Raw genomic sequence first — 70353 nt, forward strand, 5'->3', positions numbered from 1 at the left:
GGGCTGCAGGCTCAACAGCAGCTATACAAAAACAAGATCCCACAATCATAGGTGGGAAAAAGGGCTGCCTAAGTATGATCCCCAATCAGAGACAACGAGAAACAGCTGCCTCTGATTGGGAACCATACTAGGCCAACAAAGAAATATAAACATAGATATGCCCACCCAAATCACACCCTGACCTAACAAAATAGAGAATAAAAAAGGCTCTCTAAGGTCAGAGTGTGACACTGGTAAGCTTTATTATGTTTTCCTCTAAAAAGATTTCTGCATTTCAAGCTCAGGGCACTTATTTGTTGTTGTCTTATTGTTGTTGTCTCATTTATTAACACTGTAAATCTAAATGTCATTATTTGACTGATTTGTTGTGTTTCTGGAAGTTATTTTGTCATTAATGATTCCAGGTACATAGGTTCCACAAGGTAGGAGTGTACCCCCTGCTACTCCTCAGCAAGAGGAAAAAGATAACATTTTGTCGTCAACTACGCTGTGTCGTCACAGTGGTGTGATGAATCAGACCTCAATGGCAGCAATCCAAAGGTTGTATGAGGCAATTGTGAAAGGTATTTGGACAGAAATATGTATGTTTGTCTACCTTAAGACCCTATCCCTCAACCTCCCACATCCGTCAGACTGTAAAAAAAATTTTTATTGCACTTCCGCAAATTCGCCAAAGTCAGCCTCTCCCTCTCCTGTCCTGTCGGCCGAAACTCTCATCCATGCTTTCATCTTCTCCCGAATAAACTATTGCAACTCACTACTCCCCGGCATTAACAAAAACTCCCTCGATAAGCTCCAAATGGTCCAAAACTCAGCAGCCCATTGTCTGCTCAAACGGTCAGAAACAGACTCCATGAGGGTGGTATGAGGGCCCGACGTCCACAGGTGGGGGTTGTGCTTACAGCCCAACACCGTGCAGGACGTTTGGCATTTGCCAGAGAACACCAAGATTGGCAAATTCGCCACTGGCACCCTGTGCTCTTCACAGATGAAAGCAGGTTCACACTGAGCACGTGACAGACGTGACAGAGTCTGGAGATGCCGTGGAGAACGTTCTGCTGCCTGCAACATCCTCCAGCATGACCGGTTTGGCGGTGGGTCAGTCATGGTGTGGGGTGGCATTTCTTTGGGGGGCCGCACAGCCCTCCATGTGCTCGCCAGAGGTAGCCTGACTGCCATTAGGTACCGAGATGAGATCCTCAGACCCCTTGTGAGACCACATGCTGGTGCGGTTGGCCCTGGGTTCCTCCTAATGCAAGACAATGCTAGACCTCATGTGGCTGGAGTGTGTCAGCAGTTCCTGCAAGAGGAAGGCATTGATGCTATGGACTGGCCCGCCCATTCCCCAGACCTGAATCCAATTGAGCACATCTGGGACATCATGTCTCACTCCATCCACCAACGCCACGTTGCACCACAGACTGTCCAGGAGTTGGTGGATGCTTTAGTCCAGGTCTGGGAGGAGATCCCTCAGTGGACCATCCGCCACCTCATCAAGAGCATGCCCAGGCGTTGTAGGGAGGTCATACAGGCACGTGGAGGTCACACACACTACTGAGCCTCATTTTGACTTGTTTTAAGGACATTACATCAAAGTTGGATCAGCCTGTAGTGTGGTTTTCCACTTTAATTTTGAGTGTGACTCCAAATCCAGACCTCCATGGGTTGATAAATTGGATTTCCATTGATTATTTTTGTGTGATTTTGTTGTCAGCACATTCAACTATGTAAAGAAAAAAGTATTTAATAAGATTATTTATTTCACATCTAGGATGTGTTGTTTAAGTGTTCCCTTTATTTTTTTGAGCAGTATACATGCTCACCTCTGCCAATTGGAAACTGTTGCCCGCTTGTCTGTCCCATTTCCTTAATATGTTCTATTGCGCAGTGGCAATCAAGACCCATAACCCCACACTACAACCCTCCAACCCTCCTCCTGTTGCTGCCCAATAGCTGTCTGATACAGTTTCCCCCCAGGAGACCAGCTACACCCCCATCCTCACCCAGGTTGAACCCCCGATATCCCCCACCACCCAGGAGACCAGCTATACCCCCATCCTCAACCAGGTTGAACCCCCGATATCCCCCACCACCCAGGAGACCAGCTACACCCCCATCCTCAACCAGGTTGAACCCCCGATATCCCCCACCACCCAGGAGACCAGCTACACCCCCATCCTCAACCAGGTTGAACCTCCGATATCCCCCACCACCCAGGAGACCAGCTACACCCCCATCCTCAACCAGGTTGAACCCCCGATATCCCCCACCACCCAGGAGACCAGCTACACCCCCATCCTCAACCAGGTTGAACCCCCGATATCCCCCACCGCCCAGGAGACCAGCTACACCCCCATCCTCAACCAGGTTGAACTCCGATATCCCCCACCACCCAGGAGACCAGCTACACCCCCATCCTCAACCAGGTTGAACTCCGATATCCCCCACCACCCAGGAGACCAGCTACACCCCCATCTTCAACCAGGTTGAACTCCGATATCCCCCACCACCCAGGAGACCAGCTACACCCCCATCCTCAACCAGGTTGAACTCCGATATCCCCCACCACCCAGGAGACCAGCTGCACCCCCATCCTCACCCAGGTTGAACCCCCGATATCCCCCACCGCCCAGGAGACCAGCTCTACTATCCTTAATCAGGTTAAACCCCCAATAACCCCCACCGCCCAGGAGACCAGCTACACCCAAACCGAACCAAAGAAGACAGGGAGAAAGTCCTGTCACCCTCAAAAAACCCTCCAAGCATGACACAGTCAACCCCATCCAACCCTGACCAAGGAAGAGGAAATATGACTACATGCAAAAGGTAAATTAGCATCTAACTTATATTGTTTTAATGATGTCAATAAAAATGTTATGATGTCAATAACTTCATTTATGGTTTTAATAAATTAATAAAACAATTCCAGTGATTGATGGTCCCCTACTTTTCAGGAGGCAGGCATACTGTACTCTTATAAAAATGGTTCCAAAAGGGTTCTTCAGCTGTCCGCAAAGGAGAACCCTTTTTGGTTCTAGGTAGAACCCTTTTTTGTTACAGGTAGAACTCTATTGGGTTCCATGTAGAACCCTTTGTCTTAAGGGTTCTACATGGAACCAAAAGGGTTCTACCCTAAACAAAAAAGGGTTATCCTATGGGGACAGCCAAAGAACCATTTCTAAGAGTGTAGTCTAAGGCTAGGCATAGATTTAAACTGAATAATTCAAATGACTGTCCTGCTAACTTTATTCATGTTCTGGTGGGTGGTGATTAAATAAATACATGCATTTATTGTTTCAGAGTGTCCAGTGCATGTGGGACAAACGATTTTCCCTATTCTCAAAATTCTTGCCAATAGAACTTCAAAGGAGGTAAATCTGCAGAACATTGAAATTCCTGTGACGTATTTATAGGCTAATCCTAGTGCAACACCAATTGTAGTTAACTTGCAGTGCATAGACCTTGTAGTTAAAGTGGCAATATGTAACTTTTTGGGTGGCCGACCAAATTCACATAGAAATGTTAGCTACAGATCATCATTCTACTTGAAAGTAAGTCTAAGAAGCAGTAGATCTGTTCTACAGTGTGTGTTATTTCTATGCTTCCTGTTCTTAAGTTTTGTTATTGAGTCTTTTACTTTGGTTTTGTACAACAGCTTCAAACAGCTGATATTAGCTACCATGACATTGCGGAGCGATTTCTGCATAGTGCAGCTTTAAAATAAAACAGACATTTCTATTTGTTGCATAATAAAGGGTCAGGAGCAGAAAGTGAGGTGGAAGCCATGCCCTGGATGGTTATGTTTACTTCAACTAATCTCCTAGAATGAATTGAGGATATATACTGTACACTCAACACCATATGTATTTTGACAGTGAAGCTAAAATGTAAAACTAACAACAAATCTTCATATTTGTTGTTAGTGACGCTCTCCAGTCTCCGCTGCCGTGGTTCTGAACTCGCCACGGCATGCCTTGCATTTCTCCCGCACGAGCTAACAGTAGCTGTCCGTGGTCCTGAAATAAAACGCTGGCGCACTATTAGAAAAGGCGCACAGGTTAACATACACAGTTCTTCATTTTACCTGTGCCTTTTCCAATATAGTAAAGCTACAACATTCTGTTTGGAACAAATGAATGCAAATCTGAGATTTAAAGGTCACTTGTTTCCTTCTGTCTTTCTACTGGAACAATGTTAGTTCAATGGATAAAGGTACTGGATCATTTGTTTCCAAATGCCACCCTATTCCCTTGAAAGTGCACTACTTTTGACCAGAGGCCTAGGCACATAGTACAACCTTGATATATTACTTATGAGCAGTGGATTGGGCTGATCAACTTTAGTACTTAGTGAATGTCTGATGAGAAAATAATCATCAGAAGTTAAGAGAATGTTGCATTTTGGCCGACTGACCTTGAACTTCGCAATTCATATCCAAGTTTATTATAGGCCCATAGGCTAGGCGCAGCTAGGCTATACATTATAATACATAGGACTACGTGTATATCAACATAGCTTACATATATATGGATTATATATACAGTATATATAATGCTATTACATATATTACTTTACCTGCATTTTTTCTGTTGGATATAGGCCTACCCCTGAGTCATATTGACATTGATGCATGTTTAGCGCATAGAGGCAGACCGTCTATCTGCTTGGTCTGTAGGCAGGTATTCCGTAGAAAATATTTAATGAAGGTGAAAGCCAAATCATTCCACAACTGCTTTTTTTGAATAGGCAGTGAGAATACATTTTCATCATTGTTGTTTATCAGGAATATGTGCCGAGGACCATGGCAATAGAGGTGCGGTTATAAGGCCATGTGGGTCATGGGTATAGGGGTTGAAAGGCCACATATAGACTGTTGAATGTCTATTTTTGAACTTCTAGAAGCGTCAATATCGATGTAACAACGTTTATATAAGCATTTCTATACATACACTTGTTTTCTGCCATGAACCTTTATACACCCCTAGGAGACCTTTGTAAGAGGTCAACTCTGGTCATAGAATCCTCAAAAATATGTTTTTGTTGTTGTTTTCTAGCTCAGTCTTATGGCTTGGCACAAATAGTCCTTTGCATGAATCAGACATAATTATGCAATCCCATACCCCTGGTGGCCATGGGATGCTCAGTAGCACCACCAACTGTGGACTTTTTCCCAAATGTTGATGACTTTTTAATCAAGAATAGATTAACATATCCGAACGTTATTTGACATGAAGGTTTAGCAAGGGGATCTTATTAAATCAAAAGAATCACACATGTCAAGCTTAAATAGTTATGACGAAAAACACATTTCAAAAAGTGCACTAGTTCTGACATTGAATTGGCATGTGCTGATGCAGTACAGCGTTATGTATGTCCTAATGAATGTACATATCATTCTACACATCAATTAGAATGATATTGGCGAAGATATTGATAAAGAACAAACCGGTTAGGAAAGCTACAAAATGGCGCCACATTTGTAGATCACAACTTTTCCGTTTTCTGTAACATAAGAATTTATTTGTTACATCATTTATTTAATATAACCCGACAATGTATACGACATTCAAATGAAAGTAACATTTCCCAATAATAATTTATGAATAGTTTAAAAATGTAATCAGAAAATTCAGAAACATCGTCTATTATGTCACGGGCATTGCGACGCACATGACAAAAACAACCCCTGACCGAACGACCAAACCGAAGACGTGGCCAAACGCTGTAACAACAATTTCTTATATATATATATTGTGCATGTTCACAATTCTCCCACTATGTCAGACCTACCTGCATAAGTGCATTTTTTAAAATCTAATTTTAATAATACTAACAAATGCGAACATGCTCCGCTGTTGCTAATAGTCACATTAAAAGTATGTCACTGGCCTATTCAGGATGGGACAACCCCCATTTTCCGTAGGAACATTTCCAAGTTTGCAAATAAAATCACATTTTATTGGTCACATACACATGGTTAGCAGATGTTAATGCGAGTGTAGCGAAATGCTTGTGCTTCTAGTTCCGACCATGCAGTAATATCTAACAAGTAATCTAACAATTTCACAACAACTACCTTATACACACACGTGTAAAGGAATTAATAAGAATATGTACATAAAAATATATGGATGAGTGATGGCCAAACGGCATAGGCAAGTTGCATTAGATGGTATATAGTATATACATATGAGATGAGTAATTTAGGGTATGTAAATGTTACGTTCCCCAGTTTCTGTGTTGTAGTTTGTGTATTTGTGAGTGTGTGTTTCAGGAAATGGCTTCCTGAAATTCTCTCCAAGCAGCTGATTGGTCAGCCCCAATTGATGATTGGAGAACTGACCCCGCCCCCCCAGATGATTGCTGAGAGAGGAGGCTGATGGCTATAGCATGTTGGTTGTTGCTAACAGAGTTCGTATGTACTGTGTTAGATGATTGCTGCGAGAGAGAGAAGGCTGATGGTTATATTGTAGGTTAGTTGTTGCTGAGAGTGAGACAGCAGTTTTGTTATGCACTATGTTAGTGTTGCTGGGAGCAGCCTTGGTATGTTCTGTGTTAGTTTGTTGTTCAGTCAAATAGAGCTTATTTGATATCCTGTTTTTTTGTGTGTGTGAAATTGTTTATAATATTCTGTTTCATTTGTTCCCCCAAATTACCGCGTGACGGAATAAATTCCTTGTAAACGGTAATTCTCTGCCTTTTGTCATCCTTACTCGCACCTACAGTCCCTTACCTCTTTCACACCACGTTGAGTTGTAGTAGGGTGTTGCGTTCCCTCTTCCTAGGTATGTGTAATTAATGTTCAATTAAATCCCCATATTGTACAGTTGGCTACTCTCCTATGAGCTATCTCCTGTAACAATATACAGTCTCTGGGAATGATACTCCCATCATTACATCTAACCCATAACACACTATACTCTATCATTACATTAACACACTATACTCCTAATGCATTTTCTGCAGTTATAAACATACTAACACATTCTCAAATCAGTTAGTCAATATACATCATTCCCTCCTCTGGAACAATGAACACCCTCATGTTCCACAAAACCTAAAAACATTCACTTAAAGAGAAAGTACATGTTTAATAACTTAGCACCACTCATTGATGCGATGTAACATAAACTCTGACGGGATAAAATAAACTTTCATGGTTGTCCCACGCTATCATCCAGTGAGTCCTCCAAACAAACCACCGCCCCTCAGGATGACACTTAGAGAAGTTTCTGGAGACTCTCTCAGCCACATAAATGTTAGCAGCGCATCCACCCTGTATCCCAATCACAACGAAAACATTTTATAAATTATCCAACCCTAATTTAGAATGACTGACCTCAATGCTTTGAGACTAAGACTCAAATTCAAGTTTATTAACTCCGCACACATCACCCCTGTTAGAACACATTTATAAACAACTTTTTATTGCCGGTCATAACTCTTATCATTACAGCCCCCTATTGTCCCTGTTTTCCTGTCATGAGCGGCCTGGTAAAGAAAGATCAGTATCTCAATGTATTTCTAGTTTAAATAGTTAGCAGGGCGTGTTGTGCGACACCATTTCTGTCGCCTGTACCGCCGTAAGGCACGGTGGCATTCCCTTTGCCACCGAGTCTAGCGATTTACTCCAGTACATTACTGGTCTCTCTCTACCCCCACAACTCTGCTCAACCATCGCGTCACAACGTCCCTCCTGTTCATGAACAAATATTTTAAAAGGTAATTTTAGGTTTGGCAATCCCAATGCTGGCACTTGACAAAATTGCTTCTTCAACTCGACAAACGCTTCCTCACACTCTTGGTTCCACTCTATCCTCTTATGAGGACCCTTCCCCCTTTCGTCGGCTCTGTAAGTGTCTCAGCAATTTCAGAGAACGACGAAATAAAATGTCTAACAAAATTGAAAACTCGTAAACGTTTTCCTGAGCGTGCGAGGAGTGTTTGGCGTGCCAAAGAACGCATTGTTTCTACCCGATCCCGGGTAATGTGTATCTTGCCCTTAGAAATCAAAACCCCAAAATACGTTACATTTTACTTTCCTAGTTGTGCTTTGTCATACATGCTTTATGACCCTGTTCCGCCAAATTGTCTACCAATGTGGTGCGGTCTCGCATAAGAGTTTCTTCGTCTTTTGACGCTAATAACGAATCATCCACGTATTGTACCAACACAGAACCTACCATTACACCCTTTTAATGATTAATGCAAAATGATACCACGTGGGACCATTTGTAAATCCCATCCGTACTCTACTAAAAGTTATGTTAAACGTGACCTAATACGTCTTCCATCACATAGAAACTAATCTCTATGAACCACTTATCGAACAGAAACTATACACCGCTAGGTGAAAGTTCCATTCTTGCTAATCTCAAAACGATTAGTTGTTGCTCTTTTGAAAAAGATGCAAACTCTTGTATAGCTGCATTTCCTGCTAATGCACAAGGTTCCAGCTTCACCTTACACTCATTCTTCCCATGCCCGATAGTCCCACGTCTAAAACAGGGAGCTGTCTCCTTACGCTTTGATGTTTTTTCGCTACGTTTCTTAGTTTTATCCTGGTCATTGAAACTATAGTTAGTACTTTTCTCTATGTCCCTATTAACCCCTCGCACGTCTGCGAGGTGAGCGGAGTCATATTCCACTCTCAAAACATCGTCTTGAATTAAATCTACTACCCCCGCAATTATCGTTTTGATCACAGGGTTCAACCCCGTCCTCAAAGCAGAAGCGCAAATTCTATCAAAACACTCCCGTTCCCAGTCCTTCTGTATTAGTGTACTGGTGTTACACTTTCTGGGTTTATCGTTATGCATTTTCTGTTGATAGAATGCTGACATCAAAACGCTGGTATATTGAGCTTTTGATTCGGGTTTTATGTCCTTGTGCCAAGTCATAATTGCCTCCCTGAATTCTTGATTTGAATTCTCCATCAGCAAGAAAATGTCCAGTTTTATCTAATTTGCTCAATTTTTCCCTATAGTCCAGCCGAATTGGTAGTATGTCTGTGCGCTTCTTTTAGCGCCTCCATGGCTTTATTTAATTCGCTCTCTCTATATTACAGGGAGAAACGGGTCCGTTTGTCGCCATATCAATAGTTATTATTCCTAAACACTCCTGACGGTGTTCAGGGTATTTTAGATTTCTTCACTCCCGTCTATAATACCCAGCTTCTATTAACAATTTTCTAAAATAGCACTACACCTTCCCCGGATAATAATTAATTGGTCACGGCACTTAATACCTTGTATTAGAACCAATACCATAGCGTCTGCGAATTTATTACAGGAGAATATGGATGACTTAATGGCTTTGTGCCGTATCTCCTCCAATATCCCTAATATTGATAACACATCACCAAAATTATTCACACCCGTCTTCCTATTTCCACATAATCTACCATGGTTCACCACCCCAACAGGACACACAGCTAACCTTCCATTCACACTTTTATGGCCAATAGAACTAAGCTCTCACCCGTTATAGCTATGCAGGGAACCAACCCCGCTGGAATTTACCTCCTAGGACTCACCCTTTGCAGGTTCCAGCCTGCGCGGGCTTACCTTCCGGGACTCACCCTATATTAATAGTAATCACAGGTATTAATCCACTGGATTTTACTATTGACTTTATAGTCCTAGCAGGAACCAACATACTAGGGAGTTACCCCCTAGGACTTACCCTACAGGTACCAGCCTGTATGAGTTTACCTTCTGGGCCTTACCATTTACTATAAACAAATTAGTGACCTTAATTCATCAATCATGTACAAGGGAGGAACGAAAACCCGCAAACACTCTGCTCACCTGTGGAATGAGTTTGACACCTGCTATAAAGTGTTTGTTTACATTTACTTTTTGTACAAACATTGGAGTAGAATAAAAAAAAGCTTATATTTTGGGATCTGATGGGGTACTGTAGTTGAACTATATTCTTCAAGAATCCAAAAGTGGATGTAGCAACTGCAGACTGGCCATTTAAAGGGGTGCATCTGACCTGGTCATGTAACCGGGCAAAAGCAGTAACAGATGAGCGCCCTTCTCAAGTATGTGCCACTTGATCACATTGTCAACAAGGAAGAAACATAAAAGTTTATTTTCCATAAAATGTTCAAACTATTTTTCCTTAGGAAGGCAGATGAAGCACATATGCAAAACGAATGGAATCACTTTTCACCCAGTGCAAACTGCGCCCACCCAAACGAACACCTTCAGTCTGTGAGAGATTCCTCGTCATCAGAGCTGTAGTGGATGCTGTCGTAGATGTCCTCTTCCAGGAGGTCGTCTCTAGGAGGGAGGTGTCTTGGCCCATAGCTTTGCTGTATATCAGTTTGACAGAGTCCTGGTGTCTTCGGAGGCTGCTGACTCTCCTCTGAAGCATGGAGAAGAGACCTCTGCTCCCAGCTTCCGACTGATTCAATTGCCAGCCTAACACCAACAATCGTAATGTGTAGGGTAAATACAATAGCAATTACAGGGTGCCAACATCAATTGTACATATTAAAACCTGTTGGGGCTAGGGGGCAGTATTTGCACGGCCGGATAAAAAACGTACCCGATTTAATCTGGTTACTACTCCTGCCCAGTAACTAGAATATGCATATAATTATTGGCTTTGGATAGAAAACACCCTAAAGTTTCTAAAACTGTTTGAATGGTGTCTGTGAGTATAACAGAACTCATTTGGCAGGCCAAAACCTGAGAAGATTCCTTACAGGAAGTGGCCTGTCTGACCATTTCTTGCCCTCCTTGATCATCTAACAAATACAGGGGATCTCTGGCATGACGTGACACTTCCTACGGCTCCCATGGGCTCTCAGAAGGCGGGAAAAAGCTGAACGATGTAATTCCATCCCCAGGCTGAAACACATTAGCGCGTTTGGCAAGTGCTCTATCAGAGGGCCATTAGACTGGGGCTCATGCATGAGGGGATAGCATGCTTTTACTTTCACTCTTTGTAATAAAAAACGATTTCCCGGTCGGAATATTATCGCTTTTTTACTAGAAAAATGGCATAAAAATTGATTTTAAACAGCGGTTGACATGCTTCGAAGTACAGTAATGGAATATTTAGAATTTCTTTGTCACGATGCGCCGTGCTCGTAACCCTCATTTACCCTTTCGAATAGTGTCTTGAACGCACGAACAAAACGCCACTATTTGGATATAACAATGGATTATTTAGGACCAAACCAACATTTGTTATTGAAGTAGAAGTCCTGGGAGTGCATTCTGACGAAGACAGCAAAGGTAATAAAATTTTTCTTATAGTAAATCTGACTTTGGTGAATGCTAAACTTGCTGGGTGTCTAAATAGCTAGCCCTGTGATGCCGGGCTATCTACTGAGAATATTGCAAAATGTGCTTTCACCGAAAAGCTATTTCAAAAAAAATAAATAAAAAAAAATAATAAAAAAAAAAATAAAAAAAAAAAAAAATCGGACATAGCGAGTGCATAGAGGAGTTCTGCATCTATAATTCTTTAAATAATTGTTATGTTTTTTGTGAACGTTTATCGTGAGTAATTTAGTAAATTCACCGGCAGTGTTCGGTGGGAATGCTAGTCACATGCTAATGTAAAAAGCTGTTGTTTTTTGATATAAATATGAACTTGATTGAACAAAACATGCATGTATTGTATAACATAATGTCCTAGGGTTGTCATCTGATGAAGATCAAAGGTTAATGCTGCATTTAGCTGTGGTTTGGGTTTATGTGACATATGCTAGCTTGAAAAATGGGTGTCTGATTATTTCTGGCTGGGTACTCTGCTGACATAATCTAATGTTTTGCTTTCGTTGTAAAGCCTTTTTGAAATCGGACAGTGTGGTTAGATTAACGAGAGTCTTGTCTTTAAAATAGTCATATGTTTGAAAAATTGAAGTTTTTGCATTTGAGGTATTTGAATATCGCGCCACGGGATTACACTGGCTGTTGAGTAGGTGCCCATAGAGCCCATAGAGGTTAAGGAAAGTTCCCCTACTTTGCCTGCTTAGGTCAAGTGCCACATGTGAAGCAAAGTCTTGCACATTCTCCGATTCCCTCTTTAGGCTTTCCCAGTGCTGCTTGACTTCCTTTAGGACAATTAACTCCTCCTCCTTCAGCCATCTCAGGAGCATCACCTGGTCAAAGGCCATTTTCTTTGAGTAAGTCAGCTGTAAATTCATAAGAATGCAATGTGGATTTCTAACTTTAATGGCAGTGCTGTCCATGTTTGCGCAACTGAACATGAAACAGATAGCAAAACAGAAACATAGTTATTGTGACACACAAACATACTACTTACTTTGTCCATGCAGCTCCCAAGGCCATGCATGAAGGTCTGCGGAAAGGATCTCATCTGCAGATGGTATTGCTGAACCTAGTACAAGGGTGTTGTACTCCTCTATGGCAGCTGTCAATTTGGTCTTTTCTTCCAATATCTTTCTGCGCAGAGGGTGTCTTTTCTTGCATCCATCTGTCATCAAAACAAAAAGGAGAATGTAATTATTTGTTCAATTGCATGGCTTTGAAATGAAAGAGAAATTAAGTGTGTGCAATTCAAATTCATGAACTGTAACAAACCTGTCTGAAGGAAGAGGTTCTGTTTCCTTTGTTTGATGCTAAGTAAGAGGACTTCAATTGTTCTCTGTAGTACCTGGGGACCATCCATGTTCTAAGCTGTTTCCTCTGAAATACAATAAATCTATAAATTAACAATATATCGCCAACAGTGACTAGTTGCACTCACTTCCAGGAGGAACATAGGGCCTGTGAAGGTTTCTGTAACAAATTATTTGTGATGTGGGGGAGAGTGAATCCCAACATGGAGAACCAGGGAATGTTTTGTCTGCCTCCTACCCTTCCACCTGTCCGGCTTGATTGTACCTGCCGGTGGAATACGCCCTCTAAGGGTTAGCTCTCAGGGTCATTGGAGTATGCAGGCCTCTCCACCACGTCAAGGTGACAGTCCAGGAGAGTTGCATTCGTTTATTTTTATTCATTCACCTCTATTAGCCCATTGCTGAACTTCCGTTGTCCAGAGTCTCATCGCCTACACCCAAATCACTCTTAAACATTTGAGTCTAGGTCTCCTCCTGTTGATTTTTGCTGTTGTCTGGGAATTATGACAAAAACAAAACAGAATAATTAATTGTTTTAAAATAAATTAAATGCATAGATAATACTTCTAAAATGAATGTATTGATCCACACAATACACCTTCAAATATCTTGGGAACAATGCTCTGTGCAGGTTGTTCTTCCTTCTGTCCCACGGCCTGGATGGTTAGCATGTCGGTTCTTGCTAGAAAAGCCAAATAGAACTCCTTATTCCAGATAAGTACTAACATAGCTGAATAGAACAACCTTAAACACATTGTTTACCTCCTTTGGACATTTTCTTGGAACAGATTCCAGCCCTCGACAAGAAACTGTTCCATTGTTCCACTTCCTTCCCCAGAGTTGTGCCAGCTCCTTCCTGATTCCGTCCTCCCCACTTAATCTTAATTTACATCCCCCAAAATGTTGACTTAATATTGCAATTATGTCAACAACAAACATCTAAATGGGAAGCCTTGTAAAGGACTGAAGCTGGAAATTCTCTTTCAACAGTTTAACAAAGAAAAACTTACCTCGCATTTCAAACGATGTGCCTTTGCATGCATGACGGAAAGAAGTGGCTTCATGTCTAGAAGAGTGGCGAGCTCTGGACAATGAAGGCAAACTTTGGTTAGGTATGGACAAAATTTGCAGATCACATCCGTACACATGAATTGTTTGTTCCTGCTGCCAGACAATTCCTTCTGCAAGAACAGTGGGTATGCAAATATCTCCACGCATCATGTTGAGGCTCCTCAGAAGTATTCCGTGGCGGCAGACGGCAACTTCGAGTCCCTCTTCATCAAGTTTGTCGTTTGTTTTCCTTGACTCTTTAGCTGCTGTGCACTGGGATGCTCCACATAGCCCTTTTCCATAACCCTATTCCATAACCCTAGACAAGTAGAAGAGTATAGGTCGAAAAATGAAAAAAATAATTGGGGGGGGGTGTTAACGTGACAGTGGTTAGGTTTTTAAAACCTAGCTGAGGGCGCTGAGCTACCCCCTGTGTTCGCTACAAAGGAGATCAGAAGTTGGAGACTGTCAAAAAGATGCACTTGTAAAGTGTGTTGCATTTCTGAACAGAGGGAGTGGTGTAACGACCCTGGACTTGAAGAGAGAGGATTACCATCTCTCCAAAGTGGGTTTTTTATTGGAATAGTGTATAACTAGTCTGCCTTTGAGTCAGATGGCCCAAGACCAGTCCTATTTCACAGATTAGAAGATCCACAGTACATGTTTAGTCTTTGTGTGGACATTGTTCAAAGTCAGACATCCTCATCCTTGCAGATAAATACACCATCAAAGAATCCTTTGTCATCAGCCCTTGAAAGGATACATGAAATGCATTATATATGACATATGAAATGTAAATCAACCTCAGTAACTGATCCTGGGGGACACTTGACAATGTTGATAATTCATTTCATTACAAACTCAAAACATTTAAGCTAAAAATGAGCTCAACTGCATTTGAAAACTTTCACACTGAACAAAAAAAAAAGGCAAACCTTGTTTGGATTGTTTAAACGATATAGAATAGTGTTATTTGATCAATTATGAATAGTTTTACCTACCCTTTTTTGAATCGATACAGTTTCTTGTTCCCATCCACTGACACTGCAAGCATGCTGGGTGAACAGGCTGGGCAGTCAAAGTACTGTATATCACAGACCTGATCATTTTCAGAGCGGCAGTACGTCCACTCAAAGAAGCTTTTTTAAAAAGTGTCCCCACAGAACATTCCGTTCTTGTAAGGAAAAATACATATGGGAAAGACATGAAATAACGTACAACAACACTATAAACAAAACATATTATAATTCACTATGGCTGACTGGATTTGAGTTAAAGCAGGGCCAGTGCATAGCATTGCCAGCAAAGCAGGTGAAAGCAAATGCAAAAGTAGGATGAGTACTTATGCTGTAAAAAACAGGAAATATTGGATGCAAGAGGGGCACAGATAAGGGGCATGGCAGGACAGTGGTGCAGGAGGCTAACATACTGCAGCAAGAGACCTGAAGTTAACAGTTGTAGTACTGGAAATAAAGTTATATTACAAAGTGTTGAAACAAAATGTAACATAGTTAACTTGTAGTCATACATTGGTAAAGCTGAGTATAATTTATTGTTACCCTGCCAAAGAAGTCAGTTTGCTGCTCCAAAACCCACACAAACACCAGACAGACATTCCTGGGGCTAACACTTTCAGCTCCTCAAGAGCTGAACAGATCTACCAGTTATATGGTGTCACAGTTGACAGTGGCAGGCCAGTACCCATTCTTTATCAGATCTGCCAAGTTTGCTGTCCAGGTGATAAGACAGGTTGTGCAGGTCAGCACAGGCACTGTGACATTGTAGCGACCTTGAGGGAAAAAGAAGAAAAAAAAAAGTACAGTCTTAATGTTGTTTTACATTGCATTGCTACATCACTGTTTGGTTCTTGTAGATATTGCACATACCATTTATTCCCACAAGGATGATATGTTTCCCAGGGCCAACATGGATGGTGCTAGTCAGGCAACCACATATCACCTCTGGTACGTCCAATGGTAAGAAACAATCTAAGGATAATATTTTACACAACAATAAACATGAATACATTTTAACTTTGATACAATACATTCAGCCGCAAAAAAAATATAAAACACCCTGTTCATGAAGTGCATATTTGCCATGACTGTGGAGAGATATGGCTGTAGTTGGAGGAAGGGGCAGGTAGAATCCCTCAATCATGGACTCTCTGTTGTGCAAGGGGAACGTTGCATGTGTAGAGACATCGCAGTCCTCGAGGGTAAAGCTGTTTCGGCAGACAGTCTCTACATCGCAGAATAGCCCTGTTCAAATTGTATGACTAACATATTTTCTGAGAAGCATGCTCTGCAGCCAGCAGAGAATCTACGATCTCAGGCCTGGACTCCCTTCACCTATCCTGTGAGAGTTCCTTCCTCACACTCCAACTGTGTGATGCACCAGGCAGAGCCGGATTTGCACACTCCGTGTCTTCTAAGTCAGCTAGGAGGATGTTCGTTTCTCGATGAAGTATTGCTTTTTTGAAAACACAATAAAAATGGGAAAAGGATTAAATTAAGAATATTATATAATTAATCTATTAAAAACGCACATAGGGCTGTAAGTAAATATATCTCTGCACAATCTATGGTGTGACAAGCCAAAAACCTCAGCTTTGATTCTACAGTAAATTCAATTACAGGGCAAACCAAAATATTGATAATTAAGTCTAAAATGTAATATCACACAATAGAACTTGATCCCATCATCTAATAGAAATTCTGAATGTTCTTAAAAATAGCAAAAACACACTGGGTGTTCAAAACATTCTCTTTCCCTGACAGAATGACCAGGTGAAAGCTACATCTGTATTTTGACAGTGATGCAACATTTTAAAATGTGCCTCTATTCTGCACAATTTCGAGATGAAATGTTTGATATGAGGTTACTGAAAGATGAGAGGAATCTGTGTGGGTAGCTGGACAGGTAGGATGACTGACAGTGAGGGTGAACAGGTGGTCAGGTGACAGAGGAATGGATGAGACTGAGGCAGGAATTCCTTTAACCATGAAGTGGTATATTTACTGAGTAGTCTGTGCTGCATAACAAAGGAAACAGAATAACGTGTATCCAATCAAATCCATCATCACAAAGATCTAATAACAATCATTCATTATCATCATTTAGGGAATTCAACAATCCAGTTCATTAATAAGTCAATAGGAACCATCGGTGAGCAATTTAGGCTCGTAACTATTTATCATGAAAGAATACAAACAGTGATCGGTTATTCAAGCTATAATCGCTATTAGTTGGATATCAGAGCCGATCAGTTCAACAAACAATGACTTTCTTATTTCACCCCTTCAAGTGTCATGTGTACACGTAATTTCATTACATATTAACCATACCAATTGCATAATTGGCCTATTATGATCCGTAGGGCCGGAATCATTGACCATTCACATTACACAAAACGTTTGAAGCGTGTGCTCCAAGCCGCGCTCCGTGATAACAACTTCAAACAACAACTGATGGCCCTCTCTCCCGATCCCAACATATATAGTTCAGATGAAAGTTCAGATGAAAGTTCAGATGAAAGTTCAGATGAAAGTTCAGATGAAAGTTCAGATGAAAGGTAACAGAGTCGGTGGACTTACGTGGATTCATGGACGCACAGAGTGAAGGAAGAGAAAGCAGCGCGATCAGGCGATGGTGATTTACTCCTTTTATGGAGTGGAGATCTGTCGGATATTTCCACCTGACCTAATTAAAGCGCCCCTGGCCCAGCTGAGTAAATGGCAGTGAATTAAAGGATTATTCCACCAACTCCATGGGCTTTTTCTACAGTTACAGTACAGAATACAGTACAGAATGTCACCTTTTAATTCATGGTATTTTCAGAATTGTCTGATTTACCGTTTAGGAATGAAAGCACTTTATATATGTCTAGTTCCCCCCCCCTCCCCATTTGAAGATTTTAAGTATTTGGACACATATCACTTAGTGGGTTAAAGTTGTCAAATGTTTAGTATTTGGTCCCATATTCATTGCACACAATGACTACATCAAGATCTTCTATTCTTACTTATAATAAAAGTGACTACAAAGTCACATATTATTCACCATTCAGTTCCTATTGGGCACAATATAATCTGAAACACAACCAAAACAAGCTGTAAATGTGTCCAACAAGTTTGTAGATTCACAAGCTTGATGTAATCATTGTGTTCTAGGAATATGGGCCCAAATACTAAACTTCTGACAACTTTAATATATACATGAAATGTGTCTAAATACTTATGACATCGTCAAATGGTGGGGCAAGTTGTATTAGTCGTATGTACAGGATACTGATGGTAACACCATCTAATGAAATGCTTACTTGCAGGTTGCTTCTCGACAATGCAATTGAAAATGCTGGAGTATAGAGACAAATTCAACATTTTAGCATCACTGTCCAAATAGTTCTGTAGGGGAGTGCAAGAACATCCTGGCAGAGATTTTTCCTGCACATTTCCTTGAATATGAAGCAATCTGCCATTCCACGTTATGGAATTAGTCTTAGTTGAATTCATTCAAATCCACTATTGGAATGTTTACACAGTGTCTTTCCTTTTGCAACCACTGCCTGTAATTGTGGAAGCGCAGTATAATTCAGTAACACCAAGATGACCCCAATTTTGACAGTGAAACAATTTAAACATAACTATTTCTTCATCAATGCTAAATACTGGAGTGGATTTCAATCCATTGGTCCTTGTCTCTAAAATAAGATATGCAATAAAGGATTAGACTTAAAGGGGCATTCAGAAGTTGATAGACATTTTTGGACTTATATTAATAACATGTACTCATTGATTTTTGAAGATTATAATTTATTAATGCCTCATGAGTTTAATTCAACTGTCATAACCCATCAGAACCCAAAATGTAAGCTTGTTTTAGTCAATGTTTGCAAACAAAGTAAATACAAAAACAAAACACTGTATAGCCTTAAAACATGGTTAAAACTATTATTTGAATAACATTGATGGTAAATTATTGCATCCATAGTTCTGTCTATAAATTGAAAGTGGTTACATTTCCCCAACCCCATCACTCAGCTTTTAACCAAAACAGAAGAGGGGAGTGTGCTTTGTTATTGTCTCAACTACTGATTACGGCTTTAATAAAAATAAAAATACAATAAATTATTTAAGGCCACTGAATAACAAGGAATTGTATATATTAATCTATTCAATCGCTCATCAATACCTGATTCTTCCTCCTCAGTGACTGGCCCAGAAGGTTGCACTAGTCTGGCTCTTGGTATGCTGGCCCTAGGAGCTGAAAAAGTATTAATATAAAGGTTTTTAATTCTAAAGATTTGTTGGAGTTCTGACTCTCCTTTCATTAAATATTTATTTTCGTCAGAGACAGACAACAGTTAGAGACCGGGAAAGATGGGATCAGACCTGCATGTAATGTATTATGTGCTGTGGGTAGATGGCACTAGACCAGCCTATGGCACGGCAACAAACGTTTGATATGCTATGATACAGTATGTTTGAAAGGAAAAAGTCAGATCAGGGACCAATAAAATTAAACACAGACGGGATGAAATTTACCTATAGAAGTGGATGTAGTTGCCTTCCTGGTTTGAGGAACAATCTGTCCTCTCTCATCCCTTTGTCTCCATCTGAACCTAATCCCTGGAGGCTTGTTTGTCTTTTCTTATTTTCCTAAAAAGTGCATTTCAATCATCATGGCTGGCCCACTAATAAAAGTCTCCCACAAGCATGGCTTGCTTATGCACATATGGAGCACAAGCAAGACTTTTATTTTCACATAAGGTGAAGTGATTTGTCAGCTGAGGAAAGACACCTGCAGTAGACCCACGTTCTGGCTCACTCACACAGCCAACATGTGTAGAAGTTCACAAGGATGCTAACAAGTGCACCCTTGTGCCTCATGCTCAATGGGCAATATCATTGATGACTGTGATCAGGTCATATCACGGAGTCTACATGTAAATGTACATTTGTGCCATGTGGGTTCTACTTTGACAAACAAAATGCAATGATGAATCATAACGCTGTGGTGCTGGGGTTGTGTTGGGAATATTTCTGCACGTATGGGAGCTAAAGGGGTTACATTACCAGTAATGTACGACTTGTTACATGGGTTGAGCTCCTCAGCCAGCCCTTTTGCCTCATTAATGGCCTCTTCCAGTTGGGCTTGTGGGTCCTTCTATTGGTTGAGCTCCTCAGCAAGCCATTCTGCCTTTTTAATAGCCTCATCCAGTTGGTCTTGGGGGTCCTCAGAGGCCATACAATCTCAAAAGAAACATAAAGAGACCATTTCCAATCATAGCACATTCCTTCACATAACCTCCCCTCTCTATGACAAAAGCTGCATGTCATTGATAGCGTGTGTTTTACTATGTCCTGCACATCACTAAAGAACTTCATCCTCCTCCACATGCAGACTAACTGATCTACAAATCACTTGGCATAACAAATGCATATTTATTATTACTTGCAGATGAGTCAGTCTGTCACCATTTACCAACAATGCATTATTAGTCAGTCACTTTCCTTTTCATGATGTTCTATGACATGTGTGCAACTCCGGTCCTTAAAGGCTACAGTGTCTACAGGCTTGATCAATTTAGATCATTGACTAGTTAGGACCTCCTCTCACCTGATTGTCTGTCTTGACAGGATTTCATCAACTCCTTTACATCCCTCCTAGGGTCCCTCTCTCCTCCTTCCAAGGAGAAGTCACAAGATGAAGACAGATTAAGTGGCAATGTGTATTTCTTTGAAGACGCAAAGAGGAAAAAGGTGAATGTATATAGCCTAATGTATATGTGGCTAAAATAATAATTGAGAATGATATCCAAATATATGCAAGTAATGCAACAAAAATATCCACACATTCTAAGTTGTGTATGGAACTTTCTTTATTCACCTTAGTTACGTAACCTTCCTTACTGGTTTAACACGTTTTTAAAACCAAACACTTTAACAAACACAAAACAAATGTGTATGCATGCTGTATTTCTTACAACAAGGCACGAACTGGCGACCTACCCGTTATCTGTCCAGGGTCCAGACATCTGGTGTGCGCGAAAAATCTACAATAATATATGTCACATGACCGGATGAGGTAACCATTCTTGTTCTTCTTGTAACTTTCCGGTAGGCTAGAAGCGTTCTGGTGTTTTGCTGCTCGTCCCAGGTCGAAGTAGGTGTTGCACTTGATTTATCGCTCTCATAACCGTAGTTACAGCCCAGTGGAAATCCAAAAGCTTTCTAGCTATTTCGCACTGACGGTAATTTGAACACAAGAAAGTTTATAGTGAAAAGGTGCTTACACTCAGAGCCATGTATTCACACTCAGCCAGCTCATAATAACGTTACAATTCCACCCCAGCCTTATTGCAGGTTAACGTTTTGGTCATTTGGTTGGCCAACAATATTTTAAGACTACAATGATCGCATACATTTCCTAAAATGTTATAGGGAGAGAAAAAAAGATGTGGTATTGATGGACAATGGCAAGGCTGCTATTGTATTTGCAGTTACATTATGGTCAATGAAAATGGTTTACACGTTGTTTTTTTTAAATAAGAAATACATGGAACTACAACAGAATAATACCATTAGCCATCGTGCATTGCTTAAATTCATTCTATTCTGAAAAGTATGTTCCGAAAAATCGAAAACAGTACAATAAGGCATACAACAACAGTATTTTAATAGGGATTAAATAAAGACACATACATATACATATATATACATATATACACATACATATATATATATATATTTAAGGAGAATATATAGAATATAACGAAAATATATATATATATATTAAAAATAATAATAATATAAAATATAGGCTATCGCATCTGCGGATGTTGCGTCTATGGCTTGTGTGTAGCCTATTGGTTCAATTTGTGTCTTTTCTCACGAATTACACCACACAAAAATGCACAAAAACGCACGATATCTGCTGAAATACATTATATGCACGAATTGGTTGTGAGGTTGGGCTGGTTAACTTAGTGGCGATTTTAGCATGTAACTCTTGGTGGGGCAACAAAAATGAAAGTGGGAAGCATGCCAGCAAAGCTACTACACGTAAAAACAGCTGATATGGCAGACTTGCTTAAACAAACGTGGTTTCTACTGACAATTGAGATGTACAAACTATGACATAAAGGGACGACAAGCGGAAAAGAGCAAATCCGTAATTTCGATAAAGACATTAATGAGCAAAGCGACGACGATAGTCAATATAACAATTTGTTCTGCACTTTTGAAATGTACAGCGACGTGTTTACAATCTCGCTTTGGAGAAAATAGACCACATTATTAGGGTGAGGCACATGAGCTACTGACAGCTGTCAACACAACATACACGAAGTATTATTTTCTTAGCTACAGTATACATTTCTCCCTGGCATATTACATCATTTATGCAGCAGCATACAATACATTTTTGGACTCACGTTGTGAAGAAGGCCCATCAGTCTTTTGCTGGCACATTTTGTCATCAAAGTCTGGCATTTTCTGGATTTAGTGTGGGAACTGGTGGGGGAAAAACACAAACAAGCTAACGTTACTGGTTTCTTTGCAACGCTTGCAGTTAGCCTCTGATTCCTTCCAAACGACTCATTGTTGAATTTGCGATTTCCAACTAGTTGTGTAATGTTTACGTACAATGGCCGACGAACACCGACACATTTTATCTATAATTTCTCTTCATTATTTCTCATCATATGACAAGGATTAAAAAGGATTTGCCAGTAGATTGTGGAGTTGATGACAACTGATGATGACTGCTAGCTAAGACTTTGAAAATAAGATGTTGACATGACCAGTCCAATCAAAGCTACTGTAGATATAATGTGATTTGATGTCATTCTATCTGTGGCCAATGACCTTGAGCCTTCTTGGATGGGCACTTCTAATATAACTCTAGTCGAGCTCTAACCTTAGAATTGGGGATGACATACTGTCCCATGAGTGACAGAAAACTGAGCCAATCAGGCGCAAAGCTCTGTATTTTCTGCTGGCTGCCCCACCACCACAGAAAGCTCTGATCTAAGCTGAAACACCTGCATTTTGGAGCGGCCTTACTCAAGAAAGCAAAAAAGAGACCAAGTTTGTATGTGGGCTTTATTAACTCAATTACATTTATTTTTTTGGCATTGTTTGCAAACTGATATGTGACACGGATTAATGCCAAAATAACCTTCAAAACAGGCAAGCCCCCCCAAAAGTGTGGTGCTCTAAACTGACTGAAGGAGGAGTTGCCACTGGTGTTACTCAATGAATGTGTTTAAAGGTCCAATGCAGCTGTTTTTATCTCAATATCAAATCATTTCTGAGTAACAATTAAGAAGGCTATCCCAAAAATAGCTTCTTAGCCAAGAGCAATTTCTCAAGTAGGAATGTTGCTTGGACTGTGAGAGTGGTCTGAGTGGAGAGGGGAAAACTTAAAACTAGCTTTTATTTGCAAACTCCATCACATGAAAACAAGTAGGAATTTCAGGCACTTTTCAAACCAGTCTTACACTACAAGGGAATAATCATAATTTTCACAATTTCACATTATTATTTCAACCTCATAGTGTGGAAATATATAAAACACAGAGAAATAACGTTGCTCATTGCACTAAAATTATTTATATGATTTTGGTATGACCCTTAAAAATGTACTTAAAAGTTTGACTTAGGCTACATGGGGTTTTAGTCCAAAAACGGTAAAAGCATTTCTTGACAGTGGATTGCAGTAATTATTTTGTAAGGAAACCAATATATAAATATATAAAAACAAAGAATATAAATATATACATATTGTAATGAAACAGGTAGGTCGTCACAATATATAAATATAGTTAAGCCTATATATCCCTTTAAGATTAGTCAATATTTGTCCACGTTTTAGGAAATCATTTCGATTTCAAACTGGAAGATATGTAGCTCTAGGTTTAGGCCTGTCTCACTAATTTGAACCCTCTGATGGCCTAACTACACTCTAAAAAGAAAATGTTCCTGAAGTATCCTTCAGAGGTTCTTCAAATTGAAACTGTGGGGGAACCCCTATAAGCTCTTTGAATGACCTTTAAAGGGATAACATTTTGAATAACCTTTTGAATAACCTTTTGGGGTTCAGTTATTCTCATGAATAATAATACGCATAACAATAACAATAACACTATATTTTAGTTATCAGTGTTTATTATGACTTTAGTTGCAAAGCAGAATAAAAAAATCTAAATATGAGGTAAACTCTCAGCTGAGCCCCAAGTCTAATGGGTTTATCCTCTGGGGTGTAGGGAGGGAGAAGTCTGAATCTCCAAAATAGTAATTATACAGATGATTAACGAAACAAGCACACCGCAGAATTCATACACTCTAAAAATGAGGGGTTCAACAAGGGTTCTTCTAAGATACCCAAGGTTATTTGAAGAACCGTAGGGTTCTGAAAATGGCCCCCAATAGGTTATTCCAAGAAGGAGGCATACAAAGGTATGTCTATTGGTATGTTATGCAGATCACATTTGGCAACCTCTTTCCTTATCTCATCAATGAATACCCCATAGGCCTCTAGATCATGGACAAAGTATGTTTATGAAAACCATCATCAAAACAGTTTTTTTCATTCACATTCCCTAATTTTTAGAGTGTAGAAACCATGTGCCATCAGTACAATTGCAGAAGAACGTTTTCCATAAAACAGAACACTTCAAAAAGATAAACGCTTTTAAAATGATGTAATTATTTTCAGCCTAACAGACTGGAGTTGGAGTGTCGTCTCTCTTCAATATTGATGCTGTCGAGTGATGCTCTAGTGGTACTGTCTGCCAAGAGCGGACACAACGACAGACAGGAACTTCTGGAAGGCTTCCTGAATATCAGCACTGAAAACGGCGGGACCGAGCTTGGCTGCCACGCACACGGTGATGCAGTCGGCGAGGAGCTGTGGAGAGGGGACGGTAAAATAATATTGGCATAAACTACATCGGCTCCCACCGCTATTTAATGCATAAGACTATTTTCTCCTAAATGTCTCGAAGGAAAATTGGTCATATCTTTAAAAAATAATAATAATAATTGTATGAAGCACAAAATAGTAGGCTATATGTATTTTCTGATAACGTTTAGTACTCAGCCTGAAGTTATCGGGATCCACGTGCAGTTTCTCGGAGTGCATCACACTCAGGGCAGTATAGGCGTTTTTGATGTCATCCAGGTTCTGCACAGCTCTGTCCAGTCCGTGCATCACGGTCTTTCCGTGCTTGGCCACGGCGGGGTTACCCATGATGGCAGCGGGTGTGGACAGGTTGCCGAAGGTGCTAAAGTGCCTCTGAGTCCACGGAGACACGATCAGAAGTCTAAACATGAATAGAACAGGCTGGCATTAAAATTACACTTCACAATCAATATGGTCTGTATCGCTGAAATGTTTTTAAATAATGATCATGTGGTGGCTGTGTTTACTGTTCTAAAATGTGATTAGTTAGGCGGGTTAGCCACCCTTACTTACATCATCCAAGAAAATAGAAATGCATATTCCAATGAAACTGATTGGGATCAAATGGTTGGCATGCATGCAGCAGGGACGTTTCACCTGTACTACGCGAATAATTATCATTATCATCGACAGTGATGATGGCCTAATTTATAATAAGGTAGATCTAATTTGCTGTTTTAATATTTTAAAAATGGAACATTTTCCTTTAGCCACTTACAGTATGTGTAGGCATAGGCAATCATGCAGTTTGGATGATGCGGTGTATGTAGCCTAGATTCTATCCAATTGGCTTCATGATGGTATGTGTGGTCAACTGATAATTCTAGCAGCGTTTTGATTGGACAGCATCACTGCGCTGCTTTGAGACAAGGAACTCAGCTGGACAAATCAAGAAATCAATCAATGTCAGATGTTTGTTTTCACTGGATCTCCGTTTGGATATTTGGTTACAATTAGTCTGGGAAATGTTCTCATGATCATTAGTCTAGTAATTGAAAGCAACGCAGATCTTCGATACGCACACACGTTAGGTCTACTGTATAGTCTACCTGATGAGATTCCCTGATGTTTTCCTGAACTTTCCAATACTTTTCTGATGCATGTCAGTCATTTAGCCTACACTTTTCTCATAGGCTAGTCATTTGACATATTTTATACTGTTTAAAAATGTCGTAAGGCCTACGTCGTCTCAACAACAATATAGCTGAAACCACTATTGGCTTCATTGACTTACTGAGACTACTTGCTGATAGATTATTTTAAATATTATTGTAACAGTAGGCCTACCTACACAATAACCTCATATGGCGTTACTGACCACAATCGATTGAATTATTAAGAAGTGTTGATACATTTATTTGGCTTTGGGGAGAGCACAGCGCATGGAAGAAAACAGCGCTGCAGAAAGGGGTCCTGGAAATGATGCAGAGAAATTGAAATACATTTGCCAAATTATATAATTAGGGTGAGTATTTGTAAAATGTGACACTTTCAGAACATGTTATTTACAGAACACCTTACAGAATCCTCTCATTCTCTTAACACCTGACACGATACCATTCTAAATAGCTTACAAACTCTTCTACACTATACAAAATACAAAATAAAGAGACCACATTTTTGAAGTCAATACTGGCAAATTGGGACACCTTGATTGGCAAAGTGGGACACTTAATTCTTTATTGTAAATGATAAATTAAAGAGTATATGAGTAATTTCAATATTTTAATGATAAACTTCAATTATTCATACAAATTAAACGTATTAACATTATTTATTTATTTATTTATTTATTATTGTGGAACATTAAGAATTATCATGTATAATAATCATTATTATTGTCACGGGCAGATAAATCACTGGAGGATGAGTCAGGCGCAGGAGACAGGTCCGTTTGAGCAAAACGTATTTAATGCTGCCAAGGGGCAAAATCCACATATAAGGCAGGGTGCACAAAAGTCAAATGACGAGTGACAGCTCCACTTTGACAGTCAGACAGGGCGCAGCCCGGCAACCCTAATGCCTAAACGATACGTAGCAAAAGCAACTACGTTAAATCAATACAACCCCTACCACACGTAACATAGAATAATCCCGCACGAATCCTAACTAAACACAGACAAACTAAATACCCCCCACTAATGACAAACAAGACACAGGTGCAACCAACAAACAGACATGACTAACAGACACATGAAACAGATCGGTGGCAGCTAATAGGCCGGCGACGACGACCGCCGAGCACCGCCCGACCGGGGAGGGGCGCCACCTTCTGTGGACGTTGTGACAATTATTATCATTATTATTCTTCTTCTTATCATCAACATACCTGATTATAATTATATGACGTAGCCTGTATGTAATTGTATAGCCTATAAATAAAATATAATGAACTTGATGTAGGCCTATCAGCTCAACATTCTCAACACCACATACACTCTAATGGACATGTTCTGGAATGAAACCAGAAAGACCTTACCCCTTAACAATTTCAATGAATGTTTTATTGTCACCAGAGTCAAATACTGCAAAATAAACTTTTTTAGTATGGAAATGAATATAGCTAGGATTTTTTATGTTGGTGAGGTAATATCTTTCTAAGTAAAATGCAGCTTTGCTATCTATTTCAAATTTCAAATCAATCAAATTTATTTTTATATAGCCCTTCGTACATCAGCTGATATTCTCAAAGTGCTGTACAGAAACCCAGCCTAAAACCCCAAACAGCAAGCAAAGCATGTGAAAGAAGCACGGTGGCTAGGAAAAACTCCCTAGGAAAAACTCCCTAGAAAGGCCAAAAACCTAGGAAGAAACCTAGAGAGGAACCAGGCTATGAGGGGTGGCCAGTCCTCTTCTGGCTGTGCAGGGTGGATATTAAAACAGAACATGGTCAAAATGTTAAAATGTTAAAATGTTCATAAATGACCAGCATGGTCAAATAATAATAATCATAGTAGTTGTCGAGGGTGCAACAAGCACGTCCGGTGAACAGGTCAGGGTTCCATAGCCGCAGGCAGAACAGTTGAAACTGGAGCAGCAGCACGGCCAGGTGGACTGGGGACAGCAAGGAGTCATCATACCAGGTAGTCCTGAGGCATGGTCCTAGGGCTCAGGTCCTCCGAGAGAAAGACAGAAAGAGAGAAAGAGAGAATTAGAGAGAGCATATTTAAATACACACAGGACACCGGATAAGACAAGAGAATTCTATTTCTAGCAAGCTGGCTGATAGCAGATTTGAGGAAATTTAGGATGTACATTTTATCCGATTTAGAAAATTGATTTCATCAATAAGTGCATCGATGACGTCGTCCCCACAGTAACTGTACAGTACGTACATACCCCAACCAGAAGACATGGATTACAGGCAACATCCGCACTGAGCTAAAGGGTAGAGATGCCGCTTTCATGGAGCGGGACTCTAACCTGGAAGCTTATAAGAAATCCCGCTATGCCCTCCGACGAACCATCACATAGGCAAAGCATCAATACAGGACTAAGATCGAATCGTACTACACCGGCTCCGATGCTCGTCAGATCTAGCAGGGCTTGCAAACTATTACAGACAACAAAGGGAAGCACAGCTGAGAGCTGCCCAGTGACACGAGCCTACCAGATGAGCTAAATAACTTTTATGCTCGCTTCGAGGCAAGTAACACTGATGCATGCAGTAGAGCATCAGCTGTTCCGGGTGACTATGTGATCACGCTCTCCGCAGCCGATGTGAGTAAGACCTTTAAACAGGTCAACATTCACAAGGCCGCAGGGCCAGACGGATTACTAGGATGTGTACTCCGAGCATGCGCTGACCAACTGGCAGGTGTCTTCACTGACATTTTCTACCTCTCCATGTCTGAGTCTGTAGTACCAACATGTTTCAAGCAGACCACCATAGTGCCTGTGCCCAAGAACACTAAGGTAACCTCCCGGAACAGCTTAGGATAAATGACTACCGACCCATAGCCCTCACGTCTGTAGCCATGAAGTGCTGTGAAAGGCTGGTCATGGCTCACATCAACACCATTATCCCAGAAACCCTAGACCCACTCCAATTTGCATACCGCACCAACAGATCCACAGATGAAGCAATCTCTATTACACTCCACACTGCCCTTTCACACCTGGACAAAAGAAACACCTATGTGAGAATGCTATTCATTGACTACAGCTCAGCGTTCAACACCATAGTGCCATCAAAGCTCATCACTAAGCTAAGGACCCTGGGACTAAACACCTCCCTCTGCAAATGGATCCTGGACTTCCTGACAGGCCGCCTCCAGGTGGTAAGGGTAGGTAACAACACATCCGCCACGCTGATCCTCAACACGGGGGCCCCTCAGGGGTGCGTGCTTAGTCCCATACTGTACTCCCTGTTCACTCATGACTGCACAGCCACGCATGACTCCAACACCATCATTAAGTTAGTCGATGACACAACAGTGGAAGCCTGCTCACCGACAATGATGAGACAGCCTATAGGGAGGAGGTCAGAGACCTGACCGTGTGGATCAAGGACAACAATCTCTCCCTCAGCGTGATCAAGACAGAGGAGATGATTGTGGACTACAGGAAAAGGAGGACCAAGCATGCAGCCATTCTCTGTAGGGGAGCAAGTTGAGAGCTTCAAGTTCCTTGGTGTCCACATCACCAGCAAACGAACATGGTCCAAGCACACCAAGACAGTTGTGAAGAGGGCATGACAAAACCTATTCCGCCTCAGAAGACTGAAAGGATTTGGCATGTGTCCTCAGATCCTCAAAAGGTTCTACATCTGCACCATCGAGAGCATTCTGAAAAGGGTTGCATCAATGCCTGGTACGGCAACTGCTTGGCCTCCGACCGCAAGGCACTACAGAGGGTAGTGCGTATGGCCCAGTACATCACCAGAGCCAAGCTTCCTGCCATCCAGTACCTCTATACCAGGCAGTGTCAGAGGAAGGCCCTAAAAATTGTCAAAGACTCCAAACACCCTAGTCATAGACTGTTCTCTCTGCTACCGCACGGCAAGCGGTACCAGAGCGCCAAGTCTAGGTCCAAGAGGCTTCTAAACAGCTTTTACCCCCAAGCCATAAGACTCCTGAAGTCTAATTAAATGGCTGCTCAGAGTATTTGCATTGCCCCCCCCCCCACGCTGCTGCTACTCTCTGTTATTATCTATGCATAGTCACTTTAATATCTCTACCTACTTGTACATATTACCTCAATTACCTCGACTAACCGGTGCCCCCCGCACATTGACTCTGTACTGTACCCCCTGTATATTGCCTCGCTATTGTTATTTTACTGCTGCTCTTTAATTATTTGTAACTTTTATTTCTTACTTTTTTCGGTATTTTCTTAAAATTGCATTGTTGTATTTGGCGCATGTGACGAATAAAATTTGATTTGATTTGCAGTCACTTTGATTGACAATTACATACCATTACTAAATATGTTGTAATGAGACGCTGAATATCCTTTCTTAGTTTTTATCACTTTAACATTATTTACCTCAGAACCCTATGCAGTAGTGACCCGTCATTTAGGGCGGTTTTATGCCTCACATTTTCAGCAAAAAAATACATACCCACTATCAGCCTCCACAATCCCCTGACCTCAACTGAAGTGAGATTGTTATGGACGAGTCGAAACGCAGAGTGAAGGAAAAGCAGTCAACGAGTACTCAGCATATATGGGAACTCTTTCATGACTGTTGGAAAAGCATTCCAGGTGAAGCTGGTTGAAAGAATGCCAAGAGTGTGCAAAGCTGTCATCAAGGCAAAGAGTGGCTATTTGAAGAATCTCAAATATAAAATATATTTGGATTCGTATAACACTTTTTTGGTTACTACATGATTCCATATGTGTTATTTCATAGTTTTGATGTCTTCACTATTATCCTACTATGTAGAAAATAGTAAAAATAACAAAAATCCATGAATGAGTAGGTGTGTCCAAACTTTTGATCAATATTAGAGAAATTCATTCCAAGTCCACATAACTAATAACAATAACCTAATGTAAAATTACATCCCATAGATTTCAATATGATCATTTGAAGTTAGTTAATTTATTGTATTTACAAAACACTTTTCATGTCCTTCTTTTTTAAATGTTCAGGTGTCAGTTTTTGTTCAATAGTCTAGGTAACCATGCTGCTGGTAGCCTGTGTGACAAATTGATCCTTCACTTGATTGCAACTTTTTGTACATTTACATTTTCTAGACATTTAACAGAAGCTCTTATCCAGAGCGACTTACAGTAGGGAATGCATACATTTCTTTTCATACTGGTCCCCCGTGGGAAACGAACTTACAACCCTGGTGTTGCAAACACCATGCTCTACCAACTGAGCCACACGGGACCACTTGTGCATATGAACATCTTTGAGACAAGTCCGAAGGCTCTATTGAACAACCATATCTACTAGAGTGATTGTGTGATCTGCAATCGGCTAAACACAAAGGCCACAATAATTGCTACAAAATATGACTCCATTTTAGATCAGACAGCAGGCTCAATCAACCAATGACATCATTGGTTGAACTCTCCCAGGTGCAAAAATGAAATAAATACAGCTATAGCCATAATTATGTCTGACACACCTTCTCATCACTCATAATTATGTAGTTTCCCTTTAAGAACATACATTGGAGATTGATAATATTACATTGTATTGTATTGTATTTTATTTTATTTTATTGTATTACACACTCTAAACTTATTCCACGGATCCCTTGGCCAAAATTAGTTTAATCTGTTGTTAGAAATACTCATTTGGAGATACGTTTGCGGACCCCCGCAATACCTCCATGGACCAGACTGGTTTGGTTTGATCCTCTGTTCCATATCCGGCCTACGGAAGCTCCACAACATGAACGTGAGCTCTCATACTGTACGTTCTCTGAGTTTTCTGTTGTGCCCATAGAGAATGATAGAGGCCTTTAGTGGCCAAAAGCACCGTTGAGGGCTTCCATCATGCTTCTGCCATTTTAAAGTAGGCCTAGTCAAAGTAGTCAACTGGGTGGGGATTCCTATGGGCTGTAGCCTCAATGGCGCTGCTGTTACAGACGCTAAAATGGCACAGCTATAAAGATTAGTCCTCTATCTATATCTATGAGTGTGCCTCTTTGATAACTCCATGGTATGCCTAGGTATCTCTTATATGAAAGGTTGAGAGTGCCCTCTGCTGGAGATTTGATTGAGGGGGGAAATTATCCAGGAACTGCTTCCAATAAAAAGAAAGCGCCACAACGTGCCAGATAGTAACAGCAGAGGGCGCTGCTAGATTTGTAATAGGAAGACCTCATTTTGCCTTGATGCGTGGCTGTATTGTACACATTTCTGACCATATTACAACTCTACTAATATGGAACTTATTAGGCCTATGAGAAACATGAAACGTGTCGTATTGGCTATTGAGGATCATTATTGTCAGTTTGCACTTGCCCACGAACTTACCTAACCTGTAATCATCCTTTATTGAAATTAGAGTATCCTTAAATATCCATAGGCCTATACCCTACAGCCCCAATAGGCACAATCAATAAAGGAAGAGAATATGTCGAACTCCAAATCCTCCTTGCCAGTTGGGGGTCTATAACGATATGTTGCTTTGAGTTAAATTGTTACGGTCATCGGCACCATGAACTTCACCAAGTACCAAGACATTTTAGCCAAAAACCTGGTTGCCTAGAGAGGCTGACATTTGGCCGCAAGTGGATCTTACAGCAAGACAATGACCCCAAGCACACATCAAAATCCACAAAGAAATGGTCAATTGACCACAAAATCAACAAATCAGGGGGTGCTGGGGAGGGTGCTGGGGGGGGGTGCTGGGGTACTGAAAACAGGGGGGGGCAATCATTTTGACCCTAGATGTTTAGATGTTGTATTACTTGTATACTCTTTCTCTGAGCAATTATGTTAGTAGGCCTATAAGATGAGGGGAAATAAGAAACCTGCACACTGATCTTACTAGTATCACTGCTCTTTATTAAGCTTTACGTCTCGGCCTCAAGGCCTTGGTGAACTAGAGATAGCTCAGATGTGAACTAGAGATAGCTCAGATGTGAACTAGAGATAGCTCAGATGTGAACTAGAGATAGCTCAGATGTGCGAGTGCCTGATCAATTTTGAATATTAGTAGGCCTATAAAATAATATAATTGTCCCATTTTTTTTTAGCATACAATATCGCTCAGTATTTGTATTATGTATTTTATACAGTGTTTTGTGCACATCTTAATCAAATCAAATTGTATTTGTCACACGTGCAGAATACAACAGGTGTTAACTTTACCGAGAAATGCTTACTTACGAGCCCTTTCCCAACAATGCAGAGTAAGTAAGAAAAATGGGTGACAATCATTTGGTCAAAAGTAAACCTTTCCATTCACATTATATTATCTCAGTAAAATCTGTGACGCTTGGCTTTACAGCCTACTAACATGACCCCACCCATCGCTGTCTTTAGGGAGTGTACTTTAAAAACGCTGCTCAAACAAAGTATAAGTGCACAGGTTAACCTCCATTAAGAACCCTGTCAACGCAACCTCATAGCCAGCAACATGGTTGAGTGGACAGACTTCGAGCGCGCCACAATCCAAAGCATCTTCTCAAAGATGGACTACGATGACGTGGGCCCCGCGGCTCTTTCCAGGTTGGTTGCCTACAAATTATTGGAATTAGTCATGTTGTTAACGCTTTTCTAGACGCGTTATTATTTGACATATGCGCGTAATTTACACGTAATGGACATCTCCAAACGACAAAATCATTCATTTCTGTGCGTTAAGTGTATGCATATATCACATTTGTGTAATTCTTGACTGTTTATTATTTCTACAGGTGTCTGGTCGTGTACCCCTGGACCCAGAGGTATTTCGGTAACTTCGGAAACCTGTACAACGCCGCTGCCATCCAGGGAAACCCAATGGTCGCCGCTCACGGAAAGACCGTCCTGCGCGGACTGGACCGGGCTGTCAAGAACATGGATGACATCAAGGCCACCTACGCAGAGCTGAGCGTGCTGCACTCCGAGAAACTGCACGTGGATCCCGACAATTTCAGGGTAAATTAGTTATCCTTTTCTAATTCACACGGTCACATTATATTTGCCTATCTATTATAGTAGTGTGGCAGAATGCATTTCTTACATGTCCATTTGCTCCTTTCTTTTGCAGCTGCTGGCTGACTGCCTTACTATTGTCGTTGCTGCGAGAATGGGTGCTGACTTCACCGCTGATGTCCAGGGCGCTTTCCAGAAGTTCCTGGCCGTCGTGGTGAGCTCCCTGGGCAGACAGTACCACTAGAGCCCCTCCACTCAGAGACGGACGACCACCAGAGGACCAACAAGCTCAGAGGACCAACACGCTCAGAGGACCAACACGCGCTGATCATTTGTTTAGAGGCACATGTTGTTCCTTCTACTAAAGCAAATAAAATCTTCCGCAAGTGAATATTTTTTATCTGTGCCTTATTTTTCTTGCATGAACATCAATTTTTTTTAACTAGGCAAGTTATTTATGAACAAATTCTTATTTTCAACGAAGGACAAGGTACGAACTGCCTTGTTCAGGGGCAGAAAGACAGATTTGTACCTTGTCGATTCGAACTTGCAACTTCTCAGTTACTAGTCCAAAGCTCTAACCACTAGGCTAGGCTGCCGCCTCATTAGGATGGCACATATGCTTTATTAACTAAGTGTGTAAATATTTCCACCTTGTGAATCAGATATTGATCATGTGCAATATATACAAATATTTAGCAAATAACTAAAATATTTTTCAGATAACAACACAGACATGTAACATTAGCTGTGCATGAACTAACCCATGCAACTAATAAATACAGACGTGTGTTTAATGGTGCAGAATTGATATAATGCGTTTAAATGATATCATGACTTTCAATGATTCATTCCTGATTAAACAATCATCTAATTCATAAAAATTCAAGAGAACTTTTCATAACAGATCTGGTATTCAATGTTAGTTGTTAGTGTGGCAAGAAATTGTTGTTTAAATCTAAACTCCCTAGTTGCTACAGTTGAAGTCGGAAGTTTACATACACTTATGTTGGAGTCATTAAAACTTGTTTTTCAACCACTCCAAAAATGTCTTGTTAACAAACTATAGTTTTGGCAAGTCGGTTAGGACATCTACTTTGTGCATGACACAAGTAATTTTTCAAACAATTTTTACAGACAGATTAGTTCACTTATAATTCCCTGTATCACAATTCCGGGAGGTCAGAAATGTACATACACTAAGTTGACTGTGCCTGTAAACAGCTTGGACAATTCCAGAAAATGATGTCATAGCTTTAGAAGCTTCTGATAGGCTAATTGACATCATTTGAGTCAATTGTAGGTGTACCTGTGGATGTATTTCAAGGCCTACCTTCAAACTCAGTGCTTCTTTGCTTGACATCATGGGAAAATCAAAAGAAATCAGCCAAGACCTCAGAAAAAACATTGTAGACCTCAACAAGTCTGGTTCATCCTTGGGAGCAATTTCCAAATGCCTGAATGTACCACGTTCATCTGTACAAACAATAGTACGCAAGTATAAACACCATGGGACCATGCAGCCGTCATACCACTCAGGAAGGAGACGCATTCTGTCTCCTAGAGATGAACGTAAATTGGTGCGAAAAGTGCAAATCAATCCCAGAACAACAGCAAAGGACCTTGTGAAGATGCTGGAGGAAACAGGTACAAAAGTATCTATATCCACAGTAAAACGAGTCCTATATCGACATAACCTGAAAGGCCGCTCAGGAAGGAAGAAGCCACTGCTCCAAAACCGCCAAAAAAAAGCCAGACTACAGTTTGCAACTGCACATGAGGACAAAGATCGTACTTTTTGGAGAAATGTCCTCTGGTCTGATGTAACAAAAATAGAACTGTTTGGCCATAATGACCATCGTTATGTTTGGAGGAGAAAGGGGGAGGCTTGCAAGCCGAAGAACACCATCCCAACTGTGAAGCACGGGGGTGGCAGCATCATGTTGTGGGGGTGCTTTGCTGCAGTAGGGACTGGTGCACTTCATAAAATAGATGGCATCATGAGGCGGGAAAATTTAGTGGATATATTGAAGCAACATCTCAAGACATCAGTCAGGAAGTTAAAGCTTGGTCGCAAATGGGTCTTCCAAATGGACAATGACCCCAAGCATACTTCCAAAGTTGTGGCAAAATGGCTTAAGACAACAAAGTCAAGGTATTGGAGTGGCCATCACAAAGCCCCAACCTCAATCTTATAGAAAATGTGTGGGCAGAACTGAAAAAGTGTGTGCGAGCAAGGAGGCCTACAAACCGCACTCAGTTACACCAGCTCTGTCAGGAAGAATGGGCCAAAATTCACCCAACTTATTGTGGGAAGCTGTGGAAGGCTACCCAAAACGTTTGACCCAAGTTTAATAATTTAATGGTAATGCTACCAAATACTAATTGAGAGTACAGTATGTAAACTTCTGAGCCACTGGGAATGTGAAGAAAGAAATAAAATCTGAAATAAATCATTCTCTCTACTATTATTCTGACATTAAACATTCTTAAAATTAAGTGGTGATCCTAACTGACATAAAACAGGGAATTTGAACTTGGATTAAATGTCAGGAATTGTGAAAAACTGAGTTTAAATGTATTTTGTTAAGGTGTATGTAAACTTCCGACTTCAACTATACATCGATTTTGGGAATTAATAATATATACCGATTGATTCTTAAAGAATATAACTTGTAAATGCCTCATTAGCTCAGTTCAACTGTCGGTACCCCATTAGAACCCAAAATATAAGCTTGTTTTACTCTTTTACTCTGTTTGCAAACAAATTAAATGTAAACAGACACTGTATAGCCTCAAAACATGGTTAACACTATCATTTTGATATCATGGATAGTCAGTCCTTGCATCCATAGCTCTGTCTACGATTTTGAGAGTGGCCACATTTCTCTATGCCCATCCCTCAGCTTTTTACCAAAACAGACCATGACTACTTTGATATTGTTTCAGTTAAGGATTGTAGCTTTATCCAGATCAACATGAGATACATTTTTGTTTATTAATAACAATAAATCAGTTAGTCAAAAGAACCCTATAAAATACAAAATACATTTATCAGAGGCACCTCCTGTCCTTGACAACTTTGAGTTTAGGAAATTGTATTTTATAAATACTATCAATCCATTCCTAATATATACATAGTCCTTAATTAGCCTAATATATATTACTTTGTTATATCAAATAGTTTTTTCCATTTTGTTTATGTGGTCCTATGTCAAATAGTTTGTTCAATCTTGTTTATCAGTAGCAAGTTCTAAGAAAGCCATTTGATTGATCTATAGGCTACTATTTCGTTTTTTTACTTTTAAACTTTTAATGCTAACTTCTCTAAGGACCGCTTTTTGTGGAAATGTTTGGCATATAGTCTCCATTTTCTTTATGAATACCTTTTTGACTTTCGATGTCTTTCAGACTTGCAAACAGCAACTTATTTAATCATATCAGGTCCTGTGCTCTACAAAACAACTAATTAAAAACCAAAGTAAAGACCAAAAAATTATGTGCGTTTTAACATTTAATTATATTTTAGAACAATACAGAGTTGATCAATGCTGCAATCCGTCTGGTCTGATGCCTTCTGTCCACATCTTATCGGTACTTCTCAGACAGAGCCCGGCCCACCGCTGCCAGGAACTTGTCCATGGCCACATGTGCTTCGGGGTTGAAATCATTGGGGAACAAGATAGCCAGCACCACCAAGATGTTGTGGGACAGGATCTACAGGACGAAAGGAATGGAGATTAGTACGCTACATGTTTTAATAGGATATTTTATTTAAGAATCTATGTTGTCCATTTTACTGTAAAGAGTACCCGATATATTTTAGATGCATTTTAACTATACCTTTTCATTTGGTGTCAACGGTAAAGAAATGATTATAAATAATGCTGTGACTGTCCTGACCTTGAAGTTGGCGGGATCGACACGCAGCTTGAAGGCATGCAGCTCGCTGAGGGCGAGGAGACCTGCGCTGATGTCGTCGATGCTGGCCACGGCTAAACTGATGCCTCCCATGATGGTCCCACCATGCTTCCTGACTGGAGCAGAGCCGGGGCTCAGGTCCTTCCAGTGGGAGAAGTAGGTCTTGGTCTGGGGGTACACAACCAGCGTCCTGCACCGGAAGAAAAAAACATGTTAAGAAAGATGGAACGCTAACACCAAACAGTCTACATTTTTACTTCAAAAACAGCTATAAGATTAGCAGCATGACAGCCATTACCGAGACAGAGCATCGCAGCCGATGTCCTCAGCCTTGCCGGACACCTTGGCCCAGAAGGCCCTGACCATTTTCTTGTCCTTAGCGGTGAGACTCATGGTTGTCGTTAAAGACGATGCTGGAGTAGAAGTTCAGTGATGAGCTCTTACAAACCAAGGCTTTTTATATTAGCCGCGAGCCCCACCCAATGCAGACCCACCTCCAAGATAAACAAGATAAAACATGCCCTTTGTTAATGTTCAATAGGCACAATCCCTCACAAGTTATTTCATTTATTTGCTTATTTTACTGGACAAAAACACAAGTTGGTACAATCCTCCATACAAGACTTACAAAGACATTGTTAGCACCTTCTGAGCAGCACACAATATCAAACACACAGGGTAGAGATGGATAAAAAAAATATGAAGAAATACATGATTATCACAGTCAATGAAGTCCACGAAATTATTTAGTATTAGAGATGTGTTGAGAGGTTTTTTAATGCTGGTAGTTTTCACAAGGGAGTCAGTAATTTCCATATTTTATTTCAGTACAAAAAAATTCAATATTAGTTTATTTATTGATCACTCTGGCGTTATGGTATTTACCCAATAAAGAGAAAAGTCTAATTGTATTGTCAATAGCTAAATTGCCTGTATCATAAGTAAGAAATAGAAGCCTGTATTCAGAAATATGGAAAAGTTGGCAGTAGCGATGCATTACTCCAAAATAGATTGGAATAGTGCAATTATACAAATAAATATTACATGGGTCGACCTTACTAGCACAGAATGAACATAGAGGTGAAATATCAATTTATTTGTTTAGAAATGTATTACAAGGATAAAAATGATGTAATATCTTAGTAGGCTATTTAATATATCTTAGTAATATATTCATATCGTAGTTATATCTTACTAATATCTGACTATAGGCATACACAGAGATAGTTGAAAAATGTTCCTCAGACAAAGTAATTGAATCCCCACCAAGTGTAATTAATGTGCAATAGGCCTATAAGTCCAGATAGTAGGCATATTACACATGTATTTTCATGTGTTGAGAATTGTATATTTCCCCACTATTTTGGGCTTATTTTTGTTAATATTTCTAATCATGTTAATGTAATAATTGGTATGTAACATAATACTTAAATTAATGATTTCATAATGGATTTTAGGACAGTGTATTATTGTCAAATTGCTTCTAAACATCTATGGTAAATAGTAAACCTTCACATTATTATCTGAGTAAAATCTGTGAGTCTTGGCTTATACAGCCCCTTACCATGACCCCACCCATCGCTGTCTCTAAGGAGGAGCGTTCCGATCCTTTTAAAAACGCTGCTCAAACTAAGACCAAGTGTATATGATTCGTTAGCCTCTGTGAAAGATACTTGCACAGCTAGCAACATGGTCCAGTGGACAGACTTTGAGCGCGCCACCATTCAGAGCGTCTTCGAGAAGATGGACTACGATGACGTAGGCCCCGCGGCTCTTTCCAGGTAGTGCGTTTAAAACTGTGGTCTACAAATTATTGGAATTAGTCATGTTATTATATTGTTATTAAATTAGTATGCGCTTGTTAATATGATTTTCAAGACGAAGTCGTATTTGAGACATGCTTGTAATTAACGCGTAATTGACATCTCCAAATTACACATTAATTGATTTCCGTAAGATATGTGTGTATGCAGATATCACGTTTGTGTAATTCTTGACTGTTTAATATTTCTACAGGTGTCTGGTCGTGTACCCCTGGACCCAGAGGTATTTCGGTAACTTTGGAAACCTGTACAACGCCGCTGCCATCCAGGGAAACCCAATGGTCGCCGCTCACGGAAAGACCGTCCTGCGCGGACTGGACCGGGCTGTCAAGAACATGGATGACATCAAGGCCACCTACGCAGAGCTGAGCGTGCTGCACTCCGAGAAACTGCACGTGGATCCAGACAACTTCCGGGTAAAGTTAAATCTTCTACTTCACACAAGGTACTTGTCTATCTATGGTGTGGCAGAATGCGTTTTCTTACATGTCCATTTGCTCCTTTCTTTTGCAGCTGCTGGCTGACTGCCTTACTATTGTCGTTGCTGCGAGAATGGGTGCTGACTTCACCGCTGATGTCCAGGGCGCTTTCCAGAAGTTCCTGGCCGTCGTGGTGAGCTCCCTGGGCAGACAGTACCACTAGAGCCCCTCCACTCAGAGACGGACGACCACCAGAGGACCAACAAGCTCAGAGGACCAACAAGCTCAGAGGACCAACAAGCTCAGAGGACCAACACGCGCTGATCATTTGTTTAGAGGCACATGTTGTTCCTTCTACTAAAGCAAATAAAATCTGCAAAATAATATTTTTATCTGTGCCTTTTTTTTCATGCATGAACATAAATACAGTGGCACATATAGCAGACAAATAGGTATAATATGGTAATATGATAGGCTATGGGTGTGAATATCGCAAAAACCTTGTTAACCAGATATGGATAATGTGCAATATATACAAATATTTAGCAAATAACTAATATTTTTTTTGCAATTAACAACACTGACATGTTACATTAGCTGTGCATGAGCGAACCATATAATGAAGACAAACGTGTGTCCAGAGATGCAGCATTGATACATTGAGTCAAATAAGAGCAGAGCTGCAATGATAAATTCCTGTTCAATTACACACAATCGTCATTCATAAAGGTTCAACATAACTTTTCAGAACAGATCTGTTATTCAACGTTTGGTTGATGTATTAGTGTGGCAAGGAATTGTTGAATGGTCGAGAGGTTAACCAGATCAAAATGACATACTTTATCAGAGGCACCTCCTGTCATGGCCAGCTTTGGAACCGTCATAACCTTACGAAAAGTGTTCAGATCGGAATCTATTAAAGTCATTAGAATACAGATTATTAAATCAATGAGTTAATCAACCAATAATCTTAAGAAATTCAACAAGATATAGCGGCTGTGTATTTCATTTTACATCATGTATAAATGCAACATGTAACTTTTCACATTTTATGAAAACTGAACCACATTTGTTTATAAAAATGCATGAACAATATGTTACAACTTTAGCATGATCAGCAAAACCACTAGGTTATGTTTTACACGTTATATACGTTTAGGACATTTTTATGTGTATAGGAAATGTAATTAATAAATAATATAAATCAATTCGTAATATATATATAATATATATATATATATATATATATATATATATATATAGTCCTTAATTAGCCTAATTATCTAACATATATTATTTTTGTATATCAAATTGTTTTTGTTTATGTGGTCCTATGTCAAATAGTTTGTTCAATATTGTTTATCAGTAGCAAGTTCTAAGTGAGCCATTTGATTAATCTATAAGCTACTATTTCAACTTCGTTCCCCTTCTCGAATTTTTAAATGTTACTTTTTAAACTTTTACTGCTAACTTCTCATTAACAGTAGACTAATGAATCAATTAATGAATCAACCAATATTTCTAAGAAATTAAACAAGATATACTGTGTATTTCATTTTAAATAGTGTCAAAATTTGACATTTAACTTTTGACATTTTATGGAAACTGAACCACATTGGTTAATAAAAATTAATTAATAATATGTTGCAAATATAGCATGATCAGCCAATCAAAATCATTAGATTATGTTTCACGTTTTAGTTTTATAGATAATATCTGATTACAATCTATTCATAATGTTTACAAATAATATGTTGGTAGTCTATCAAATCCTTTTTCGATGTTGTTTACAAGCATTTCGCTACACCCGAAATAACATCTGCTAAACATGTGTATGTGACAAATAACATTTGATTTGATTTGTTTGTTTGTCAAATTGTTTGTTCAATCTTGATTTTCAATAGCAAGTTCGAGGAGGGCTATTTGATTCATCTATAGGCTACTGCCGGTATTTGTACTGTGAGTTCCTCGTTACCTCTTTTATATTTTTGGACTACCTACGAAACCTTTACTGCAAACTTGTTAGAGGACTGCTCATGGACATGCGGCAATGTTTTGCATTTTCTCAGTTTTCTTTATGAATACGTTTTTGCATTTCGTCAAGATTTTCAGAAATAGTTATTCCAGCCTTAAAAATAGCAACGTATTTCATCATATCAAGTCTAGACGCTACAACACGACTCATTAAAAAGCAAAGTAAAGAACAGATAACGTGGTTATGTGCGTTTGAACATTTATTCATAATTTAGAACAAGACAGATCATCGAGCACATGCTGCCATATGTCTGGTCTGATGATGCCCCATAGTTTATCTGTACTTTTCGGCCAGAGCCAGGGCCAGGGCGGCCAGGAACTTGTCCACGGACGCATGAACCTCTGGGGTGAAGTCGCGGCGAACAAAATGGCCAGCTCCACCAATATGTTGTGGGAGAGTCAGAATCTACAAGAGGAAATACATGGAAATTAGTTCGTATGCATCTTTAATGTAGGGTATTTTAGCCTATGTTGTCTATTTTACTGTAAAACGTAGCCTACTAAAATGTAAATAAATATTATACTGTCCTCACTTGAAGTTGGCTGGGTCTATACGCAGCTGGAAGGCGTGCAGCTCGCTGAGGGTGAGGAGACCTGCGGTGAGGTCGTCGATCTTGGCCACGGCTTCCTGACCAGGGCAGAACCGGGGCTCAGGTCCGGCCAGTGGGAGAAGTATGTCTTGGTCTGGGGGTACACCACCAGCATTCTGCACGGGAGGAAAAATACATGTCGAGATTGAAGGCTAGCTAACACCAAATTGTATATTCTAAAACAACAATATAGCAGTTGGATAATTCCATTACCTAGAAAGAGCCTCGCATCCGAGATCCTCAGCCTTGCCGGACACCTTGGCCCAGAAGGCCCTGACCACTGCCTTGTTCTTAGCGGTGAGACTCATTGTTGTCTTTAGAGAGGATACTGAAGTAAAAGTTCAGCGATGAGCTGTTACAAAACGAACGCTTTTATATTAAACAAGCCGCATGGCACACCCGAGACCCACCTCCAAGATACGTGCCAACTTCAACGTATTCCATTTTTTTTGTTGAAATTGGAGTATTGCCAATTTTCCTAGATAAGAAGTTGAAACACAAATGACTCGTTTTTAAAACGTAAGGTTTAACATGTTCAAGACACTTACACATTGAGATGTACGGGGATGGGCCTCGTTTCCCAGGTGCGATGTAATTTAAGCATTACGATGATCCCACCAGATGCTTCCTTATTTACGAGCCAACTTTATAAGAGTGTGTTGTTTCCCAAATAAGCACATAGAGAGAATGTTCGCTAAGTGCGTCGATGCTGATATAATACAAAGATAAGCAGCGCTGCTCTCGGATCAGCTCTCTCACCTTAACATAAGAATTATTCCACAATAATACTGACCACGGATCAGCACCTAGAGACAAATTGCCATCTATGGCTGCAAATAGGCTATTTAGCCTATGCTTTCCCAAAAATAATGCACTAAATTACATATTGGGCGCATCATTCCTCACATGTTGTCACACATCATGAAACACACTGAGACAAAAATGACCTAGTTGCAAAATATAACTCAATTGACTGAAGATGAAATTGATTTCAATATGATTTAAATAGCCTACACAGGCCCATGTAGCCTATGTATCTTTCAATGCAGTCATCTCGATTTTATCCTTCACTTGTTTGTAACAATTGCAAATACTTTGGCAACTTCGTATTTTTTGTCGACTTCGTTCTGCAGTTACCGGCAGTCACAGTCAGACAGATAGCCTAAACATATTGATTCTACGTTTAGCGGAGATTTGGAAATAAAGTGACCGGGAAGTGCAAAAAAGTATCAGGCTCACTCGTAGATATGCTGTTTTCAAGAGCCACGTTACTGACGAAGGCTCTGGGAATCACCTCGGCTATTAAAGATAAACCGCAAGAAGGTTCTAACGATAATCTTAACGCTAAGAAGGCTCTATGAAACAAGACCCTCCAAATTACCCATAATTGGGGACAGGCTTATGGGGCCAATGTATGACAGAGATTTCATTTGGTATATGTCTTATTTATTTGATGCGTAATTATCGTAAACAATGGGTAATAATTGGAATAAGAATTTTGTATGATTTTATATGAGCGAGACTGATTTAGATTGACTAAAGTGAATAAATTGATTTCTAATCCTGACCCCGCAATTAATTAATATCAAAAAATGATTTACTGACTGGTGGTTATAGTAGTTCACGAAGCTAGCACTGAATAATATACAACTACTGTTATCTACAGGCTGTATCACATCCGGCGGTGATTGTCCCATAGGGCGGTCCACAGTTGGCCCAGCATCGTCCGGGTTTGGCCGGGATAGGCCGTCATTGTAAATAAGAATTTGTTCTTAACTGAGTTGCATAGTTAAATAAAGGTTAAAAAACGTCTTGATGGTGCTTTTATAAGGTACTAATGAAAGAGACACATATTGCCGGTGTGAAACTTTTCCATACGTCGACCTCAGTTGCCGTTTGGGCATTTGGCAGAACTATGATGATTTGCTGTTGGTCGATAAGACCAGCTGGCAGGCAAGGAATGGTAGATTACCATTAACGTTTTGCGGACATTTAATGTCGTTTTTGGCATGAATCCTCCAACTTTGATTCGTCCACTTGGTCGGAGGGATTCAATAGAAATGAAAACGCCCCAGTGCCGGACACTGACAGATCTCACAGATCAGAGGACACATAACAAATTCAACATGGTTGACTGGACAGCTGAAAAGTGGAAGCTCATCATAGAGACCTGGGACAAAATCAACGTCAAAGTGGTCGGACCCCATCCTTTGAGAAGGTCGGCTTATAATAATGCAAGGAAATAAATAATATTGATAATATATCATTTGACTGTTCTAGTCTTGTTTTAGATGTGTGTGCAATTCTATGGATTTATTGAATTAAATTGATTCATTTATATTTACATTTACATTACATTTAAGTCATTTAGCAGACGCTCTTATCCAGAGCGACTTACAAAATGGTGCATTCACCTTATAATATCCAGTGGAACAACCACTTTACAATAGTGCATCTAAATATTTTAAGGGGGGGGGGGGTTAGAAGGATTACTTTATCCTATCCTAGGTATTCCTTAAAGAGGTGGGGTTTCAGGTGTCTCCGGAAGGTGGTGATTGACTCCGCTGTCCTGGCGTCGTGAGGGAGCTTGTTCCACCATTGGGGTGCCAGAGCAGCGAACAGTTTTGACTGGGCTGAGCGGGAACTGTGCTTCCTCAGAGGTAGGGGGGCCAGCAGGTTTGGGTGTAGGGCCTGATCAGAGCCTGAAGGTATGGAGGTGCCGTTCCCTTCACAGCTCCGTAGGCAAGCACCATGGTCTTGTAGCGGATGCGAGCTTCAACTGGAAGCCAGCGGAGAGAGCGGAGGAGCGGGGTGACGTGAGAGAACTTGGGAAGGTTGAACACCAGACGGGCTGCGGCGTTCTGGATGAGTTGTAGGGGTTTAATGGCACAGGCAGGGAGCCCATTATATGATGCATCTCATAATGTAATGTGTATTTTCCAGGTGTCTTATTGTATATCCATGGACTCAGAGATACTTTGGTACCTTTGGAGACTTAAACAGCACAGAGGTTATCATGGGCAATAAAAAATTGCCAACGGTCTCGAGCGAGCTATGTAGAATATGGATAACATCAAGAACACCTACGCCGAGCTGAGCGTTCTGCACTCTGAGAAACTTCATGTGGATCCCGACAACTTCAGGGAAAGATTTTGGAGTTGAAAAGACGTGTAATGTGAGTACTAATGGTGAGTACTAATGGGCGTGCCTAAAACAAATTAACAATACGTTTTACCTAATTGATTTACATCCAAGAGAATACTGCTGTTGCAAATAAATGACTAACGTTTCAATAGTTTCCTTCTCCCAGCTGCTGGGCGACTGCCTCTCCATTGTTTTGGCCTGCCAGATGGGGCGCGCCTTCACGCCAGACGTCCAAGCGGCCTGGCAGAGGTTCCTGACCGTGGTCGTCTCTGCGCTGGGCAGACAGTACCACTAGAGACAAGTTCTATTGTGGAATACACATATATATTTTATTATAGAAGACATTTTGTATGAATAATAAAATATATTGTTATGCACACGTCCATGCTCTTCACTTTATTCTGTTTGAGGGGACAGTAAAATGGGGTCATTAGAAAATGTAGCCAAGCCTACTTTAACTCTTATGTCGTTGGCCTAAGTGAGATTGAGAAACCTCTCTTTGACGCTGGGGTCACGAGAGAGAGTAGATTTGGTAAAATATCACATGTTGCAACGAGCTCTTATCAACGGAATAATCAGTATATTCCTCGGTATTATGTTATTTTAGTAATTATATCAAAACATTCCTTGTTTTCTAATACACTACCGTAGGAAAAGTAACGTAGTCTATCAGAAAATATGTTGCCCAGGTTAACTTTTACATGCCTCAGGTAGGCGGAATTTGCATAAACAATAAACAGTCAAAAGTTTGGACACACCTACTCATTCAAGAGTTTTTCTTTATTTGACCTATTTTCTACATCAAAACTATGAAATAACACACATGGAATCATGTAGTAACAAAAAAGGTGTTATTAAGCAAATCAAAATATATTTAAGATTTTTGATTCTTCAAAGAGCCACGTTTGCCTTGATGACAGGTTTCAACACTCTTGGCATTCTCTCAACCAGCTTCACCTGTAATGCTTTTCCAACAGTCTTGAAGGAGTTCTCACATATGCTGAGCACTTGTTGGCTGCTTTTCCTTCACTCTGCCATCCAACTCATCCCAAACCATCTCAATTGATTTGAGGTTGGGTGATTGTGGAGGCCAAGTCATCTGATGCAGCACTCCATCACTCTCCTTCTTGGACAAATAGCCCTTACACAGCCTGAAGGTGTGTTGGGTCATTGTTCTGTTGAAAAACAAATGATAGTCCCACTAAGCGCAAACTAGATGGGATGGAGTAACGCTGCAGAATGCTGTGGTAGCCATGCTGGATAAGTGTGCCTTGAATTCTAAATAAATCACTGACATTGTCACCAGCAAAGCACACCCAAACCATCACACCTCATTTTTTACATTTTACATTTTAGTCATTTAGCAGACGCTCTTATCCAGAGTGACTTACAGTAGTGAATGCATACATTTCATTTCATACATTTTTTTTCTTCTTTTTTTCCTGTGCTGGCCCCCCGTGGGAATTGAACCCACAACCCTGGCGTTGCAAACACCATGCTCTACCAACTGAGCTACAGGGAAATGCTAACCTCCTCCTCCATACTTCATGGTGGGAACCACGTCTCACAAAGACATGGAGGTTGGAACCAAAAATCTACAATTTTGACTCATCAGACCAAAGGACAGATTTCCACGGTCTAATGTCCATTACTCTGTTTCTTGGCCCACTCATGTCTCTTCTTCTTATTAGTGTCCTTAATACGTAGTGGTTTCCTTGCAGCAATTCAACCATGAAGGCCTGATTCATGCAGTGTCCTCAGGAACAGTTCATGTTGAGATGTCTGTTGATTTGTTTAACACTTTTTTGGTTACTACATGATTCATTCGTGTTATTTCATAGTTTTGATGTCTTTACCATTATTCTACAACTGTCACGCCCTGATCTGTCTCACCTGTTCTTGTGATTGTCTCCACCACCTCCAGGTGTCGCTTATTTTCCCCAGTGTATTTATCCATGTGTTTCCTGTCTCGCTGTGACAGTTCGTCTTGTATGTTTTCAAGTCAACCAGCGTGTTTTTCCCGTGCTCCTGTTTTCTATTCTCTTTTTCTAGTCTCCCAGGTTTTGACCCTTGCTTGTTTTTCTGGACTCCGTACCCGCCAGCCTGACCCTTCTGCCTGCCCTGACATCGAGCCTGTCTGACCCTTCTGTCTGACCTGACATCGAGCCTGTCTGACCCTTCTGCCTGCCCTGACATCGAGCCTGTCTGACCCTTCTGCCTGCCCTGACATCGAGCCTGTCTGACCCTTCTGCCTGCCCTGACATCGAGCCTGTCTGACCCTTCTGCCTGTCCTGACATCGAGCCTGTCTGACCCTTCTGCCTGCCCTGACATCGAGCCTGTCTGACCCTTCTGCCTGCCCTGACATCGAGCCTGTCTGACCCTTCTGCCTGCCCTGACATCGAGCCTGTCTGACCCTTCTGCCTGCCCTGACATCGAGCCTGTCTGACCCTTCTGCCTGCCCTGACATCGAGCCTGTCTGACCCTTCTGCCTGTCCTGACATCGAGCCTGTCTGACCCTCTGTACCTCCTGGACTCTGATCTGGTTTTGACCTTTTGCCTGTCCACGACCATTCTCTTGCCTACTCCTTTTGGATTATAAATAAACTACAAAGACTCTAACCATCTGCCTCCTGTGTCTGCATCGGGGTGTCGCCTTGTGCCCTTATAACAACGTACAAAATAGGAGAAAATAAAGAAAAACCCTGGAATGAGTAAGTGTGTCCATACTTTTGACTGGTACTGTAGCTGAACGTTGGCATTCAAAATGGGTTTGAAGAGCAACGTGCTTAATGTTCGGAAAAGCACCTGAATTACGCAACGGCACTATTTAAACAAGACGACCCAAGAGGACTTTAACATTATTATAACATCATTACAACACATTAGGAAGTGTGTAGCGTTATCATTAGGCATGGTGCTGGAGCCATGCAAATCCTATCAGTAGGCCTGTAATGTTTTCAATACAAATGCAGATATAGGCTATTTTACTAGTTACATTTGGTGACGAAATAGGCTAATCGCGTTATGCTATGGGATAGGAAATAAAAAGGGTAAAAAATATTGGGAACATGACAATCATTGGCTCACCTTTCCTCGTTATCTCTCTGGTCGAGAGAAGTGGAGGTGCCGAGGTCAGAGTAGCCTTCACAGTAGTTTCACCAGTGCCACCCTTTCAAAAGCAAGTGAGATATACTTCAATTATACATGTATCATGCTTACCCAAACAATCAATATTATTCTTGACAAAACGTATGACTCCGATTTTGTCCACGCACCTAACAAATGGTGACATGCTCTCTATAAGCTGCTACTGTAACATCAGACTAGATATTGGTGAACAAAGCCTATGCCGGATATACCCTCATGCAAAGCACACACATATGCATTTACCTATTTTTAGGGAAATCTGAGTGACATCGCACGACGTGGTAAGGACTATAGAGATTCAGCAGCATGTGACTTGAACGACAGACCTGGCCTAACCGTAACTATTCACCTACTGAGAAAATGTATATCAATCAACCTTCAACACACCTTACCGGAAGGGGGTGCTGTGTCATTGTTGCCTTGCTGTTGCAGAGATAAGAACGCAATCTTGGCACTCAACCTTTGCCAAAGAGATGTCCATTATCATTTGTTTGGTACCACCCTTGACAAAACAGGGTCAGATTAATAAGAAGTACCTTCTGTACATTTTGGTCATTGGAGTAGGTCTATTTACTGAATGAATTAATTAATGTATTATCCAATTATTTAATTAATGATTACATAAACGAATTAATCAATGAATGAGTCAATAAAACAAATGAACGCCTAAATAGCCAAAATAATAGCAATCAGACATATTCCAAAGACCATTCCTTGTGCATAAAACGTCCAGCTTACAGTATTCATTATATTAGAAGAAGCATGAAAGACAGTGTTGCATCATGCATAATGTAGCCTTTAGATTCATGACAGTTTGAAGCATGATTGTTCCGTTTTCCAGCACTATCTTCATGACACTTACACATACTGTATATCCGTGCGTAAAGGGTAACATTTGTGATTGATCATAATGAAATAGCAATCTATTGATGGTACATAACGAATGGTTATCACCAAACTCTACATTGTGTACGTCCAATGACTTCCAGTTGAAGGTGGAGCTAAGCCAAAGAGATCTTTAGAGACCGTATAAATACTCCCAGTGCCCCTCTTATGGTATCTTGTGTCATAGAAACCGTTAGAATGAGTCTCACAGCCAAGGACAAACAGATCGTGACAGCCTTTTTTGGAAAGGTGGCTGGCAAAGCAGAGGACATCGGAAATGAGGCTCTCTCTAGGTAACGACATCTTTATATATTGAACAGATTGTTTTGTAACAGAGTTATGCGGTACATTTACGCACGTTAAATCATAATACATAATCACATGTTTTTATTTCCAGGACCCTGGTGGTGTACCCCCAGACCAAGACCTACTTCTCCCACTGGACGGACCTGAGCCCCGGCTCTGCACCAGTCAAGAAGCACGGTCTGACCGTCATGGGAGGCGTCCTGGATGCCGTGACCAAGATCGACGACCTGGCCAGTGGTCTTCTGACCCTCAGCGAGCTTCACGCCTTCACGCTGCGTGTGGATCCCGCCAACTTCAAGGTGACAAAATAACTCACTGAATCAGTAAAACGATTCACCCTTTCTCAAAATATCACAGCGGCAACCGTGTCCAAATTTGAGTCCTATGTATGTATTTTGTGAAGGTTCCAATTGAATCTTCAGAAACACTATATTTCGCATATGGACTAGGCCTAAAACGCTTGATAATAATAACTCTATTCCCTCTACATCTACAGATCATCAACCACAACATCCTGGTGGTGCTGGCCATGATGTTCCCTGACGACTTTACCCCTGAGGTGCACTTGTCTGTGGACAAGTTCCTCGCCAAGTTGGCCCTGGCGCTTTCTGAGAAGTATCGTTAAAAGGCGAGAAAATAAATCCTCTCGGTTTTCTGTGTTGATCATACATTTGCACGTGTTGTATGATATGAATCATGGAATAAAAATACCCCCATCAACTGTTTATCGTGATCGTTTTTATTTAAAGGGACAGCGGATTTTGCAATGTAAACAATTGTGTGGCGAAAACAGCCAGGCTTAGCATTATGCATGAATTAAACATGACACAAAGGAACAGGGTTGGAGAGCCCTGAGAGCCCTGTTATGTGCCTTTTATGCTCATTCGTTAATGATCATTATTTATTACCATTTGTAAAATTATTTAAGTGGCGTTGGTGGAAATGTGGACAGTTTAATATCCCTGTGACTGCCAATGTATAGACAAATAATTAACACTTTGGTTTTCAGAAAGTCAAATTAAGAAAAAAGTTCTGCCAAAAGCCGATCAAGAAAATATGTTGCCTGCCTTTTATTTTGGCCTAATAAAACATGCATTTTAGTTGTTTTAAAAAATATATATATTTTCCTTTTATTAATCTACATTTTATGATAAAGCATGTTTTCATTCACAATAAAAAAAGATATAGTATTTTATTGAATAATATGACTTAAAATTACGATATCAAGATGTGTGTGCCTATGTTTTTTCAAGCAAGTGCAAGTTTGAGCAAATATTGAAATAATGATTGGTGTATGAAGTTGTATAATATTAAATGGTGCAAACTAACCTATATCTATAAATTACCTATTGTAGTTCTCTATAAGAGCTGGGCCATTCTCATGTAAAGTTTGGGTGAGAAATCTGATCCAAGACCAGTGCTTCTGGCTTATTGATTATTTCATGAAATAATAACCTGGTCTAAATACTGGTAATGTAGCCATCCAGAAGACAAACAGTAATGACTTATCATATAAGGATGTAAGGTCATATCATTCTTTTTTTTCACCTTTATTTAACCAGGTAGGCCAACTGCGACCTGGCCAAGATAAAGCAAAGCAGTGCGATAAAAACACAGAGTTACACATAAACAAACGTACAGTCATAATGATTGGGATATACTAATGGTAGCCTAAGCAGACCAAAGTGCAGCATGTGTCGTTCCACATTTTATTTTCACAGTGAAACTATGCAATACATAAAATAAACTGAATAACAAAACAAACCGTGACGCAGAGGTGAAACATACACTCGCCCAAAGACAATCTCCCACAAACCCAGGAAGGAAAACCCCCCTACTTAAGGATGATCTCCAATTAGAGACAATGAGGACCAGCTGCCTCTAATTGGAGATCATCCCAAACAAAACCCAACATAGAAATACAAAACTAGAACAAAACATAGAAAAACCAAACTAGAAACCCCCCGTGTCACGCCATGACCTACTCTACCATAGAAAATAACAGCTTTCTATGGTCAGGACGTGACAATAATGATAATGAAGGCGGTGGTTAGCTATTACTATATAATTGCTATTACTATTAATGGCAATGTGGACCCACAGTGGAGTAGTGGGAGTTTTCAACTTTGTGGATAGTGGATATATTTGTGTAATTATTTCACTATCAATAATCTAGGTCTATTAATTAAATAAATAAGTAACTAAACATTAAAACACATATAGCCTACGATTAATCACCAAGGACAACAACGTTTCAGAGTCGATCTGTAGGATTCCTTTATTGCAACTTTTCATTTCAATTGGCACCCTACAAAGATTGTCAAGTGGAAGTCTGGCTCGTTGCTTAACGGTACTTCTCAGACAGAGCCAGGGCCAGCTGGGCCACAAACTTGTCTGTGGCCACGTGCACCTGCCTTGTCCTTAGCGGAGAGACTCGTTGTTGCTTCAACTTCTTGACTTGCTGCCAACCAACTCAATAGAGCTCACTGTTTCGAGTCCCTTTTTATGTCTGATCTGTCCAAGCACAATGCTGTTGCCCAGAAACCACCTCCAAAAGAGACCCGTTGGTTATCTCTTATCATAGCGTGTCATCTTAGTTGTTTACAACTCATGGCACACAGCCAAGTATAGATAAATGAAGTTATGGGCGTATGGCAGAGTTATTCAACCGTTATTTTCTTCTTTCTTTTAGTGGATTTGTTATTATTATTCTATTTAGAATGTTATGAAAATCACTGGCAAAAACAGAATAAACGAATGTTGAATGACATACCGACAGTAGAAAAGAGGAGCATATCTTATTTTTAAGGATGTCAACTTTATTTCTCAACTCCTAATATTGAGCCCAATAACACTCACTGGAGAATCTGACCTATGCTTTGATAAAGGACCCGCTAATAGTGCTGCTGGCTGCTGTTAAGCTTTCTTGACTTGGAAATTCATTTTTGCCAACCTTTGTTAATCCAGCTAAACAGCTGCTTTTAGCGAAAATGTGTTTGGAGTTTACACTTCCTCTTCCACCTATAACGGAGGTGGTCAACATAATGAAAAACAATCTACCAAATTATATATATTCATTTTGAAATGTTGATTACTTCTCCTTGCCATTGACACTACATGACCAAAAGTCTGTATCCACCTGCTCATTGAACATCTCATTCCCAAATCATGGGCATTAATATAGAGTTGGTCCCCCCTTTGCTGCAATAACAGCCTCCACTCTTCTGGGAAGGCTTTCCACTAGATGTTGGAACATTGCTGTGGGGACTTGCTTCCATTCAGCAACAAGAGCATTAGTGAGGTCGGGCACTGATTTGGGCTATTAGGCCTGGCTCGCAGTCGGCATTCCAATTCATCCCAAAGGTGTTCAGTGAGGTTGGGGTCAGAGTTCTTCCACACAGATCTCGACAAACCATTTCTGTATGGACCTCATTTTGTGCATGGGGGAAATGTCATGCTGAAACAGGAAAAGGGCCTTCCCCAAACTGTTTCCCCAATGTTGGAAGCACAGAATTGTCTAGAATGTCATTGTATGTTGTAGCGTTAAGATTTCCTTTCACCGGAACTAAAAGGCCTAGCCCAAACCTTGAAAAACAGCCCCAGACCATTATTCCTCCTCCACCAAACTTTACAGTAGGCACTATGCAATCGGACAGGTAGCGTTCTCCTGGCACCTGTCAAACCAAAATTAGTCCTACGGACTGCCAGATGGTGAAGCGTGATTCATCACTCCAGAGAACGCGTTTCCACTGCTCCAGAGTCGACAAGCTTTACACCACTCCAGCTGACGCTTGGTATTGCGCATGGTGATCTTAGGCTTGTGTGCGGCTGCTCGGCAATGGAAATCCATTTCATGAAGCTCCTGACAAATAGTTATTGTGCTGACGTTGCTTCCAGAGGCATTTTGGAATTCCAGAGTGAGTGTTGCAACCAAGGACAGACGATTTTTACGCGATATACGCTTCAGCACTCAGTCCCATTCTGGGAGCTTGTGTAGCCTACCACTTCGCGGCTGAGCCGTTGTTGCTCCTAGACTTTTCCACTTCACAATAACAGTACTAACAGTTGACCAGGGCAGCTCTAGCAGAGCAGACATTTGACGAACTGACTTGTTGGAAAGGTGGCATCCTATGACTGTGCCACTTTGAAAGTCACTGAGCTCTTCAGTAAGGCCATTCTACTGCCAATGGTTGTCTATGGAGATTGCATGGCTGTGTTCTCGATTTCAAACACCTGTCAGCAACGGGTGTGGCTGAAATAGCCGAACCCACTAATTTGAAGGGGTGTCCACATACTTTTGGTCATGTAGTGTACTTTTGTATATACAGTATAGTGTATCATTCACCTGATCATAAGACAAGATGTGGATTTTTTCCCGCTAACTTCCTTGGGCAGCCGGTTTGCCTGGGCAAGACAATTTTGAAGACCCCTGGCCCCTGGAGATATGGATATTCAATGAAAACGGGTGAATGAACGCAGCAGTCCACAAAACTTTAGAGCTGGACAGTAGGGTCAAAGCCTGTGTCATAATTTAAGTTTATACTTTGTCAACATTTGGCCATACCACGACAACACAAGGATTCTCTTTAGACTGTGAAAATGTGGTGCTGAAAGGACAGCTCCGCTAATCGGTCAGGTAGCAGCATAGAGATAGTGATGGTCAGGGTGAACTTTATTCTGTTTGAGGGGGAAGTCAAATAGGGGTCATTAGAAAATGTAGCCAAGCCTACTTTAACTCTTATGTCGTTGGCCTAAGTGAGATTGAGAAACCTCTCTTTGACGCTGGGGTCACGAGAGAGAGTAGATTTGGTAAAATATCACATGTAGCAACGAGCTCTTATCAACGGAATAATCAATATATTCCTCGGTATTATGTTATTTTAGTAATTATATCAAAACATTCCTTGTTTTCTAATACACTACCGTAGGAAAAGTAACATAATCTATCAGAAAATATGTCGCCCAGGTTAACTTTTACTTGCCTCAGGTAGGCGGAATTTGCATAAACAGTATCAGTCAAAAGTTTGGACACACCTACTCATTCAAGAGTTTTTCTATATTTGTACTATTTTCTACATTGTAGAATAATAATGAAGACATCAAAACTATGAAATAACACATATGGAATCATGTAGTAACCAAAAAAGTTTTAAACAAATCCCAAAATATATTTTATATTTGAGATTCTTCAAATAGCCACCCTTAGCATTGATGACAGCTTTGCACACTCTTGGCATTTTTCTATTTTTGTAACCTTTATTTAACTAGGCAAGTAAGTTAAGAACAAATTATTATTTACAATGACAGCCTACCAGGGAACAGTAGGCTGTCATTGTAACTGCCTTGTTCAGGGGCAGAACAACAGATCGGGGATTTGATCCAGAAACCTTTAAGTTACTGGCCCAACACTCTAACCACATGGACGCAGAGGTACTTTGGAACCTTTGGAACCTTTGGAAACAAACAGCGAAGCGGTTATCATGGGCAATAAAAAAGTTGCCAAGCCATGGCATCACTGTGCTGAACGACCTCGAGCGAGCTGTGTAGAATATGGATGACATCAAGAACACCTACACTCATTGATTTACATCCAAGAGAATACTGATGTTGCAAATAAATGACTAACGTTTCAATCGTTTCATTTTCCTGGGCGACTGCCTCACCATTGTTCTGGCCTGCCGGATGGGGCGCGCCTTCACGCCAGACGTCCAAGCCGCCTGGCAGAAGTTCCTGACCGTGGTCGTCTCTGCGCTGGGCAGACAGTACTACTAAAGACATGTTCTATAGCGAAACACACACACACACACACACACACACACACACACACACACACACACACACACACACACACACACACACACACACACACACACATATATATATTATTATTATTATTATAGAAGACATTTTGTATGAATAATAAAATATATTGTTAAGCACACGTCCATGCTCTTCACTTTATTCTGTTTGAGGGGGAAGTCAAATAGGGGTCATTAGAAAATGTAGCCAAGCCTACTTTAACTCTTATGTCGTTGGCCTAAGTGAGATTGAGAAACCTCTCTTTGACGCTGGGGTCACGAGAGAGAGTAGATTTGGTAAAATATCACATGTAGCAACGAGCTCTTATCAACGGAATAATCAGTATATTCCTCGGTATTATGTTATTTTAGTAATTATATCAAAACATTCCTTGTTTTCTAATACACTACCGTAGGAAAAGTAACATAATCTATCAGAAAATATGTCGCCCAGGTTAACTTTTACTTGCCTCAGGTAGGCGGAATTTGCATAAACAGTATCAGTCAAAAGTTTGGACACACCTACTCATTCAAGAGTTTTTCTATATTTGTACTATTTTCTACATTGTAGAATAATAATGAAGACATCAAAACTATGAAATAACACATATGGAATCATGTAGTAACCAAAAAAGTTTTAAACAAATCCCAAAATATATTTTATATTTGAGATTCTTCAAATAGCCACCCTTAGCATTGATGACAGCTTTGCACACTCTTGGCATTTTTCTATTTTTGTAACCTTTATTTAACTAGGCAAGTAAGTTAAGAACAAATTATTATTTACAATGACAGCCTACCAGGGAACAGTAGGCTGTCATTGTAACTGCCTTGTTCAGGGGCAGAACAACAGATCGGGGATTTGATCCAGAAACCTTTAAGTTACTGGCCCAACACTCTAACCACTAGGCTACCTGCAGCATTCACTCAACCAGCTTCACCTGGAATGCTTTTCCAACAGTCTTGAAGGAATTCCCATACATGCTAAGTACTTGTTGGCTGCTTTTCCTTCACTCTGCGGTCCAACTCAACCCAATCCATCTCAATTTGGTGGAGGCCAGGTCATCTGATGCAGTACTCCATCACTCTCCTTCTTGGTAAAATAGCCCTTACACAGCCTGGAGGTGTGTTGGGTCATTGTCCTGTTGAAAAACAAATTATAGTCCCACTAAGCCAAAACCAGAAAGCATTGGCATATAGCTGCAGAATGCTGTGGTAGCCATGCTGGTTAAGTGTGCCTTGAAATCTAAATAAATCACAAACAGTGTCACCAGCAAAGCAACCCCACACCTCCTCCTCCATACTTCACGGTGGGAACTACACATGCAGAGATCATCTGTTCACCTACTCTGTGACTCACAAAGACAAGGCGGTTAGAACCAAAAATCTCAAATTTGGACTCAGACCAAAGGACAGATTTCCGCCAGTTTAATGTGCATTGCCCGTGTTTCTTGGCCCAAGCAAGTCTCTTCTTCTTATTGATGTCCTTTAGTAGTGGTTTCTTTGCAGCAATTCGACCATGAAGGTCTGATTCACGCAGTCTCCTCTGAACAGTTGATGTTGAGATGTGTCTGTTACTTGAACTCTGTGAAGCATTTCTTTGGGCTGCAATTTCTGAAGCTGGTAATTCTAATGAACTTATTTTCAGCAGTAGAGGTAACTCTGGGTCTTCCTTTCCTGTGGCGGTCCTCATGAGAGCCAGTTTCATCGTAGTGCTTGATGGTTTTTGCCACTGCACATGAGGAAACTTTCAAATTATGGACATTTTCCACATTGACTGACCTTTATGTCTTAAAGTAATGATGGACTGTCATTTCTCTTTGCTTGTTTGAGCTGTTCTTGACAGAACATGGGCTTGGTCTTTTACCAAATAGGGCTATCTTCTGTATATCACCCCTACCTTGTCACAAGGGTGGCTACTTTGCTACAAGGGTAGCTACTTTGAGGAATCTCAAATATAAAATATATTTTGATTTGTTTAACACTTTTTTTGGTTACTACATGATTGCATATGTGTTATTTCATAGTTTTGATGTCTTCACTATTATTCTACAATGTAGAAAATAGTAAAAATAAAGAAAAACCCTTGAATGAGTAGATGTGTCCAAACTTGACTGGTACTGTATATACAGGCCTATAAAACGAACACACAATTACAAAGAATGTGAATTTAAACGTGTCTAGCAATGAGCTCATATTTGGATGATTTGGTGCTCTAACGAAAGGTGGGGTGCACATTGATAAAGGGCATCTATCTCTGTCTTTGCTTATCTAACAGGAAACATGAGTCAGTTTTATCACAGTGTTCTGGTCCCACCCTAGTCGCTCAGTTAGCGTGGCACTGGCACGGCATGTATGTACTTCAATTCAGAGAATATGTCCGTGATAGTATGCCCTATGACATCAGAGTCACTTTCCTTGTTTGAGGTCAATTGGCTATTAATAGCATATATAGGCACATTCTGAACATTTTACCTTTTTGTAAGAAAGTCATGCTGATTGTGATTATCCTGTTTGTACCATCGGCCATACATGGGGCATTCATTGGCCATACAATCTAAATTTCATCAATGCTTTACTGTTTCACTTATTTATTTAACATTTTTGTATCACAATGAAGGTACATTTCGTAATTTCACATAACTTTTTAAAATCGACATATCAATCATTAGACCAGTAAATCAGTCAAAACCAATCAATCAATGGTGTCAACTGTGTCAAAATGTAAAATATGATTGATTCTTCTGAGGCAAATCTATATTCTTCGCGACATAGCTAAATCAAGACGAACATGTTAATAACTTACAACTTTAGTTTACAATAGGCCTATGTGTCACATACAATTGGAAATCGTAATGAAACATTTGTAATGCACGAGGTAATGATTAATAGACCAGATTCAAGTGTTTATAATGTTGATGGCATTGGCAGCAGGCGGTTTGATTTTGAGAAGGGGTTTATAGGCAGCCTAAGCATTGCATTGCGCAGTGGATTTGGGTTGTTTGCCAAAGTGGAAGTCTGCCTTTTTGATGGTTTTGTTTTTGTTGTTTTTGAGGGAAATCGGGGAAACAACAGTTTGGTCTCCAACACAAATACAGTCTACCAGTGTCCTCTGCTGGTCTGCTGCAGACATGACAGCCTGCGCAGCGTTCCCAAGACATCTACTACACTAAATGCAACAGCACGCTCTGTTGGTCAAATCATCCACAATTAGGCTACAGCTGGCTCGAGAAATGCTCTGTTCAAACTCCTTGCCTAACGTTAAATACGTGCAAGGTCCTGTTTAATACCCACTGCAGAGTAGGAAATAGCCTACTTTTATTATTGTGATTATTATTTTCACGGATTAGGCTAATAGCCTACTTTTATTATTGTGATTATTATTTTCACGGATTAGGCTAATAGCCTACTTTTATTATTGTGATTATTAGTTTCACGGATTAGGCTAATAGCCTACGTAAGGGCAGAGGAACATTGTCTTGGAATGTATTATAATTGCAGTATCATCCACGTTGTATTGAAGATTCAAGAAGGCCTAATCAGAGAGATTGGTCCAGTTTCTTCTGTTACTAGAAACACTCACAGAGACGATTTACGATGAAGGCTGATTTATTATTTTCTTCCAAAAACCCATAAAACAAAATGGTGAAAAATACAAACTGAGCATTTTACAGAAGGCAAAAAAACAAAAACAAATGTGGAGTAGGTAAACCTATAGTTGTGAACAAGTAATACAAATATAAATGTATAAAAAAGAAAGTAAAACAAATATAAAACGTTATAAAATCCAATTGTGAAGGAAATCCTGTAATAAAGGTGGGGGGGGGGGGATTACTTAAAAAGAGAAATCCAAATTGAGACACCAATGAGTATACAAAAGATTAAGAACACCTGCTCTTTCCATGACAGACTGACCAGGTGAAAGCTATGATCCCTTATTGTCACCTGTAAATCCACTTCAATCAGTGTGGACGAAGGGGAGGAGACAGGTTAAAGAAGGATTTTCAAGCCTTGAAACAATTGACAGATGATTGTGTATGTGTGCCATTCAGAGGGTGAGGCAACTCCACATTAGGAAGGTGTCCTTAATGTTTGGTATACTCTGTGTATTTTTGTATTCTGGACTTCAATCATTTTTAAATGATAATTGTATGCATCACTACTACTGTAGAATAATGTCATATATTATTATAATTTTGGTATACCTATATTACAATGCACATTCTTCATTAGATCCATAGTCCATTCTGTCACTTTCTAGTTACCAACCAATCCTAAAAGGGTGACCACTGAACAGGAAGTTTAACCTTGCCTACCACCTTACACACCCTAGTCAGTACCCAACCACCCCACGTCACTCCCTCCCTCAGTAAAACCACTCATAAAATCTTTATTCCAAAAAATAAACAATCTTTCATTTCAGAAATGTAGTACCTTTATTGGATAGTTAAAGTAGCTACCATTTCTAGTTGCCTTCTCATGAACAATACAACTGTTATTGACCTCAAAGATAATGTTGCTGTCACCAAATATTTTGTTGGGAATTATCTGTCTGGTCAATACATATTATTATCTTTACACTCAAACTGATCACAACATACAGTGTAACAAAAAGAGTTGTTACGAGGGGAAGATCTTTGGATAAAAATTCGAAAAAATTGTTACCTGTTACCACGACTAAAATGTGGTTGGAAGTTATCCAGTAAGACCATCATTTCAAACAGTTTCCTGGTAAGGGTGCTGTAGGCCTCGTCACAGCTAGCTGTCTGACATCTAAAGTAGCAATGCTGTGTGTAAAGTCTGTCATCTGTTAACAGTGTTGGAGATTCATACCGTTATCTATGTGAAATTTGGATTGAATAAAAAGACACTATCAAAAATACTCTAGGGTAAATAAAGGTTGTGTAGAAATCTCGATCTATTGTACTAAATTAAACTGGAGTCCTGTATCAGAATTGTTTTAGCACCAATCAGCTGACTGATACAATCGATAAAGGACACTTCAGGGAGATATGTGTATTTTAGAATGAAATGGGTGATTTTGTAGTTTTAGAATGATATGGGTGAATTAATCATTTTACAGTGATATGGGTGACTTTCGGCATTTCATAAATGATTGTGATGAGACACAACATATTCCTACTGTGTCATTGCAACTGATCGATTATCAATGATATATAGAATGACATATATTGCTTGTACAGTAATAAGTAACAAATTCAACGGAAACAAAAAATAAGCTACAATAATGAACTACGGTAAAGTAATACAATCTTGCTTATCTAGTGGCAATAAAAAAAACAAAATTAATTTAAGTGGGATTATTGCTGAGTTGAGATTGTGTGTTGAGCTGTTGCAATGGGAACTGCTTATTCTGTCATGTGAATATTATCTGAGATTGATTTCAACCAACACTGCAACAAAAAAAATGGACTCTTGTGCGTAAACAACTATATGTGTGTATAGCATCACAATGAATTCCTTTTTGTTTAAAGAAAAGACGCGTTAGGATTGTGTCAAGTGCTGGGTTTCATGCCGACGTGCACATACAGTACATACAGAGAGAACAGACAGAGAGAAGAGGAAAATACCATTACAATCACTCTCTCACACACAAATACACACAGACAGACTCACACACACACATACACGAACACACACACATATATATACACAGATATCAACACTTGTGGTGGAATGGTTGAGGAGCTGGTTGAAGCGGTGCTGTTAAATTCACCAAAAGGTATCTAACAGTGTGGTCACTTTGTTTCACCAGAGGGTGGAGAGGATCCCAAAAGAGGAGACTTTGGTGATACCTTGAGGGTAAAACAATATTGTAAATCACCACCTGATGCACCCACAAATGAGTGTGTGTTTGTTTTTGTTGAAATGTTAACGGAACTTCTCTGTTTGACAACACTTACAGGCGAAGGAGGCTTGGCGAAGTTGAGGTGAGCGTAGAGAAGCACAGCGATGTCATTCTGACTGGCCTCCAGGGCTATGGACAGGGCTGAACTGCCATCCTAGTGGAGAGAGAGATAATAACCATAGGTTGGTTGCCAAAGAGAGAGAGAGGGTGAGAAAGGCAAGACAAAGTAGGTCAGGCTGAGGGAAGGATGAGAGACAGGGTTGGGAGCTGGTGCACAGAGCTGCACCGCCGAGAGCAAAATAGAGAGACAGAAGAGAAAGTAGAAAACAAACAGTCAAAGACACTGTATTGACATGGGAGACAGACTCACAGATGCTGTTAGAGAGTAGGGAAAACGGGGTGGGAAAACAAGTAAAATGCTATGTAAAATCCTAGAAGTTTGGGAGTAGGCTTGTTGACTCACGTTATCAGTGAGGGTGACATCACAGCCTGGCACAGACAGCAGCTGACGCACGATGTCGACGTGGCCGTGCTCGCAGGCACACATGAGCGCCGTGGAGCCGTCGTCGTCGCGGATGTTGACCTGTGCCCCGCAGGAGAGCAGCGCCCGTACCATGTCCCCTCGCCCGTGACTCACTGCCAGCATCAACGCCGTCTGACCCGCCTAACAACATACAACAGTTACCCGTTAGGAAGGCCACGAGTTTTACCAGTCTCCTGACCGTGTGACCTTCTGACCTGGAAAAACTCCAGGCAGTAGTTATAAGAGCTGGCCTAACATCAACAGTCAGCTTTTGTTACAGAAAATTACAAAACCATCGGAGGCAAGAAAAGACATGTCCTGGCCCAACATAACCAATTGAGAATTTAAATTCCATCAGAACATAGATACAATGTGGAGCTATCAGCAACATACACGCAAAGGAGCCATCTAACTGAAGTAGCTGAAATAGCCATTTTGTCAGGGGCTTGGGAGGGACGTCATTGGTCTGCCTGAGCTTGGCTGTGTGCAGGGAGGCCTGCTGTCCAGCAGGGGGCATAGTGTACCTGGCTGGCTTTGGCGTTCACATCCCCTGTGCGCAGCAGCTGCAGGACGGTGTGAAGGTCACTGTCAGAGTGGAAGGCAGCCAGAGCTGTCAGCATGATGGCTGTGTACCCGGCCTTGTTCTGCTTGTCAGCGTTGCACAGGCCTGACAGGGAGAGAGAGACCAGGACACGTTTATCATGGGAATTATATTCCTAAACCATTCCACTAACAGTCATGCAGTACATAAAGGTTATACAGACAGTCAATTGTATCTATGTCAGACCACAAGTCTGTGTTAGATATACACATTCATACAGTGCTGATCCATGTACTGTACAAACAAACCAAACACTTACTTGTCCACCATAAAAGTAAACCACTATTCTCTTGTCTGTAAACACACACAGCCCCCAGTCACTCACCAGTGTCCAGCAGCAGCTTGACCACAGGGAAGTTGGAGTGGGAGACGGTGTAGTGCAGGGCCGTGTTGCCGTTGCCGTCAGCCATATTGACCACAAACTTCAGCAGCTGTGGGGAGACGGAGGAGAAGGTATCCATATAGGCCCTGACCATGGCAGTGTCAGCTGCCTTGTGACAGGACACACGAAGCCACTCCTGGAGCACCGTGGTGTAGGCTGTCCTCTGGGGAGGGAAAACACAGACACCGGTCTCAGACTAACAACCAGACAGGACTGGTCAAAGTAACTCACACTGTTTATGATACACAGATGAATCTAGGCCTAACAGCTTTAGCTTAATGGGATAACCCAGTATTGTAAAGTGCAGGAGACCAGAGTTCAAATCCCCGTCGGTTACATGAACACAATTATGTAGAAAGTGACTATATGAAACGACAAATCACAGATGAAGTCATGTAAACTGTCATGGTGGGCAGAGTAAAAGAGAATAGCATACCGCTGCTGGCTGGCTGAAAGCATTGGGTTCACCCAGGGCTTTCTGCAGGGCATGGAGAGATGCCATCAGGCTCTCACTGAACTCCAGTCTGACAGAAATGAAAGAAAACACAGCAAATTCAAACACACACATACACAATATCATACTGCACTTGAGATCATTAATGGAATGATAGATCTATTGATTAGAGTTTTTAAATGTTTGTGCTGGTTTACCTGGTTTCTTGATTGGCTGCTCCAGTAGCACTTGGGGCGTTTCCAGGTGCTGGTGTCGAGGCTGATGATTGGACTCTCCTCTGCTGGGAGCTTTGTTCAGTAGCTGATGATTGGGTGGCCCAATGCTGAGGGGCGAGGTCAGTAGTTTGTGATTTGATGGCATCTAGCTGAACGGTGACATCAGTGGTATTTGATTGGGTGACACCCTGCTTTACTTCCGGGTTAGTGGCTTCTGGTTGGCATCTGGGTGGCTTGGGGGGTGCAGAACAGGTAGCTGCTGATTGGATGGTGCACTGCTCAGGTGTAGTGGGTTCAGTGCTAGTATTTATGGAGGTACACTCCTGAGGGATGGGGTCTGGGACCGATGATTGGACAATACTCCCCTGACGGACACAGTCATTGGCTGGAAACGGGTAGGTAGTCTCAGTGGGGGCAGAGTCAGAGGCACATTGTTGCACGGCAGTGTTCAAGGCTGGTGATAAGGTGGCTACATGCTGCAGTCCTATGCTTATGGTTGCTGATTGGCTGGTGCTCCGCTCAGAGGCAGGTTCGCAGGCTGGTGGTTGGACGGTAGTGGCTGGGAGCGGGGTGGCATGCTCTAGCCTTGTGGAGGAGACTGGGACTGCTGCTGCTCGCTGGTGCTGTCCCGCTGCAGACTCTGGTGCTTCTGGAAGTTTCTCTGTGGTCTCATGATATTCACTGGCATCACTCTCCTCTGAACTCTCACTGCTACTGTCGTCTGAGGAGGTGGACTCATACCTGCAGGACAGAACTGATCTATCACACACGTCAACTCACGATCTCTGTAGTGTAACATGAATACACTGTTACACATAAGCAATGTCATACACTATCAATAACACACGTACCCTCCATTGACTCCAGTGAACTGCAGGTTCTTCTTGGTGGATGGAGAGCCAGGTTCTCCTTCAGCCTTATGTTTCATAATGGACCTCGGGGCGGTCTGTGGAGAGGCTGCTGCAGCTGGAGAGAACACCCAATGTTGCCACAATGTTATGTTACGTCAGACAGTTAGCGGGAGGGTTAAGGTAAGGAGTCGTACGGTCGATAGCTACCTGGCTTTGATGGGTCTTCTTGAGACTGGATGGTGTTTATGGCAGTGTGCTGGGGTGTCTCTCCTTCCTTCAGATGCAGCAAAGCCATCTGATTACCAATGGTATCAATGGCGATGGCAGGATTAGTGACAGGCACAGAGGTGGACAGCTCACTTCTTAGGACCTCTCGGACCTGTTTGGAGGAGATGGCGATGGGCAGCTCAACAGCTGCATCTGGAGGAATGGAAAGGAAGAGGACAAAAGATGGAAGGGATAAACAATCAAAGAAAACACATGGTTTTTCAACCTAACAACTAGTTGTTATTGAAAACATTTGTACATTTTACAGGAGCATATAGGGGTAAGTGCCTTGCTCAGGGGCACATCGACGTCATCTTTCACCTAGTCGGCTCATGGATTTGAACCAGTGACCTTTAGGTTACTGGCCCAACGCTCTTAACCACTAGACTATCTGCCACCCCATTTAAACCTAGTTCATTTAATTTGATATCACTTGTAACTTATCACTGAAGTCAGACCTACCCTCTGGGCCCAGGGCCTGTGCATGTCCTCTGTGGGTTCCCTCCAGGACTGTACCACCTGGAGGGAGGGAGGGGGAGCTGCACCCCTCTGCTCGGAGCAACGTGCCCACCCCCACCACAGTGGCTGGTTGCTCCAGCGTGTACACCTGGATTCCCACAGTCCTCTGTGCCCGGTGATGGGGCTGCTGGGTAAAGCTGACTACCGTTTGCAGGCTGCGTCCCTGCTGCTCCTGCCAGCTCCGACTGGTGGCCCTGACCGAGTGGTTTGCCTGGGGGGCCAGAGCCTGCCTCTCCCTCTGAGCTGCCTGCACCTGCTGCTGGGCAGCCTGCAGCTCCTGCATCATCCTCTTCAGCTGGCCCTCCAGCTGGCCCACCTGGCTCTTCAGGGCCTCTGTCTCCGGCACCAGCCCCAGGTCCTGCTCCTGCACCCCAATGCCCACATCCACCTGCTGGCTGGCCATCGCCTCCTCTGGTCCCACCCCAATGGTACGCACTTCCCTCTGCCCAGCCGGCCGCGCTCCACCCACGATCACCGTGTCCTCAATCTCACAGCCTGAGTCTGCCTGCGGCCTGGAGCCCTCAGGGGTGGTGGGGGACAGAGGTCCTGCTGCAACCCGGGTGGTGGCTCCAGCTCCAGAGTTCACCTCCTCCTCTGGGATGTCGATGTAGAGCTCCCCTCGGGGCCGGCCCACTCTGCCGAAGCCAAGGGTGTGTCCCAGAAACTTCTGGCTCTTCAGCTGGACGCTTAGTTGCCTCTTTTCCTCCTGCAGCACAGAGATCTTCACCTGGAGCACGGGGATGGTCTTCACCTGCTCCTCCAGCTCCCGGATCTTCCTGAGAGCCACCGCCATCTGCTCTCTCACATGCTGCAGGTGGGCCGGGGTGGGCGACACGGGCGTGGACAGGCCGGAGCTCATGGGGGTGAAGGAGCCCGTTCCTCCTCCATGGGTGCGGTTGTAGCTGTGGGCGCTGCTCAGGGAGGTGGTGGATCCGGCCATGCTGTTGTGCATGCTACCCAGTGTGCTGGAGAACCTCCTGGGGCCCCCTTCTTTCTCTTCCTCCAACTTCCTGCGGGCGTCCAGCAGGGTCTTCTCCACCCGGGCCGTGCTGAAGCTGGGCCTCTGGGAGTGGGAGTTATGTGGGTGGTAGCCCGGGGCGCAGTAGGAGAAGGATGATTGGCGGCTGTCCTGGCTGGTGTTGGAGCACAGGGACTCTGTGGAGGTCCACCAGGAGCCTGTGTAGCCGTACCCCCGGGGGAGAGACCCGTAGCGGGGCCGGCGCTGACCGGGCACCTTCTTGATGGTGTTTCCCTTCTCAATGTCGTTGACATACTTGAGGAAGTCTAGGTCCAGACGGTAGCCGTAGGGGGTCTCCACAGAGTAGGGCGCCTCCTGCTCCTTCCCGTGCAGGGAGGGGGGAGCGGATGGGGTAAGCTTCCCTGCAGGGAACAGGAATAGAGTTAAAACAAGCGGAAATCTGCCATCTAATCTCGGACTCAGACTTCAGAAAATAGCATTATCTCTCGGGGATACTGAGTGCTTGGGTATGCACTCTAATAGTAGCTACACAAATTAGGTAGAAACAAAGTTTGATAAATAAAGTAGTCGGTTATACCCAGACCTTGATTGGTTTAAGATATCTAAAGACTTTAGGTTGATCTAAGTTATTTTGGATGTTAAACACTTTAGGCCAAGGCAGATTAGGTTAAATCCTGGACTGAAAAGCATGCCAAAGGGAGAAACTCCAGTGAAATGACTTTATGGTCTTAATCTGTGTCTGGGAAACAGTCCCTACATGAGAAATAGATTATTCACTCACATGATAGTTTGTGGGAGATGATTCAGTATTATGATGTTAAGAAATAGAAAGAGTGGAGTTAGGACCATACCTCCTGGGAAGCTGGGGTCCATGTGCAGCACCTGAGCCATGATGTCACACGTTTACCCACAAAACCTCACCTGGGGGGAGAGAAAGACACATTCATTCAAACCTATCAAACACTTTCACAACACAGTCAGAAGAACTACTCCTAATGGAGCAACCCACTGTAAGATATTTGCCAATACATTGTACACAAAGGGGATAGATACACCAGCAGGGGAAAGGCCAGTGAAAAAAAGGTGAAATCTAGAACCTTAAAGGGTTCTTCGGTTGTCCCCATAGGGAAACCTGTTGAAGAACCATTTTTGGCTACAGGTAGAATCCTTTTCATCCCAGGCAGAACCCTTTCCACAGAGGGTTCTACATGGAACCCAAAAGGGTTATACCTGGAACCGAAAAGGATTCTACCTGGAACCAAAAAGGGTTCTACCTGGAACCAAAAAGGGTTCTACCTGGAACCAAAATGGGTTCTCCTATGTGGACAGCCGAAGAACCCTTTTGGAACCCTTGTTTCTAAGAGTGTAGGGTCACAATGACAACCCTTGTAGTTGAAGAGTCTCTCTCACGAGGGCGTAGTGTATAAGCCGGGTTTGTATTGGTCAATATACTGCTTCTTTGTTGGGATGGCCTGAGAGTTTAATTGGTCATACTGTAGGATGGTCATATGGTGGGTTGGCTATATCTAACATCTTGTGTATGTCCCTAAGAATCTCTCTGTGATATATTTAGCCTCAATTAGCCATTTCTCTGCCTGCTTATGTTCTTTCTGCTCGATAGCACATCTTTCTGCTCGATAGCACATCTTTCTGCTCGATAGCACATCTTTCTGCTCGATAGCACATCTTTCTGCTCGATAGTACATCTTTCTGCTCGATAGCACATCTTTCTGCTCGATAGCACATCTTTCTGCTCGATAGCACATCTTTCTGCTCGATAGCACATCTTTCTGCTCGATAGCACATCTTTCTGCTCGATAGTACATCTTTCTGCTCGATAGCACATCTTTCTGCTCGATAGTACATCTTTCTGCTCGATAGTACATCTTTCTGCTCGATAGCACATCTTTCTGCTCGATAGTACATCTTTCTGCTCGATAGTACATCTTTTGTTTGTTTCTGGTTCTAATATTCCGAGGAGGAGAAGAGTAAGAAGGGGAAAGTTTCCAGGCAGCTTATTCCAGGAGAGAGAGGTTGGAGGCTGCCAGTTACAGCCTTATTAGGAATCGTTTGTGAACACTAACAGAGGTTCTCGATTTAGGGTTTACAGACACTCTCGCCCTTTCTTTCTCTCCCACTCTTTTTCCATTTATTTTCCCCTCTCTGTTCCCTCTCTCTGTCTCTCCCTCCCTCCCTCTTTCATTCTTTCTCTCCCCCTCTACTCGTCAGCTGACGATAAAGAGATTTCATCTGACCACTGTCTCCCCTCATCCCCCTTCCCCCTCCTCTTGCTCTCATACACTCAACCCAGGATAGTACCTTCACCACATTAAACACAATCAAAACAATGACCAAATGCACACTGGGATCGACACTGGGAAAACCAATGCATATTTCATGTTGTTGTGAATGTTCTTTCTATTAGCCTACTAGATGTCTTGCTATTGGTGTACTAACATTTCTGTTTGGAAGTTAATAGTGATGGCCGAGCTATTTTTCTGACACCCTTTGCAGTTTATGTTTGCTTGTGGTAAGAGGAAAGTGACATGCTGCCAGCGATGACATACTGCCCACAATGAGGGGTCTCTGATTCCGTGCGTCTCCCCGGCCGCTAAATATTAACTTTCTAGGTCATTCATTTGTGGGAACTGGGGATGAACTTTTTCAGCATTACATCTCTTGCATTAGCCACTGGAGCTCACCAGCTGAATCTGTAAAACAGACATCAAAAGTTTGGACCTGAATTGATTTTGTTCTCAGGGCATACTTATAGTTCATGCCCAGTTTTCTGTTCTGTTCCATCAGCAAGAAAGGAGTCTCTCTCTGCTCATTTCAATTTCTTTCTCTCCCCTCGCTCGTCCTCTCCCTCCCTCTAATCTCATGACTCTCGTCAGCGCCTGTTTATGTTCTTGCCCATTTCAGGGAAAGTAGGGCACTTGGAAACATTGACGAAATTGACTTGGTATTTTTGAAGCCTGAATTTCTCTGTATATTGTAGCTCTCCCCATCTCTGTCTTTCTCACACTGATATGGCCACACACACAGACATGCACGCCCATGCAAACACACACACACACAGATACGCACACGCTCACGTGCCCACACGAACCCCCCCTCCCACACACACAAACAAAGCAAGCAAACAATTTGATATGATCAAATGTGACCTCTGCAAAATGATGGCAGGACATGTAGTGTTAGTATCAAAGTAGTTGCAACAAATCAAATGCCTTCTGAGATTTATTGTTTAATGTGTATTTCCTGGTATGAGTACAGTATAAATGCTTATGTGAGCATATCTGAAATATGGAATGTGAGTGTGTCAGATGTCTCTGTGTGTGTGTGTGTGTGTGTTGTGTGTGTGTGTGTGTCTATGAGAAAGAACAGGAAGGTGGCGTGTGTGTGTCATTGAGAGAGTACAGGAAGGTGGAGGTCTGGTTGACAGGGGCACAGTTGATGAGATATAATTAGAGTGTTCATTTCAGCTTCACAGCGTGACAAACATCCCAGCCCTCAGCAATGACGACGGCCAAAACTCTCCTCTACACGCTCCTTCTCGCTCTCTTTCTCCTTCTCATACTAACTCTCAATTTAGTTTAATATTCCTTTCTTTTCCTACTCACATCAAGTGCACACGTACTCTGTTACGGGACGCTTTCTTCTCTCTCTCCTCTGTATTTAACGCTTTGCCTGGTGCTCCAATTCCTATCCTCCCCCAAACCTTCTGCATCTTCCTCTACAACAGTGCCTCGTTGGGTGTTTGGGTGTGTGTGTGTGTGTGTGTGTGTACGTGCGTGTCCACCCGTGTGTGTCTGCTGTGTCTGTGGGCTCCACCATGTATGTGGGTAACCTTACTCCCTCTCTCTTGGCTGTAAACAGTGTTCCATTGAGATGACAGTGAACAGAGTCCAGTGTACCCCCCTGCTCCTCCTCAGCAGCACCAGCACAACCAGCCAAC

The 70353-nt window shown here is 41.4% G+C and overlaps 6 protein-coding genes, 4 long non-coding RNA genes and 1 pseudogene across 12 annotated transcripts in view; 4 read left to right on the forward strand and 7 right to left on the reverse strand.

Moving 5' to 3' along the window:
• Positions 1-9742: 9742 nt before the first annotated feature.
• LOC106601068 (uncharacterized) lies at positions 9743-14017 on the reverse strand. The gene is made up of 7 exons (XR_006769187.1): positions 13615-14017; positions 13203-13286; positions 12990-13098; positions 12567-12671; positions 12289-12459; positions 11986-12157; positions 9743-10430 (listed from the first exon to the last, which is right to left on the reverse strand). It is a non-coding gene; the product is annotated as an uncharacterized lncRNA (long non-coding RNA).
• Positions 14018-14024: 7 nt separating this feature from the next.
• On the reverse strand, positions 14025-17283 carry LOC106601069 (uncharacterized). Its single transcript, XR_006769190.1, has 3 exons — positions 17251-17283; positions 15541-16126; positions 14025-15443 (listed from the first exon to the last, which is right to left on the reverse strand). It is a non-coding gene; the product is annotated as an uncharacterized lncRNA (long non-coding RNA).
• A 1444-nt stretch (positions 17284-18727) lies between these two features.
• LOC106601070 (uncharacterized) lies at positions 18728-20342 on the reverse strand. The gene is made up of 3 exons (XR_006769191.1): positions 20276-20342; positions 19201-19908; positions 18728-18919 (listed from the first exon to the last, which is right to left on the reverse strand). It is a non-coding gene; the product is annotated as an uncharacterized lncRNA (long non-coding RNA).
• Positions 20343-24436: 4094 nt separating this feature from the next.
• On the reverse strand, positions 24437-24991 carry LOC106601051 (hemoglobin subunit beta-like). The gene is made up of 2 exons (XM_014192952.1): positions 24782-24991; positions 24437-24568 (listed from the first exon to the last, which is right to left on the reverse strand). Exons 1-2 carry the CDS (start codon positions 24989-24991, stop codon positions 24437-24439), a joined length of 342 nt encoding a protein of 113 aa, XP_014048427.1.
• An 8104-nt stretch (positions 24992-33095) lies between these two features.
• Positions 33096-34058, forward strand: LOC106601064 (hemoglobin subunit beta-like). Its single transcript, XM_014192974.2, has 3 exons — positions 33096-33259; positions 33448-33670; positions 33783-34058. Exons 1-3 carry the CDS (start codon positions 33168-33170, stop codon positions 33909-33911), a joined length of 444 nt encoding a protein of 147 aa, XP_014048449.1. The 5' UTR covers positions 33096-33167; the 3' UTR covers positions 33912-34058.
• A 3105-nt stretch (positions 34059-37163) lies between these two features.
• LOC106601065 (hemoglobin subunit alpha-1-like) lies at positions 37164-38042 on the reverse strand. The gene is made up of 3 exons (XM_014192975.2): positions 37887-38042; positions 37571-37778; positions 37164-37384 (listed from the first exon to the last, which is right to left on the reverse strand). The coding sequence occupies exons 1-3, from the start codon at positions 37979-37981 to the stop codon at positions 37256-37258; spliced, it is 432 nt and encodes a 143-aa protein (XP_014048450.1). The 5' UTR covers positions 37982-38042; the 3' UTR covers positions 37164-37255.
• Positions 38043-39209: 1167 nt separating this feature from the next.
• On the forward strand, positions 39210-40214 carry LOC106601063 (hemoglobin subunit beta). Its single transcript, XM_014192973.2, has 3 exons — positions 39210-39369; positions 39605-39827; positions 39925-40214. Exons 1-3 carry the CDS (start codon positions 39278-39280, stop codon positions 40051-40053), a joined length of 444 nt encoding a protein of 147 aa, XP_014048448.1. The 5' UTR covers positions 39210-39277; the 3' UTR covers positions 40054-40214.
• A 1832-nt stretch (positions 40215-42046) lies between these two features.
• Positions 42047-44787, reverse strand: LOC106601066 (hemoglobin embryonic subunit alpha-like; annotated as a pseudogene).
• Positions 44788-45241: 454 nt separating this feature from the next.
• Positions 45242-45977, forward strand: LOC106601050 (uncharacterized). Of its 2 annotated transcripts, none has more exons than XR_006769188.1 (2): positions 45242-45642; positions 45751-45977. It is a non-coding gene; the product is annotated as an uncharacterized lncRNA (long non-coding RNA). The 2 variants fall into 2 exon arrangements; XR_006769189.1 differs by having other exon boundaries at positions 45242-45629.
• Positions 45978-49768: 3791 nt separating this feature from the next.
• On the forward strand, positions 49769-50662 carry LOC106601061 (hemoglobin embryonic subunit alpha-like). The gene is made up of 3 exons (XM_014192972.2): positions 49769-49924; positions 50029-50236; positions 50434-50662. The coding sequence occupies exons 1-3, from the start codon at positions 49800-49802 to the stop codon at positions 50560-50562; spliced, it is 462 nt and encodes a 153-aa protein (XP_014048447.2). The 5' UTR covers positions 49769-49799; the 3' UTR covers positions 50563-50662.
• Positions 50663-59326: 8664 nt separating this feature from the next.
• The window catches only part of LOC106601060 (KN motif and ankyrin repeat domain-containing protein 2), a 23106-nt gene continuing 12079 nt past the window's right edge, over positions 59327-70353 (reverse strand). For both annotated transcript variants that reach the window (XM_014192971.2, XM_045715084.1), the window contains exons 3-13: positions 67247-67316; positions 65360-66796; positions 64838-65050; positions 64631-64745; positions 63762-64520; positions 63547-63634; positions 63054-63273; positions 62652-62794; positions 62068-62268; positions 61660-61758; positions 59327-61551 (exon numbers count right to left, since the gene is read on the reverse strand). In XM_014192971.2, the coding sequence (XP_014048446.1) occupies positions 61495-61551; positions 61660-61758; positions 62068-62268; positions 62652-62794; positions 63054-63273; positions 63547-63634; positions 63762-64520; positions 64631-64745; positions 64838-65050; positions 65360-66796; positions 67247-67286 (3372 nt within the window). In that variant the 5' untranslated portion in view covers positions 67287-67316 and the 3' untranslated portion in view covers positions 59327-61494. The remainder of the gene's footprint in view (positions 61552-61659; positions 61759-62067; positions 62269-62651; positions 62795-63053; positions 63274-63546; positions 63635-63761; positions 64521-64630; positions 64746-64837; positions 65051-65359; positions 66797-67246; positions 67317-70353) is intronic.

The sequence above is a fragment of the Salmo salar genome, chromosome ssa03 (assembly GCF_905237065.1).
Source record: "Salmo salar chromosome ssa03, Ssal_v3.1, whole genome shotgun sequence".
NCBI classification, from domain to species: Eukaryota; Metazoa; Chordata; class Actinopteri; order Salmoniformes; family Salmonidae; genus Salmo; species Salmo salar.

Bases quoted from the DNA above. Each gene is read 5' to 3' on its own strand.
- LOC106601051 (XM_014192952.1), bottom strand. From the start codon at position 24,991: ATGTTTAGACTTCTGATCGTGTCTCCGTGGACTCAGAGGCACTTTAGC. The intron at 24,569-24,781 runs GTGGATCCCGAT...CCCTCTCCACAG, and splicing joins TGCACTCCGAGAAACTGCAC to CTCCTCGCCGACTGCATCAC.
- LOC106601064 (XM_014192974.2), top strand. From the start codon at position 33,168: ATGGTTGAGTGGACAGACTTCGAGCGCGCCACAATCCAAAGCATCTTC. The intron at 33,260-33,447 runs GTTGGTTGCCTA...TTATTTCTACAG, and splicing joins GGCCCCGCGGCTCTTTCCAG to GTGTCTGGTCGTGTACCCCT. The intron at 33,671-33,782 runs GTAAATTAGTTA...TTTCTTTTGCAG, and splicing joins TGGATCCCGACAATTTCAGG to CTGCTGGCTGACTGCCTTAC.
- LOC106601065 (XM_014192975.2), bottom strand. From the start codon at position 37,981: ATGAGTCTCACCGCTAAGGACAAGAAAATGGTCAGGGCCTTCTGGGCC. The intron at 37,779-37,886 runs GTAATGGCTGTC...CTTCCGGTGCAG, and splicing joins GGCTGCGATGCTCTGTCTCG to GACGCTGGTTGTGTACCCCC. The intron at 37,385-37,570 runs GTCAGGACAGTC...TTCGTCCTGTAG, and splicing joins TCGATCCCGCCAACTTCAAG to ATCCTGTCCCACAACATCTT.
- LOC106601063 (XM_014192973.2), top strand. From the start codon at position 39,278: ATGGTCCAGTGGACAGACTTTGAGCGCGCCACCATTCAGAGCGTCTTC. The intron at 39,370-39,604 runs GTAGTGCGTTTA...ATATTTCTACAG, and splicing joins GGCCCCGCGGCTCTTTCCAG to GTGTCTGGTCGTGTACCCCT. The intron at 39,828-39,924 runs GTAAAGTTAAAT...TTTCTTTTGCAG, and splicing joins TGGATCCAGACAACTTCCGG to CTGCTGGCTGACTGCCTTAC.
- LOC106601061 (XM_014192972.2), top strand. From the start codon at position 49,800: ATGGTATCTTGTGTCATAGAAACCGTTAGAATGAGTCTCACAGCCAAG. The intron at 49,925-50,028 runs GTAACGACATCT...TTTTATTTCCAG, and splicing joins GGAAATGAGGCTCTCTCTAG to GACCCTGGTGGTGTACCCCC. The intron at 50,237-50,433 runs GTGACAAAATAA...CTACATCTACAG, and splicing joins TGGATCCCGCCAACTTCAAG to ATCATCAACCACAACATCCT.